Source organism: Apis mellifera, linkage group LG13 (assembly GCF_003254395.2).
Source record: "Apis mellifera strain DH4 linkage group LG13, Amel_HAv3.1, whole genome shotgun sequence".
NCBI lineage: Eukaryota > Metazoa > Arthropoda > Insecta > Hymenoptera > Apidae > Apis > Apis mellifera.
In genome coordinates, this window is record NC_037650.1 from 1,101,789 (window position 1) to 1,168,755 (window position 66,967).

The window sequence follows — 66,967 nt, forward strand, 5'->3', positions numbered from 1 at the left end:
AAAAAATAATAAAAAAATGATAAGTTATTGAAAACATAACCGGACTGATAAATATTAAAAATAATATATTTTTTGTTTTTATATTTATTTTTTATTATGAATAAATAAGACATAATAAGACTATCTCTTTGTCACTTTGTTTTTTTTTTGTTTTTAATGATATATATGTAATACGTATCTTTATTTTAAAAAATATAAATATAAATTATAGGTCTAAAAGAAAATAAATGTAATTATACTTATAATTATTCTGCAATTAAAATATAATTATATTTATATTTATATATTATATTTAATAATATAATTATATTTATTATGTTATTATTTTATTATGTAGTATACTCAAAAATATTCGATATATATTATTTAAATTTTCAATAACTAAAATATGTATTATATTTAAGTTCTAAATATTATTATGAAATACAACTTGATAGTTTGAGAATCATATGAATAAGAAAACGATTCTTTCAATTTTTTTTTTTTTATAATAAATTTAATTTACTTTCGCGATTAGCTTATTATTAGATGATTTATGTAGACATAAAATATATGAAATTGAATAAATAATTCAATGACAAGAGATGTCATAATATTTATATAGATTATATTTATATAGATATTTATATAGATTATTATTAGATTATATATATAGATTATTATATTTATTAATAATCAGTAAGATAATACTAAATTTTCAAATTTACAAGATATTTTTATAAATCTTCACTAGAAGAAATATATCATAGCTAGAAATATTTTAAGACATTTAACGAATCTTAATATTATTTCAAATTATAGATTATGATTATTCTATTTTTAAAATTATTAATCTTATTATGTAAATGGATGGATTTTTTCATTAAATTCTTTTTGTCTGTGTCACCTTAGATTTATTTAATAAAATTTTTAAAGTAATCTAAATTAGTTCAATAATGGAAAATAATAAATGAAAAATAAATTATTTTATTAAAACAAAACTTTATTTTTAACATGTTATTATTTTATTATTAACATGGTTATTATTTAAAAATATATATATATATATATATATATATATGTATAATTTAACATCTTACAATATAAAATTTATTAATAAATTAATACATATCAAGCTTTTTTTATATTATTAATAAGTTAATATATATTTAAGCTTATTTTTATGATTAAAGCAATAAGAAAATAAGATGATAATGATAATAAGAAAAATAGAGAATAAATTAATTATAAATTATAATATAATTATAATATATACATATTATTATATATACATATTATATAAATTATAATTTTAATAATAATTTGAAATTTTTTACTTTTATTTTTTATTGTTTTTTTATGACATAAAAGTTTAAAGATATAAAATTAATTTTTATGTTTAAATCTATCCTATAATATGAATATTTTAAATGAAAATATTCATATAATATTAATATTATCATATTACTTAAAATTATCATAATATTTAAAATTCGAAATATAATAAAAATATTTAATCTCCAAAAAATTGGTCCTTAAATACTTATTTTCTTAGTGCAAAATTAAATAAATGAGATATTAAAAAATTTACAAAAAATAGTAAAATTGTTAAAATTGTTATTTGCTGTAACAATTGCATTTATATAAAATTTTAGTATTTTCTTCTGTAGTATTTTCTTATTATATAATTTCTTTCTTAGTTATTATTTTTGATAATTCTTTAAGTCCATTGTCTGATGACAAACCGAGTAATTCACAACTATATTTCCATAATTGATTTGCTAATTCAGGATCACAAGCTTTCATTGATGGATTTACTACTCTACAATTGCTGTGGAAAAAATAAATTGTAGTATTAAATAACAAATTTTTCATATATATATAATAAACTAAAATAAAGTACATGATAAATAAATAATTTTTATTAATATTATATTAATTTTAATGCATAGATTATAAGTTGTAGAAAAAAAAATCTCAAAAAAAATTGAATAATTTAACTATAATGTTTAACAATTCATTCTGAATAAAAAAGGTGCTATGAATCTTAAATTATTTGTTATTGATTTATTACTATTATTAAGAAAAATATTTTATTTATCCATTCTTCTATCCATTATCTTCTTCCATTTATAGATAATTGGATTAGAGCAACAGTTCTTTATTCGTATATTCTTTTATTTTTTTTATCTCTATATTATAATAGATATATAATAGATATTATAATAGAAACATTTAAAATTTTTTTTTAAACATTATAATATTTTTCTTTGATATTTTAAGGAAATTTGTCATTATATTTGAGAAATTTAATATTTGATATTATGCAATTTGTTAATTCTTTGTCTAGATTATATGTGTCAGATATAAATTTAATTTATAATGTAATGGAGAAAAGATTGTGGCAAATGAAGAAACTTATTCAGAAACTAATTCTCAATTACATTATTCATTGTAGTAGATGCAGTTTTTATTCCCGATTTCATAATTTGTACATACGAATTTTTATATAATTATATAAAATTATATAAAATGTATAAAAAGTAAGCGTAAAAAAATATCATAGTATGATTCTGCACTTCTAAATCTATAAATAAAAATTTATGCAAAAATCATTTTATATAAAACTGACTTTAATCTTGAAATTCAAAATCAAATTTTTTTATATTGCATCAAATTTTATTTTACTTTTTATAGAATTTTTGAGAATTTTCTTGAGAAAAAAGTTTCATTATTTTTCGAATTCATTTTATTTACAATTTCTTCTTCAGCTATTTGTAAAACAAAAAAGATAATTATTGTATATAAAATTTTCAGATCTGTCATTCTATATCTCATATTTTTTTTTTTTCTTTTTTTTTATCTCTTATTTTTTTTTCATTATTTGATATTGAAATTCAATATTGAATTTATATTTTTAAAACTTTTATATATATATATATATATATACTGGAATCTGTTGTCATATATCAATTTAAGTGATGGATTTAAATCAATATCTATATGATATGAAGCTGAAATAACATTTTCTATCATTTTCAGACTTGTGAAAAAGAAGATGAAGTGAAAAAAAGATATGAAATGATAGATTTGGGATATCTACATACTACAAATAATAAATGCTATTTTTCTTATAATTAATCAAAATATGTAAATTATAAATTATAAATAAAATGAATTCGAAAATTAATAAAACTTTAATATTTTTTTTCAAGAATAATTAAATTACAATAATTTCTTTGAAAATTTTTTATTTTTAATGAATAAAATGATGAATGAAATTTTTTATTTTTGCTATGCAATAAAAAAAAATTTGATCTTGGAAATTCATACAAATTTCTATATTTCAACAAATTTTTATATAATATCTCATATATAATATCTCTTATTATTGTCTCTCAAAAAACAATTTTTTTCGAAAATTTTTATCTCTCAAAAAATTCTTCGAATTGAGCCATCATTATATTATCTATATTGTAATAATAAGTTATTGAAATTTATTTAAGAAAAGAAATAAAACCAATAAGTTTAAATAATTTTTACACAAACATTGAGAACAAAGAATTCTTAAAATTTTAACATTCTTTTCATTCTGAGAATAACATATGTAGCAAAAAATATCTTTTCTATTATAATTTTTCGATTATAATATAAATTAATAATAAATATATGTGAAAAATATTAATAATTAATAAAATTTGTTCAGGCCTTTAAATTTTATTAAAAATATCAAAAATATTGAAAATTATAAATAACCTTTTGCTATGCCAAATGCTGTAAAATTTTTTTTTCATAAATCAATAATGAATAAATCCAGATTCAAAATATTAACTCTTTACATAGTGATCATTCAAATTAATTAAATTATTGCGTGTATAAATAAAAAATAAAAATGTTTAATTCATTATCAAATAAATATTATTTAATATACGCATTTAATATATGTATATAATATATGTATATATATATAATATAATATATGTATATCTTATTCATTATCTAAAATTCATATAATTAAGTTTATATAATAAATTTACTCATAATATAGGCCACTTTCTTTTCCTGCATTTTCATCTATAGCACAATATATAGTTGTCTGAGCACCTTGGTCTGGAGTTTTCATTAAAGGATTAATTAGCGATGATATTAATCGTGCACCTCGAAAGTAAGATGCATCCAAATATCGAGCAATTTCCGTTTTTACTATTCCAGGATGTAAAGAATATACATTTATATTTTGAATTCCAGCAGCTGAAAATATATTAAAAAATAAATTATATATTACGAATTTATTATGAGAATCCAAAATATTTTAGATATGTTACAGATATATTATAAAATTCAAATATTAGAAATAATTTAAAATATGATTTTGATGAATTTCAAAATGTATGTATAATTTTATAATATAAAATAATAATCATCTTTTTGTACGTATATAAAGTGAGATATTAATCATAATATTATTAATTGTAATATGATATAATAATATGATATAATAAGAAAAAAATTGATTATAAAATTTTTCTAACCGAGCTGTTTTTCAAAAAATTCAAAATTGATAAAATATAAAGAATTTGCAATTCCGAAATCTTTTCAAACTTTAATAATGTTTCTTCTTGTAATCTAATTAATCTATAATTGGTTAACATAAAAACATAATACATGCATAAAATTCATTTTTTTAATGAATTTTTTTTATTAATCAATTTAATATTAAATATAATTTTTGTCCTTAATAATTTATTTACAAAAATAAATATACAGTAAATTAGATTAAAATATTTCCGTATAGCCCTATACGGAATAGCCCTACTATAATTTGATTTACAATATTTAAAAAAATTGTATTAGAATACTGATCACAATAATTAATAGTCAATATCTTGTTTTTTTTTTACTTTTTTAAGATAGAGCAATATTACATACTTCTTTTGTTTCTATTGATATTATTAATATTTTATATAAATATTATTTATTATATATTATATATTAAATATTTTATATATATTTTTATTTATATAAAAAATAATAAAATATAATATATATATATATTTTAGAAAAAGTAAAGAATATTGATTCAATTTAATAAAAACTTGAAAAATTAATCATAATGTTCTATTATAATAAAATTTACCTTTTTTTTTATTAACAATTTGAAAACAAATTCAAAATATTTGAATAATTAATTATTAATATCAAGATAATTACAAAACTAGAAAATTTATTCATAAACATTCTCTTATTATATTTATTATTCTCTTTATACTTACCACGTAATTTATTATTCAATTCTTTAGTAAATAAAATATTAGCTAATTTACTTTGACAATATCCTTTTATCGGAGTATAGCAATGTTCTAAATTTAAATCTTCGAAATTTATATCACCATCTAAAATAAAATATATATATATAAATTAATAAAAGTAAAAGTTTTATAGATTAATTAAATTCTTTAATAAATATTAGAAAAATATATTTAATAAATAATATAAGTAATTAAATATTTTTAAATAAATATCACAATAATATGTTTCAATATATATTTATAATTGTATCAGAAAAATTCATTAAATAGTCAGTAGGATTTCATGCTCAATTCTAATCTATGTGTGTATTAATTACAAATAATGATAAAAATAAAATTTCAAGAAATTTTTGTATGTTATTTATTTTATACATTTTGTTATAAAAAAAAATGAAGAGTTAAATCTAGTTAATATTTAAACACTTTATTACAAAAAACAATGTCTGATTATTATTCAACTATTTTAATATGGAAAAATAACAATATATTATTATTTTTAAGACTAAAAATTTATATATCTATAAATTCTATAATAATCTTATACGAACGACAGAAATAATAACAAAAAAATATAACGTAGTAGTGACGTATACGATGAAACATATATTCAATGAATCAAATTAGAGATCTTTTTATTATCTGTGATAATCATGATAATCAGGAATAATCATCAAAAAGTTTTATTATCTTGCATTTTCCATAAAATAATAATAGAATCATTTGGCATTTTGAACAATAATTCACACTTAACACATTATTATTAACCTAAAACATTAAAAGAATGCTATAAAAGAACTTTCAAATATTATTATCTAGAATTAAAATAAAATTATCAAGTTCAATCAAAAAAAGTACGATATATCAATTGTTGGGAGATATTGTAAAACAATTTAAAGATATTACAAATATTAGGAGTACCAATATATCATTCGGATACAATTATATTTAATTACATTCAAAATTAATTATATACGTTTTAGAAATGCTTTGACATGACTATGAATATGATGAACATGATCTTGGGAATATGATCTATGAATATGATCTTGGGACTTAAGACATTTTTCAGTTATGCGAATTTCAATGGCAATCAGCATTATTTTACTTAAGAAAAATTATTACAAACTTACGGATCAGTTCTTGAAGAATAGCGGACTTTATAAACAGGACTCCAATTTACTTTTAGAAATTTTTTTCAGATTGAGAAAATTGGATTAGTTATTCAATCAAGAGATTAGTCTACAATATTATTAGTTGTTTGTGTATCTCACCAAAGATCCCGCAATCTAGCGAGATAAGCATAAATTTTAAAAGACATAAGTATTTTAGTAAAATTTAAGAAATCAAAATTTTTTTAATTTTGGAATCTTTCGAACTTCTGAACTTTATATTTTAAAACTTTTCTAACTAGGAAATTTATAAAACCATCGAATTTTTTAACCTTTGAATTATTAAAACAATTCAAAGTAATAAAAATTATTAGAATGCATTTGAATTCTTGAATTGTATAAGCTCAAATTGACAAAATTTTTTAAAACATCATTCAATATTTCATTAGCATATAAACTTTGCTCTTGATCATTTAAATTAAAACTTTGTTAATAGCGAACTTCGTAATAAATCAATTTTATTGAAATCATAATTATATACCATAGCTTCATGATTTACAAAATCCATTCCATCTTGAGTAACATTGAGTAATATTAATATTGTATATAAACTTTTAAAATTCATACTTAAAATTCAACTCAACAATAGCTTTAAAAGATAAAAAATTATGTGCATAAATAAAAAAACAAAAATATATGATAAAAAATATAGGATTCTATTAAAAATTTAAATATGATAATTCAAGATTAATTCTAAGATCAAACATTTATCACAATATATATTAATACAATATAATTTTTGTTTTCTATAATATTTTTAATATTTATAGAAATAATTGTATATATTCATTTAAAATAGATATATAATATAGTATTTTATATATCATTATATATAGTTATAAAATTTTATAATAATGTTTTAATTATGATAGGATAATTGTAATTATGATAGGATTGTTCCTCAGTCGACAAAAATCGTAAAGCTTCGTTTTAATTTCTAATGATACTTTCATACTTATATTTGTTATCAATCAAAAATCAAAATAAAATAATAAGAATAATTAATTGATTGTGTAAATAACAAATGTGAAGTGATGTATAAAAGCAATTTGAAGTCTTTTAATTTATATTTAATTGAAATTATATTAAGAATTCAGTAATATTATATTAGAAACTGATAAGTATTGAAAAATGAATGAATCTTTTCAAAGAATTATGAAAATTTTTCGAAAAATTGGCAGGGATAAGACATGTGGATTGATTGTTTATGATTTTTGAAAATTGCGAGAGTGATGATTAATTTTATGTCATTAAAAACACATCATAACGAGAAAGTATTACTTTTAAATTGATGGTTACTCTCAGATTTAAAGTTATATCCTTGACTCTAGCCAAAGCTTTAAATTCTTGAGTAATACACGCAGGAATTACTTATTTAATAACCATGAGAAACAATGATTTTATGAAGCCCAATTCAGATAATACATGTAAAAAAAGTTAACGCATGAATTCTGGATTCATGATCATTACAATTAATTTTAGTTTTAAAAACAAAGTTTTTCATAACATTATTTTTAGAAGAATCAGAATTTCGTGGTTATTTAAAAACTGGAATTATTAAAGCATAAGAATGCAAAAAATTTAAAAAATTTAAAATATATAAATATAATTTTAAGAAAATAGAAATATGAACATAGATTAGAAATTCTGATTCAATTTTATGAATCGTTTGTATTATGAGTGAAATTAACGAAAAATAAATAATTATAATAACTCACATTTATGTGCAAGTGATGAAACATTAATTATTCTACATCCTGGTCCAGATTCTTCTATTTTCGGTAACAATAGAAGTGTTAATAGAAAGTGTCCCAGATAATTAACTTGAAAATGAGTTTCAAAACCATCTTTTGTTTTTTCAAATGGATGTAAAAATACTCCTGCATTATTAATCAATATATGAATATTCGATTCGGTTGTTAATAAATGTTGCGCACATTTCTTGATATTTGCAAAACTATTGAGATTCAACTGACAAATTTCTAATTCTCCTAATTCTTCTTCAAGATTATTTTCTTGAGTTCTGAAATTTTATGTATTATAAATATGATTATTTATTAAGTGATTATTTATTATTTGTCGATTTGATTATTATTATTATATTTAATGTATTTAGCGAGACTTGAAAGAAAATTTATTAAAAATTTCAAATAAATAATAAAATATAATAATATTTATATTTTTATAATATAATATAATATAATATTTATAATATAATATAATAATATTTATAAATGATAAATCAATAAATTAAAGTGATCAAGAACTAAGAAACTCGAAAACTTTTAAATTAGACAATAAAAAAAATGATATCTCAATAAAATTATATTTTAAATAAGGTTTATCAATAAATAGCAAAAGAAAAATGTTGAACTTCAGATATAATGTTTTATCTGTATTATTTATTATAACATTGTAATGGTAAAAAAGAAAAAAACAGAAAAAAAAATGCATTTTGTCATGAATTTGTAAATAAATAATTATAACGATAACTAAATAATTTTGGAATTATTTTTATAATATAAATATATATATATAATATAATAATTTATATTTAATAATTTTATTAATATAAATTTTAATAGTTTTTAAAAACAAATTTAAAAAATTTTTTTAAATAAACTTTAATAAATTACTATAATAATTTTAATGAAAGAATTTTTCTAATAATTGTTTTTTTTAAATATCTATTTGAAAAAGATAAAACGTCAAGTTAGAAAAATAGCATAAAGTTCCTCAATAAATATTTAAGAATCATGACAAAATATTAATTCTAAAAATATATTGTCTGTAAATTTTTCTCAAATTTTTTTATGAACTTTCTAATAATATTTTCTAAATAATATTTTCAATTTATAGTATATAGTATACTCGTAAAGAATACAGCAGATAAAATGTTACAAATTGTTTTTTTTTTCATAATTTATAAATATTCTTTTATAAAAGAAATTCTTTTATAAATTTCTTTTAAATTAAATGATATATAGGAATTAATCATTAGAATGAATTAGAGTGAAAAAAATTTTTAAGATGAATTTAAAGATGAAGAGTCTTTTTTTTTTTCTTTAATTCCATATTAATTTCTTATTATTTAAATAACTATGAACGAAATAACATTTATTAATATTGTTTGAAATATTTTTTATATATAATCAAAAAAATTATAATAAGAAATACATACATAAAAAGATATAGAGAAAAGAATTTGATATTTGAAATCAATAAAAAATTTAGCGATAATAATATAATATAATATAATATTACTATAGGAGATATTTCTCCTATAGTAATTTTAATCTAATTCAAATAAAAGAAAATAAATAGATTTGTATATCGTTATATCTTAAAAAATCATGTTTGGATAAGAAAATTCCGATAATAATAATTCAAAATATTCTTCTAAATTTATTAATTAATCATTAATTAAAATATAAATAATAATTAATTCATAGAAGAGAATGTAATGTAATCAAATGATTAAATCAATGTTTAGAATAATTTGAATAATGGCATTATATCAAATATCAATTGGAAAGTCATTATTTCACAAATAAAATGAAATTAAAAAATCACAAAAAAAATAATTTAAAGTATCGATAAAATATTGATTTTTTATTAAAATATTGAATTTTTATTAATATGTAATGTGTAATATATAATTAATATGTAATTTATATAGATGCAATATATCAAATTCAACGATTATCCAACATTCTATTAAATTGCTAAATTAAATATATTTATATACTTTTTTTTCAATTCCAATATAAGTAAAATAAATATATTTTAGACAAAAAATAATTTCCAAATAATTACTATATTTCTTAATTTTATCAATATATCATTGAAAATATGCATAAATTTCTTTTTTCATATTCTTTTATTCATAAAATATTTAACTTCTTAACTTTCTAATTCTTTAATTGTAGAAAAGAAGTAGAAAAAATGTTTCAAATAATAAAATAAATATTATTAAATTCGAACTTATTTAATTTTAAAAAAATTATGTTGATATCTACTAGTAATTTCGAAAAGGTAACATGTGTAACATGTTATTTATTTCGATTTTTATTTCTATACAGAATGGAATAAAACTGTTTTTTGTTTGAAGCTATTATAGATATTAATTTGAAAGTTTTAATATTAAATGATGTAAAAGCATTAATATTTTTTAATGTAAAATATTATGAGAATGAGTTTCTTAAAAATGAAAAAGATGTTGATTTAATTTTTTGAAATGCATGTTAATTTTTCGAAACATAATAGTCTGAAAGATATTATCAAATCTATCTTTTAAATAAAACTTTTTTTTTTATTTTGTATAAAACATGAAAGACTCTTTTTATTCTTCTTTGGAAACTCATTTCCAAAATATTTTATATTCTAAAATATTAATTTTTCTAACATCATTTAATATGAAAATTTTAAATTGATATTTATAATTTCTTTGAAAGAAATAATTTTAACTTTTCTATTATGTATAGGCTGTGTATAGACTAAAAGACTAAAGACAGTGTATAGACTAAGATTATTCTTCTTATATAAGATATATCATACTAATTTTAAACAAAAAAATAACAAAAAAAAAATAATAAACATAAGTTGAAAACTTAATCTTTCTAAAATATATATTTTTTATTTTGTGTTAACATTATAGTTCATTGGCTTTTCAATATTTGAAAACATATTCCATATCTTCTTTTCATTTCCCTATGCTTGATATTTTTTTCTTAAAGACTCACAAATTTTCTTGAAAATTTCAGATTTCTGTTGAATTATTTGATAAATGAGTTCAATTTAATTTTGTTAAGTAATTTATTAAAGAATTAACATGTTATGAAGTATACATAAAAATTGAATAAGAATATTTAGAAAGCAAATTATAAACTAAAAAAAATACCGAGGAAATGCATCAAGATACTAAGATATTTAGAAACAATTGAGTTTTCAATAAAACTTTTTTATTTGAACAATAAAATTTAAATTTAAATTTAAAATATATAATCATAAACACGAGAAAAAAAAATGATTTATAAATGTTTTCTATGAAACATGTACACAATTTTTTTTTTTTTAATTTTAAAATTGTTAGTACAATATTAATCATATTCAATAATTAGATTTTTTATAGTTTTTAAAAATATGTTAATATATATTTTATTCAATTTTATGTAATTATTAAATATAATTCTATAAAGATTTTGACATTTAAGTGTATACATGCATTATTCAAATATTAATGATTGTTCTTTTGAAAAATTAAAGACAACTAAGCAATATTTAAAATTCAAGATATTATTAAGATATTTTTCGACAAAGTAAATTAGCTATAGCATTCGAAGACAAATTCTTAAGTATTTATTACTCAAGGAAATTTATAGTTCAAGTTTTTAGTCAGTTGTGTCTGATTTTAATTTGCAATTTTTCTATGTTGTATTTGAAAATTTTCATATATTTCTTTATTTTCTTTTTCTTATTCTAAAAATTTATCTCAGGAGTACTAGAAAGAACAGCTTTAAAAATAATTATAAGAAAAAAATAACAAAACAATTTCTATATAATATCATATATAATGTCAAAAATTTATATTCAAACTGAATCAATATTCAGTAAAATTATTCGAAATTTTTAATGCAATATTAATAAAAATAAGATAATATTTCGCAATAATAATAAATACTTTTTAATATGTTTTTAAAAAAAAATCATTTTTCTTAAAATCAAAAATTTCTTGTTTAAAATAACATATTAGAATTTAGCCAATGCACAGAAATGTACAATTTCAAAAATTTCAAATTGATTTATGTTTCAGTATATAATGAAAATTCACTGAAAATAGTTAGAAAAAAATTCTTAACTATTAAATGTAATTTAGTTAAAATTGTAAAAATTCCATTTGAAAAATGTTTTTAATGACTCGACTCAAATGATTTTTTTCCTATTCGTAAATTTTATTATCAGAAATTTCATATCTCAAGACTAACAAAAATTAAAGTAACATACTGCAAATTCAGAACAATATTTTAATTATAATTTTATGAAATTTATACTTATATTTATATATAGAAGATTAGCAATATTGTTTTCAAAATTTCGGAAATTAATTTGAGAGATATTAATATTGAATTATATTAAAAAATAAAATAATATATTGAAAAATTAGATATTATTATATATAATATTAATATTATAAAAAATAATTTTCAAATACTTTAAAACATTTTCCTTTATATCATTCACTGCTTCTTTTGCTTTATTAATGTCACGACATGCTAAAATTACTCGGCCACCTGAAAAAAAAAAAGATCATATTATTTTCATCAATGTAAGAATAATAATTAAAATAATTATATACAAAAATTTTATTTTCTTATTAAATATTTAAATATTTAATGAATAAAATCATTTTATTTGTTGAATTTTCCCTGTTCTTTATATGTAATGTTTTTCACATATGTATATCTGATTTTTTTCACTTCGAAAATAAAAAACAGTAATAAATGTTTTATATTACGATCATTGACACGATCAATTATGCAAAACAAATAAATAAATAAATAAAAATTTATTTATTTAAGTTAATTTAATAATAATTTAATAAATAATAGATTTATAATTTTTAAACATAAATATTGCATTTACACAAAATTCTATTCTATTTAACAAAATTCTAACTAAGATTGTATATAAGATCAATATTAAGATGTAAATAAGATTGTAATAGTTTACAATAAAATACAATTTTTTTTTTAGTTTTTTTAGTTTTCATTAAAATATAATCACAAAAATATATCATATTATATTTATATTATCTCTATGTATTATAAATATAATTTGATATTTATAACTTTTAAAATTATTTTAAAATAATTTATTCTACTTTTAAAGTTAGTCAAATAATAAAAAAAAAATGTATATGTATAAATATATAATTTATAATTATTTGTAGTTCATCTTTTTTTTTATGCATTAGAATGCAAATTTGATGTAAAATTTAAAATCAAAATATATTAATTTTGTTTCTTTTTTTTTATTAAAATATTTTTAGTAAATATATTTATTTAATTTAATATATTTTGTTCAAAAATAAAATTATGCATATATTATTTTTTTATTTCTCTTTTTTTACAAATTTATAATCTTACAATAAATAATTTTGTTTCAGATAAAATAAATAGATGTATATGTTTAAATACTACAATACAATATTTTGAATATAATATTATACATTATATATTATTGTCAAATATATCTATTAATACAAAATTATATGCATATATATATTATGTATTATAGCGACAATTTTTTATTTTGAAAACTAAGAAAATTTAATATTTTCATGAGAGGAAAAAGTTGTTAAAATGTCGATTTTTACAAAATATTTAAAAATCGAAATCAATAAGGATTCCCTTAAACATTCGCTTAATCTACAAATTCATATTGATATTATAACATCAATAAACTAATAAATAATTTGGTTTTAATATGAAACTTTCAATTATAAATTAAATCTTATATTCAGATATTAAACAAATGATACAGATTCTATGAAGATAATGTTGTTTTTTAAAGAAGAACTCTTATATATTATATATAACTATTATATATAAATATATTTATATATTAAATATATAAATATATTTATTAGAAACACTTCGGTATGATTAAAATGTGAATGTAGTCTTGAGACTTAAGATAACATTTTCCAATCATACCAGTCTCAATGATAATAATATCATCCTTAAGAAGAATTATTGCAATACATTCTTCAATGTCTTAGAAACTTTGTTCCTAAGATAGCCTCTCAGTTTCTTTCTAGGAATTTTTTTTAGATTATAGCTCAATGAAGCTATTAGTTGCTTATGCACTTTACCCGCGACTAGATAATCATGAAAGAGTTTTTAGGGAGTATACGAACATTTTGGAAGAACTTTGAAACCTCAAAACTTTCTCGATATCATAATTTTGTGAACTTCAGAACTGTTTAGATATAAGAAACCAGAACCTTTAAAATCAGAATTTTAGAACTTTGTTGTGAATTTAGTGATAATCTAAACTTTCATTAACATATGAATTTTGATCATCTTATAACAGAATTTGAACAAGAAACTTTATACTTTTATTATTATATACCATAACTCCAGAAATGGGAGTTAATATCTTGTAAAACACAATTTATATTATTTTATTAAAATAGATTAACAGTAATAATATTTTGAATTTCAACTTGATTTAATGCAAAAAACTAATATATAAAAATATATAACATAAAGAATTATTTAAATACTTACTATATCTTTTAAAGTATTTTATTATTCTAAGAAGCTATTTCATAAACCTACAAATTAAAAATATATCAAACTCAAAATATCTTATATTATATTTCCCCTTTATAAATCATGTTAAATTTTTAACATGAATTCATAGATACAGCTCGAAATTTTAAATCTTTTAAAACACATTTGAACTCTTCTCAAATATATACAAATATAATTTTATTTATTTATATAAAATATGATTTAATATTAGTTAATACTTATTAGATTTTTGAAAAACTTATATTATAAATATTTGGATCATGATATTATTATATACTATTATAAATAAATATATAAATATGGAAAAAAATTGAGAAATACTGTTATAAATTACAAGATTGCAAAGATCAATACTATATTTCACAGTTTATTTATATAAATGATATAATTTATTTAAATTGTTCATATATATCTGACTTGATAATTTAAATAATTTAGATTGACTTGATATTTAGATAAAGACACTTATATGTAAAATGTAAAATATGTGTATATATAAGCCATTAATTCATATAATATCTTTAAAGAATCGATTTTACAGATGAAAAGTTAATATACAAAATATCAACTAAGATAAACGATTTAATTTTTATAAAATGAAACAGAAATAAAATAATACATATCATCAAATTACTTTTTTATAAAAAGATAAAATTCAAGAGTAACAAATTAATTATTTACAAAGCCAGTTATTCTTATAAGAAAAGATTCGCAATCTGAAAATTATTACTTTGAGGATATATAATATTATAATACTAATATCTATATAATATAGAGATGTATTGCTTAATTTTTTTATTTTTATTGTTAAAAACTTTAACAAGATAAAATCAACTCTTAAATGTTTGGATATTTTCGATTTTATGTTATAATTGGCAAATTATAGAAATATAAAAAACTATAAGAAATATAAAAAAGTTTTTCAAACAAACGTTATTTCTTTTCAAGGATTATCATTTTGTAAAACATTTGTTAATTATTTATACAATCAAAAAAAAGTTAGAAATTAAAAATTTTTTTTCAAAACTTATTTTTCAATGTAGAATTGTAATCAATAGTTTGAATAACTATGGAACGATAAAAAAAATAAAATATTTTTTTTTTTGTAATAAATAAAGCTTTGTTGTGTTATGGAATTTTCAAAATAAGGAAATTTATATTATATACTTCTGTCTTTTATTTTATTTAACATATAAACATTGGATTTACAAATAGAGAAAAAAAAATAAATTTATACATAAATATTTTATTAAATTTTTTTATTTTTTTATGTAGATAATAAATATAGCTAATAAAGAATGGATAAAACACACAAATACGAATTATGCAACTTGTTGCATCATGTCATAAATAGTATGATCGTATATGGAAAAACGAGATGACTGTACAAAAACTTTTTACGAAAAAATTTTATTATTACTTTCAAAATTACTTGATTTGTCATTAATACATTCTCTTTTACATACTATTTTACTGCGTAAGTAAATATAATATTCCTTCATAAGGAAAATTGGTTATGAATTAGAAATTATAATTTAATGAAATTATTTTGTGCATATAGATTAATATTGTAATCATATAATAACATCAATAGAAAGTTCTTCCTTTATATTATCGGAAATCATATACTATATCAACAGATTATATCATTAAATTTGCAAATATAATAAGAATTTATTTTAAGTCTATAAATATTTAAATCTATAAATAATTATTCAAACTACTAATTAAAAGTGTTGCGTCGTAACAGCATATCAGCATATTCCAGATCATTTGGTCTCAGAATCTTAATGAAACATATGATTGCTGATTTATAATAGAAGCATATGAGGCTATTTTTGTAGAAAGTTTTTAACAATAAATTAGATACTTCAAGATTTCTTTTTTTCTTCACTCAATAACAGATATATTATAAACATATATTTTCTCTAAAAGATAATTCAGAGATAATTTGTGACAATCTCCTTGAAATCCTTGCCTAAAAAACGGCTTCGAGATATCGCGAATTTTATTCTAGACATCATCACTTCCATCAAGAATTCATCAAGAAAGTTCATGCAGAAAGGATAAACACGATCAATTTGTTTCTTGATTTTCCAAAAATTACTAATCAAGGATGCTGCGATAAGATAAATTAACGAAATAAGCAACGAGAGAAGAGAATAAATCAATTATCAGCAGAAAAAGACCAAATTTTCAATATTATTCTCAAACAGATTTATTCATTAGCAATTACTTACTTTTCATTAACCTCATTTTAACAAAATTTAGTATCATTGAAACTGAATCATTAGGAACGTAATAATAATATATATCAAAATTCTTAATAATAATTTTACATTGAAAAACAAGTTTTAAAAAAAAATTATTAATCTTTTTGTTTATTAATTCTTATATTAGTTTTTATATGAACTCTTTTTTAATTAAATAAATAATTAATAAATGTTGAAAAGAATGTATGAAAAAAAACAATTTTTGTTTAAAAACTTTTCTTATATGTTTTTATATTCTCGAATTATAACATAAAATCAAAAAATAATTATATTTTTAAAAATTGATTTCGTATTCTTAAAGTAATTTTAGACAGCAGAAAAAATTACGTAATATATATCTACATATCCAATGTTTTATATTTTTGAATTTTTTGATTGGAAGATCTTTGTCTATTAGTTCCTTCTCTTTTTTTATAGAAGAACTTGTCCCTTTTATATTTATAAGCAATATAATTATTGCTTGGATCCAAAGCAATAGTGACATAATTCATATAAACATTTTTATGCATAAAGTTTGATTCCATTCGATTTCAATGCAATAATAATATATTTACACAAACATTTGAATATTTAATTAGATCTAATCTTTTTTATATATAACACATTAAATATGTTTACAATATTTACAAATTATAATTATAAATATTACAATAAATGTTTAATTAATGTACATTAATTTATAGTATATATTCAGATATAATACATTATTAACATAAATAATTATTTTAATAAAATTTTTCATGATAAATTAAATAAATCAATTTACAATTACTATAATGATAATTCAGATCTATTTTAACTGAATGCTTTTTCGAGTGCGTTGTAATAAGCAAACTTATATATAATATATACAATATAATATATATATATTTATATTATATACATACATTTTATATACAGCGTATTTCAAAAATGTTAGAACATTCTTTATTTTATTTTTACTAATAATAGTTTTTAAAAAAATTTTTTTACATTAGTAAATCTTTTTAATTAACATTTTAATTACTATTAAAGATTATTAAAGATTCAAGTTCAAGTCTATTTAATCTAGTCCAATTTTAAAACAATTACTCTATTTTAAAAGCTGACCAATTTCCAATATGAGCTATAAACTATAATAAAAATGAATGAAATCAAAATATATGACATCAATTTTTTTTTCTTTCAATTCTTTTACACTCGTGAATAAAATAAAAATATACTTTGATTTTCATTTTTCTTTCATAATATTTCTCAATATTAATACAATTAATACAATTATTATTTATTAAAATTTTATCTTTTTTTATCTCTTTATTAATAACATAAATAAAGATCAAATACAATTAACATTTTTTTCTATAAATTCTATGTGAAAAATAGAGGAACATACATCTGAAAAACAGATCATAAAATTTTTTTTGAAGATGAGAAGATTTTTTGACAAATTTTTATATGAATTTGATTATAAAAATTATTTATATTAGATAAATGGATACAAAATATTAATTTTGTTATATTTATAATATTTTTTCAAGTAACGAAAGTAATTTTTTTTAATATTTTTGTCAATTCCATTATACAATATTATTCTTTATCTGCGAAATCAAATTTGATTTATCATAAGATTTTTTTTTCTCAATAATCTTTTGAAATTATTTCATTTTTAATTTACTTTACTTAATAATAAGATAACTTTTTAAATAGCAAGATAAAATATTTTTCAATTATTTTTACTCATTTTTTTTTTTTTTTTTTAGATTTATTGCTTTGAAGTTATTCTATACATGATATATTTATAAAATAAATTCTATAATGATAAATAAATAAATTTTGAATTTTAGAGTAGAAAAATAATATTGTGCAACGGAATACTTCATATAGGTATATATTTAAAATTTTGATAAATTTCATTAATATTCAAAGAAACGTTAAAAATAGAAAATGCTCTTATTTTGTTTAGAAATTTTGTTTATAAAATATTCGGTATAATTTTTAATTACACTGAAACTCTGTTTACTGTAAACTATATTTATATTAATTTTTGTTTCTAGCATAGATTTGTTATATTGTTTATGACAGAGAAAAGCAATAAAATCTGGATGATCTATATCTAAACTTTAATATATTGCATATCTATATATGCTTATCTAGCATAAGCATAGAATTTAAAGTATTCTAACATATTAATATAATATAAAAATGTTTTTATTTTTCTTAATGTGTGTAGATTAATTATTTGTAACAATAATTTAATTTATAAATATAATTTTGTATTCAAGTAGTTAAGATAATAATTATATATATAGGAATAAGCTTTATACGTCTATAACATTAGGTCTACCGGAAAGTTCTTGATTCACATTAGTCTTAAGTGTGAAACGATAGTATACCTATGGCGACTGATAAAGTTCATTTACACCACTGTATTTTATACGAATTTCAACAAGGAAGAAATGCTACAGAAGCATGTAGAAATTTATTGAAAGTGTTTGATGAAGGTACAGTTTTTGATAGGACATGCAGAAGATGGTACGAAAAATTTGAAACAAGTGATTTTGACTTTTCTGATAAGCCACGTTCTGGGCGACCATCTTTGATCGACGACGATGTTGTTAAGGCAATGTTGGAACAAGATCCTTTTCTGACAACATCGAAGATCGCAGAAAGGTTTAATTCAGCTCAACAAACCATTTCTGACCATATTCGGAAGATAGGATTGGTGTGGAAGTATTCAAAATGGGTGCCACATGAATTAAGTCAGAAAAATTTGGATGATCGAGTTGTCATATGCACATCTCTGCTTGCTCGGAACAAAATCGAGCCCTTTTTGAACCGGATGATAACTGAGGATGAAAAGTGGATTACATACAACAACATTATAAGGAAAAGGGCATATTGTGAACCCGGAAAACCTAGCCCTTCCACCTCTAAACCAAATTTGACTCTGAATAAGAGAATGTTGTGTATATGGTGGGACATTCGAGGACCAATACATTATGAGCTTTTAAAATCGAACGAAAAGCTCAATTCGGAAAACTATTATCAGCAACTGGATAATTTAAAAACAGCGGTCCAAAAAAAGAGGCCGACAATGTTCAATAGGAAGGACATCATACTGCACCACAATAACGCCACACGCTGTTTTAGGGACTCGTCAAAAAATTGCAGAAGTAGGCTGGGAAATTCTGTCGCACCCACCATATTCCCCAGACATAGCACCTTCTGATTATCACTTGTTTTTATCCTTACAAAATTTTTTGACGGGCAAAAAATTCAAAAATGAAGAAGATGTCAAACAAGCACTGGTTCAATTTTTCAAAAGATGAAACATTTTTCAAAAATGGGATATACAAATTGCCCTCACGGCAAGAGATCATTAATAATAATGGCAATTATATTATTCAATAAAGTTAATTGGCGGTAAGAAAAAATTTGTATTTTGTTTTATTCCAAAAACGGACAGAACTTTCCGGTAGACCCAATATTATAGACATATTATAGATATATTAATATTATATATATCAAAATAATTAATAGTTTCGAAAATATTTAAGCTTCCAATCTTATAGTTATTTTAACATTTCATGAATGAAAATAATTTTTACGATTTTGAATATTTAAATTATAACTTTTCAAAATACTATATAGTGTGTGACGTCAGGATTGTTAATAAAATGTCTCAAATCAACAAAGCGCAAATAAATTCTTTTTGCTCCTATGTCATCTTATGAGTAAATAATAAATATTTCAGATCTATTATATGTATATTTTATATTGTAATAAATGTACCAGGCAACATCAGAAAAAAAATCAAGATTATATGATCACACTGCAGATAACGATCATGGTTACATTTTTTTTTTCTATGTTCACAAATAATTGTATTCGCGTCCATGATAATGTTGTAATGGAATTACATTTGGAATGGAATTTATTAAGTACATGTATACATGACTGTATGACTCTTTTGACTGAAATATATATTTGTGTGTATAAAAACTGTTACTTGTAATTATTAATGTATTTTTTTTAATGATAAATGAACTGTATTACAAATGCTTGTCTATACTATATAATTTATACTATCTATATAATTGTCTATACGAGAATTGGATCTTTCACAATGTCATATGATTGTATCCGACAATCAGAATATGATACAACAAGATATTACAAGAAAACTATGTATCATATCTGGCGATCGGAATATGATGTGTTCGCAATGAGATATTAATTAGATATGTTACAATGTTACAATAAATAATCATATCCATCAATTAAAATACATTATGTTATTAAAAAATTATTTATTAAATATATTCAACAATTAAAATACAACGTATTCGCAATGAGTGTTAATTAGATTCTCCGCCAAAATGAAACTCAGAAAATCCTTTATTAGTTCAATTGAGAAAATCATAGTTTTCCGATAAAGTATTATTCATAACAATCAGTATTATTCATAATATCATGATCAGTATTTAATTCATAATACTCCCAAGATAAAGGAATTTTTCGAATTGAGTTCAGTATATAAAAATATTAAAATGCTGATAGTATTAAGGATTGATTAAAATATATTTATATATTATAATATATTATAATAGATTTTCTTAAATAAAAATGAATTAATTATTGTTAAGAATATATCATCGTGTCTAGAATATATCATCTTTAAAATCAGATTCCGATCCAACCAGGCTGAAGCATATTAAAAATTTAATTGATGATTATAAGTATCAATTAAACTCTTCTCAAAAACGACAGTTTTCTGAGATAACATTATCTTTTAAATTTAAAAAAATCAATGACTGATAATAAAAAAGATATTCATGCGAGGAATTTTCCCGAAGAAATTATTATAAATTTCGCAATAAGAGCTTGCGAATAAATAGAGAGAACAAAAGAAAAATTAAATTCGAAAAGAAACACTAATCATGAATGAAACATTTCCAATAAATTTGTTTCATAAGTATTTTTGTTACTTTATTTCCGCACCCAATTGAAGTTTACTTGTATTTTCAACAAAACTTATATATTTTCTTTTCTTTTTTTTCTTTCTCACTATTTAAATAAGAAAAAGAAAAAACAATTCATATTTTTAAAAGTTTTATTCACATAAATTAAATGATGAGTTTAAATTAATAAAACATCACTTTATTATTTTTAATTTAATATTAGTTATAAATTTAAACTCATTCAGTTAATACATATATCGCAATATGTTTCGATATTTATAGAAAAATGTGAAATCGAAGTTACTTAAATAATGAGAGAAAAAAAAGAAAATATGTACATATAATAATAAATCTGGATCATTTAAATACATGTTATTTGTCTTGTAATTAAAAGAATGTAAGTAAATTATAAATAAAATAAATTCAAAAACTAATGGAATTTTAAAATTTTTTTTTCTCGAGAAAATAATTGAATTATGAATTGTTATTCCTTTGAAACTTTTTATCATTGCGATAATTAAAATAATATATAATAACGATACAATAAAAAAAAATTAAATTTGAATTCCAAAATCATTTTTACATATACTTTTATTTACAAATTTTCACCGATCCAAAGATATAAAATCATGTTATATTCTTTAAATTTTTTTTTATACATACATTAAAACTTTAGAATAGTTTTTGCTTTTAATCGTTTTAAAATAGAATTTTGTTTGCAAATTTTGTAATAATATATAAAAAATTCTAGAAACATGTTAGAATTAATAATGATAAAATTTTTATTTTATTTGAATCTTATAAATTTTTTTATATTATTTAATAGTTTATGTAATAAAAAATATAATGTAAATTTATAAAAAGTTATTTTCCTTTTTGTTGATACATTACATAGTTTAATTAATTTTTTTTGTTAAATGTATAATAATAATAAAAATAATGAATCATATATATATCTTCTTATTACTACACAATAATATTTATTTCATATTCATTAAAATTTAATAGATTTCTTAAATTAAACTTAATTAAATTTATTTTATTAAATAATATATAATAAATAATATATAGTATACATAAATATATTTATTATTATATATATTATACATTATAATTAATAATATATAATACTAATACATAATAATATATAATAATATATAATAAATTTTGAATTTTAAAGTGTAAATTTAAATTTTTCATGCTTTTCATTTTCAAAATAATTTTTAAAACTTATTACTTTTTTATACAAATAATGCATTATACTATAATTAAAAATGATATTCGAATTGAGATTCTTGATATAATTTATTTAAAATATATAAGTATTTAAATAATTAATAGTTTTTTATATTTATATTTTGAGTAAATATTATTATATTTATTATATTTTATATATATATATATATATATTTAATATAAATAATTATAAATGCAGAAAATGATACATTAAAATTCTTTTGTATATTTTGATATATTTATTATATTAATTATATTGAAGAGAAAGAATAAAAGTGTTCCAATAAATCCAAATTAATTTTTTTCATCTTTTTATGTATACTATAATATATTTTATTGACTATAGAAATTGTGACTATAAAATTGTTAAATTATAAAGAATTATATATCAAGAAATCTGTATATGAAATGATTTTAAAGATTTATGGTATATCTAATAAAGTTAAAAACAAAAATTCATTTAGTAAAAGTAGAAAAGAAATATTTTCATTCTTATTAATTTATAAATATATATTTATAAACTTATATCAATAAAAAAAGATCTAAATTAAATGACAATATTTAAATATTTATAAAATTTTTTAATATTCTTATTTTAATAATTTCTATCATTTATTGTGCCTAGTTTAATTTAAAAAAAAGAAATTATATATGATTTTTATAATTTTAATTTAGCAATTTTTTAATATTATTTTAATTATTTTCTCACTTATTTTTTTTTTTGATATTTAATTAAAATAAATTTCATGTTTAAATAATATATACAAAAATTTTTGTATTTAATTTTTATATTAGATTTTATAAATTAAAATCTAATCTTATAAAATATTACAGTAATTTATTACAATAAATTATATATAATATATAATGAATTTATTTCTTAATATAAGTTTTGAAGTATTTCTTATTCTTTTTGCTTATATTAATCATTTTCAATATAATCAATTTAATTTTTGTATTAGATTTTATAAATTAAAATCTAATCTTATAAAATATTACAGTAATTTATTACAATAAATTATATATAATATATAATGAATTTATTTCTTAATATAAATTTTGAAGTATTTCTTATTCTTTTTGCTTATATTAATCATCTTCAATATAATCAATTTTTAATAAAAGTTTATTGATTCAATAATATATCTTTTATACATTATATAATCAATATTTAAATATTCTTTTATAAATATTTAATTTTTAAATAAATTTTAAAAACACACTAATTTTATAATGATATAAATAAGAAAAAGAAATCAATGGTGTCTCATTTAAGAATTATTTCAAAATTTTTCATGTATATCTTTTAAAGCAAATAAATAAAATAATAAAAATTTATATTTACAATTATTATTACAAATCTAACAATATGTACATTTATATATATCTATAACAAAAATTTCTGTATATTATCAATGATCATTATTAATATAATAATTAATATTTTAAATTTTTAATAAAATTACTCTTTGCATTAAAAATAGGTTAATAAATATAAAAAAATAATAAATATTCTATTTATAAATGTAAAATATATGACATTAATAAAATTTATTTTATATCTTACTTCATTTCTTTTTCAGAATCTTTTTAGATTTTTTTTCATTTAAGAATATTTTAACATATATTTAAATTATATTATTTAAATTTAAATTTGCTAATTATAAAAGTATAAATAACAGGTAAATTGTGTAAAAACTACTGACATAGATAGGATTTGAAATTCTGTTGAAGATAAAATATAATTAAATTGATGCATATAAAATAATATTTTTTTTAAGATAATAATAATATATATATATTTAACTAATAATAATAATAATATATTTAACTAAATTAAATATATTAATTATTATATTAATTATTAATTATATTATATTATAAATTTCTATATAATTCTTCTAGTATTCTTCTTTTCATAATTTTTTTTTTCATAACTGATTATTTTATATTTCTAAAAATTCAATATAAATTTTAACAAATCTTGAAATGCTTTTATAATTTTGCTTTAAAATAATTTATTAAATAAAAAATTAAAAAATTATATCTAATAGAAAATATTTCTAAATATTTTTAAATGTTTTTATTATATTATATTTTAATAAATTATATTTAAATATTATATTTTTAATAATCTTTGTGACATTTTTTTCAAGTTTGATCATGTAACAAATATCATTATCATTATTATTTAATAATTGACAATGTCACAAATATAAATATCTGATTAATATAATTATCTATAACAATTTATAATATATAATATAACAATATATATTATAATAAAATTATAATATTTTTTATTATTTACTATTTTTTATTAACATTTAATATAATTGATATTAAATTTTTTAATGGTTAATATAATAAATGATGATAAGATAGAATTTAACGAATATTATTTATTTATAATATATTTCAATGATATAATTTAAAAAAAAAAAATATTGAAAAAACATATTATATGTAATATAATATAATATAATATTTTTCGCTATTTTTCAATTTTCTATTTCTGTCAATATTTTTCTTCTAATTCTCATTTATAAATTAGTCTTTGAATGATTGCATTAATATATAATATATTATTAATAAAATAGTATAATTACAATAATTAATTAAACAACAATACTAATAAATTCTATATTATTATATTTCTATACTATTATTCTATATTATATCAATAATATAATGTTTAATAATAAAAGAATTTTATAAAAATCAATTTTACAAATAATAAATTATATCATTTATAAATAATAATCATATCATTATTTTATTTCATAAAATATTGTAAAATTATAAATAGTAAGTTTATAATTTATAATTTATAATTTATAAAATTACTATTAATGAATTATTTTATATAAAGATAATGATAATATATTTATTATTATATACAATTAATGATTTTCTTACTATTAGGTTTCTTCTCTTTGTTTTATAGTTATATTTTTGTACATATTTTTTTAATTTAATTCTGCATAATTCTGTTTTTATTATATCTTTTAATATATTCATCTAATTTTTGTTATATATATATTTCTATTTTCAAATAATAAATAAAAAATTTACGACAAATTCTTATCATAAGCTTTAATTCATAAAGCTTTAATTTTTATTTTTTTTAAATTTTTGATAGATTTTTTTTTTTATATTTTCAATAAGAGATTTTATATAATTTATATAAAAGAAATTAATTTATATAATATCGATTTTCATTATGAAATTTATTCAAAAATATGTATATAATAAATATTTATAGTATAATTTACTTACTAAGATTTATTAATAGATTGTTGATTCAGATACAATAACTTTATCCAGCTAAACAGTCTCGTATTTTTAACTGCAATCGTCAACATGTCAACCATGTTGTTTTGAATCGATTGACATAATCGATTGACCTACATTATCTTATCTGTTTAAATATAATCTATGATATTTTAAATAACTATATTTCGACAAGAACATAAAATTATCATATATAAAATGAATCATTTAATTCTAATCATTTAATCTAAAATTTCTTATTTATTAAATTATATAAAAAAATAAAAACATAAGTTATAATATATATAAAAATATTATCGTTTTAAATAAATAAAAATTTTTATTCTAATGATCTAAATATAAAAAATAATTTATCATAAAAATATAATTAAATATAAATATTTTAAAAATATGATTTAAAAAAATATTTAAAAAGATATATATAAAAAGACAAAAAATATCCAAGAGAATTGAATGTGTTATTATTATGTTATAATAAACTAATTTGATAATAAAATTTTTAATGAACTATTTTATATATTATTTTGAATGAGATATATATATTAAATATGTATGATATATCATTAAGTATGTATGTATACAAAAAAAGTTATCTGTATTAAACTAGAAATTTTTGTGGCATTGTTCATATATATTACTTTTACTATTAATCTCTTTATTTTTTTTTTTTTTCATTTTATAGATTTACAATAACGACAAATAAAATAATTATATTTTATTATTGCAAAAATTGATTTAATAATTTCCAAATAATTATATTATGAAGTATTGAAACAAACAATCTTTTCCTAACCTATTTTAACATAATGGTGTAAGTACTGTAAATTAATGTAAGTACATAAATATATTTGATATTATATTTATATATATATAAATAAATTTTTATAAATATCAAAATATATTGAAAAAAGTATATTATAACAATTGATACAACAATATAAAATATATATTGATAATCTCTATTAATATTATGCATATTTCAACAGTATCTATATTATATATTTATATATATATTATATAACAATAATAAATAAATATATAATGTATATAAATATTTTAAATTATAAATTGTTAATAAACAGAATGTATTAACAAATTGAGAAAATGTAGATCATCGTATAATTGATTTATTAATAATGTAGCAATATATAAAAATTATATATATCTTAATGTTTACACAATGATGTGCTTTTAGATTCTCTACTGATTTAATGTTATATAAGTATAAAAAATAAAATATAATGTTTAATGAAATAATTATCATTTTAAATCTATAATATTGAAGATCGTATCTTTTTTCTGTTTATGACTCAACAATAGTATGATAATAGTAATGCAATATAAAATAATCATACATAATGCTATTTATTTCATTTTATAATTTGTGTAATATATATAATATATTATATATAATATACATATAATATACATAATTATACAATATGTTTATATCATAATTTATATAAATAATGTCATTTAATCATATTTGATTTAATATCAGTTAAATAAATCTTTATATTTAAAAAGAAATAATAGTATATGCATGTACGCATAATATAATATAAAAATAATTTAAAATAAGATATAAAAATGATATATAAAATAAAATTGTAAATATATATCATGTGAAATATCTAAAGTGAATTATATAATGATATGTATAAAATATTTTATATATAAAAATATTCTTAATATAAATAATATATTTTTACCTCTTTTGTATAAATCTTTGGCTGTTTCTTTTCCAATTCCACAATTTGCACCTGTTATCACAATAGTTTTACCATTCAAACGATTATTACTTCTGTAATAATTACTAAAAAATCGCATGTTTAGAGCAAGTTTTAGTTTAATTACAAATTATAATAAAATATAAAAGAAATTGTTTTATCGAGAATCTTAATTAGCCTTCTAAAAATAAAATTTTCTACTTTACGACCTTATTTATACTTCTATACTTCACTGAATGGTATAATACGGTATTCATGTTACTTGATATGTAAAAGTAGTGGGGTTTAAAGTAGCAATCATTCAGAATACATATATATATATATATATATATATGTATGCTGTAATTTATTTTTTATGGTGTAATATTTATAAAAATATTGATTTATTCGTTCCGTTATTAATAAATATATATAAAATATTATAAATTATTATCTTTGAAATCAGATGTGCAAAAATCGATTTCTTTTTATTTTCATTAATTAAATAATTTAGAAAAATTTATTATTTGAAGAATAAAATATTTAAAAAAGTAAAAATTTCTGTCAAATTTTTTTAAAAAATTAAAAATGAATGATAGAATGGTATTTATTTTTTATTTTTTTATTTTTTAAATTTTATTAAATTTAATATTTATTTAAAAAAATATAATTTAAAAAAAACGATTTATTTAAAAAAAATAATGAAAATAAATATTCTAGATGAATAGATATTTATTAAATTTTCAAAATTATATTATTACATTGCAATATTAATAAAGAAGAATGTTCTTTATGTTTCTATGATAACCATAAACGAGGAATATCTTATTAAAAAAATTAAAAATAAATGACGAAAATTAAATAGAAGTAGTAAAACTATTTATTCGGATGGTTTTTATTAATAAAATAGATATAAATAAGTTAAAAGAAAATAATATTTTTTAATTATTTTGTTTGATTAAATTAAATTTGCAAATTTGTTATTAGATATTTATATACTATTAAACATAAACAATATCATAATTTAATTTAATGACGATAGTACTATAAGTTAGAAACCCAAATTTAACAATTTCCGAATTTTTTTATGAGATTTTTTTGAATCTAAAAAAATGATAATATTTCAAAAATAATAATTGTGTTAAAAAATTAAAAACAAATATTTTTATTACGGTTTGTTGAAATGGTTTTTAAAAAATAAATATTAGTCTTAATTATGAAACTATTTAAATTAAAAATGAAGAAATTACAAAATGAAAAAAGCAATAATATAAATTGATATGATAGAAATAAAATAACAATAATAAAATAGAAAAAATTGTTATTATTCATGTTTATAATAATACAAATACAAATAGAGACAGAAGAATTTTAAAAATGAATTAATTGACGAGTACTTAATGATTTTTTAAATTCATTTTTTCGAAAATAAAGTTTCATTTTTGCATATAGAATTATCATCCGTTGATTGTATTAATTGTACAAGATATGATAAAAAATTTTTAAGACCAGATTCAAATTCAATATATGAAAATACATAAAAAATTCTGATTCACATTTTGAAACAACAAAATCTATATAATTTGTTTTTTTTATCTGTCTTATTTTTTTAAATTCATTTTTTAAATAAATGACTAAAATTTATAAAAAAAATATTAATTGTGATTTTCTATCATTATTATTAAGGCACATTTTATATAAAATTTGATATATTTTATATATATTTTATACATTAGTTTAAAGAAACATTAAAAATCATGAGATATTATTATTTTGTCCAGCATTATAATTTTGATTTATACATTTATGCATTTGATTATGCATTTATTCAAATATGATATTATACGAAGTATAATTTATGTATAATATAATATTTATATATAAATGAATTCAATATTTTTTTTTATAAAAATTGTTTATTTTTTATAAAAATAATCATTTATATAAATCTGCAATATATTTATAATTTACTAAATAATGAATATTTCTGTATAATTTTTATATTTGTTTTGATCTTTAAAATTAATTTTTCAAAAATCTCTCATGAATATATTTATAATTTGTAAATGTATATAAAGTTAACGATTTAATTTAATTATAATTTATTTGAATTTAAATATTAGTTTGAAAATTACTATCAAAATTTATCAAAAAATTAATACGAACTACCAGGACTTACATTAGCATATTTTATATATACGAAATTCATATTTTTTAATATTTTTTCAATATTTTATTTCTTTAATATTTTATAGACATATATATATATGTCTATACATATTGACATATATATATATGTATACTTATATAAACTTATATATACGTATAAAGTAAAATTGTGTCGATTATTCAAATTAATTGAGAACAAATTTTTTTTTGATAAATAGTTTTTTAAATAATCAATTAAAATTAAATTTGTGAATATAAATTACGAACTGATTAAAAACAAATTAAATAATTTTCATAGATGTATAGACATATACATAAGAAAAAATATAAAAAATAAATTAATCTAATTAATCATTTTTAGATATGCTAGTTCAATAAATCAATAAAATAATGTAATTGATATTCGGATTGATATCTTGCATATGAAATTTATATATGTGATAGTGTTTGTATAATCTCAATTCGTAACAATATAACAAATTTTATATCATATAATATAAATAATATCATATAATATAATATAATATAAATAAAATATTGGATATATCAATAATTAAATTTATTATAATTAAATTTTCTTATATTTAATTTATTTTATTATAATTTAGTTTATTTATTTATTTTAATATAAAAATTATAGATATAAATAAGAGAATATTATTTTTATCAATAATGGAATAACAATATTTTAATAATCATATAAATATAGGATCAAACTATCTCAAGAATGTCTAAATACGAAATATATTAAACAAAGGAAAAATTAAAGAATTCGATAAAAGTTGAAAAGTCCCATAAAACATATTAACATATATACATGTAATAAATAAAGTATTTAAGAAAATATAAATAAATTTATGAATCTTTTTAAATATATTAAAATAACATCATAATCAACTAATGCATAAAAATAATATCATAAATTTTTAAATATTTTGATTTTATATATTTATATAATATTAGATATATTTTGATTTATTTATCAAAGTAAACATATTTTGCAATATTTAGATTTATTGTAATAATGTTTATTTATTCAAATAATTTTTATATTGATATAATTTATTTTATGTTATTTATTATCATAAAATAATTATAATTAATTACAATATTATTAAAAAATTCATAAATTTTATAAAATAATATTTATTTCTTAATGCATATTATAATGCATATTAAAATTAATAAATTTATATATATCAATGTTAAATTAAAATTTTTAAATCTTTAAAACTTTATTTTTAATTCAAATTGAAAAAATATTATTAATTAGTTATTTATTTTTTATTAGTTAATTATTAAAATTAGATTTATTATTTTATTACATCTTATTACAATTTATTATAATTATTTTTATTATAATTAATTTAATATATTAATATACATATTTAAATTATAAAATAAATAGGAAATTTGAATTTATAATAAAAAAGATAAGAATTATATATATATGATTACATATTTATTTTTGTGTATGTAAATTATTCATTCATTGTTAGATGTACATTTTTATTTATGAAACCTTAAAATAATGTTTTCAAAAGATATAATATTTTACATCTTATTTTATTCAGAAATTTTACTAAGCAACAGAATACACAACAAGACGTTTTATCGCCGACACATCGAATTCAAACAAGCACATTGAAATTCTATGTGTAAACTGGACGGGAAACGATCGAGTAGTTAAAAAGAGAAGAGATGAAATAAGAAAGAAGCAACGCATTCTTGAACAAGACGGTTCTAAAAGATCCAGATACATGACATAGTCTCCAAAATCAGTTTGATAGTTACTTTATTCCTGAAACTTCGTTAAATATTTTTCACTAAAAAATTGTATTATTTATTTCAGTTTATTTTTTATATGATTATATAGTTGTAATGTGTACATTGTTGAAAAAGTGTAATCAATCTATAAGAAAAAAACTATTTATTAAATTTTACTCTAACGAGTTTACAAAGAGTAAAATCAAAATAAATCATTCTCAACCAAAAGCTTTCTATGATATTCCTGGACCAAAATCTTTACCAATTATTGGAACGCTTTACAAATATTTACCGTTTATTGGTAAGAAAATCAAATTGAATTTAATCTATGATATATATATATATATATATTAAAACACTACATTATGTGTATTATATACTATATATATTATATTGTCAAATATAAATTTCATAACATATATTGCCAATATATTATGTTTAAATAACTTAATATAATATATATCAACTTAAACAAATAAAAATTAAATAAAAAATTGAATGATTTTTAAAATTATTTTATGAAGCATAATTGTAAGAGATATAACATAATAATATAACATAATATATAAATATCGTTAAAATATAAAAGTTTACAAACATATATATAATAACTATTTCTTATCATTTGAATTTTTCTTAAAAATGAATTTTTATACAAATATATTTATTATATTATTACATATTTTTTTCAGTAATATTAAAACATTAGAATTTGTTTCTTATGATCATTATTTATATTAAAATTATATGTTAATTAATATCTCATAACTATATTTATATTTATATTATTATTTAATATATTTATATTATATTTTATTATTATATTTATATTTATATTTATATTTTATTATATTTATATTATTATTTTACTGAAATAATGATATATTTAATAGGCGAATATAGTTTTACAAATTTATATGAAAGTGGAAAAAAAAAATTAAAATGTTTTGGACCATTAGTACGCGAAGAAATAATACCTAATGTAAATGTCATATGGATTTATAGACCAGAAGATATAGCTGAAATTTTCAAAGCAGAATCTGGTTTACATCCTGAAAGAAGAAGCCATTTAGCTCTTTTAAAATATCGGAAAGATCGTCCTAATATATACAATACTGGAGGTTTATTACCCACGTAATATACATATTTTTATATTTATTAATATATTTTTTGTATAGCATATACTATATTATTAAGTTTAATATAATGCATCATGATGCATACATTATATTTATCATGTACAATAATTCTATGTATGTAAAATGTACACATACATATTTATGATTGTTATATTAATTTATAAATGTCATAATTGATATTAAATAAAATTAAATAATTAAAATAAAAAAAATAAAAACGCTAACTATTTATACCTTAATTTTTAAAGCAAATAATGATTTAATCGAGATTTAATTCTTAAAATTTTTGTTATATATTATTATGCAAATATTTGTATAAATAAAATATAATAAAAAATATTCTATATTAAATAATTGAAACAATAATAATTTTTTATATAAAATTTTATATTATATTATATATATCTTTATTTAATTAAAGAAAATAAAAATGTAAAAATATATTATTATTATATATATATATATATATATATATATATATAGATTATATACGTATAACCTTTTATTATAAAATTTTTATTATTGTTTTTAAAATATTCATACATGAAATATAAAATAATATATAAAAAAATATTTTTAGACTTATATATTTATATTTTATTATTAATATTATATATTATATTGTCTTATAATCATAATTAATTATACATATACATATTAATATAGATTATTTATATTATAATTATTATATATATATTAATTATTATAATAATAAAGTATATATAAATATATATATATATATATAATATTATATTAATATTAGAATTATAATAATTCTATATATATATATATAAATATTATAATAATTTTATATATATATATATATAAATATTATAATAATTTTATATATAATTTAATAATTCTAATAAATAAAATTTTATATATAATTCTATAATTTATTATATCATAATAATTAACATAAATTTATAAATTTCAGAAATGGATCAGAATGGTGGAGATTGCGGAAAGAATTTCAAAAAGTTTCTAGTAAACCTCAAGATGTGATTAATTATTTAAAAGAAACAGATTGTGTTATCCAGGAATTTGTTGAGTTATGTAACAATGAAAAATTTGCAGATTTTTTACCACTTTTATCACGTTTATTTCTTGAATGTAATATAATTTTTACAATAATGATAAAATAATGATATATCTTTTTTTGTAAATTCAGTAAATAACATCATTTTATTAGACAAATAGAAACAAAAATCTATATATTATAAATCTATATCTATATCTATATATTAATATCTATATATTAATATATAGATATATCTATATATTATATTATAATTTAATAATTATTATTTCTATATCCTAATTTAAAAAAATTTTTTATTAACTTTGATTTTAGTGACATGTTTGGTTGTTTTTGATATAAGACTGAATAGTTTTTCAAAAGAAGAAAGATGTGAAAATTCTATAAGTTCAAAGTTAATTAAAGCTGCCTTTGCAACAAATAGTGCAATTTTAAAGTTAGATAATGGATTGCAATTATGGCGTTTATTTGAAACACCATTATATAGAAAATTACGTAAGGCACAAACATATATGGAAACGTAAGCAATAAAATTCTTTATTTTATGCATTAAAATAAAATTAATGTTTATTATTTAAAATCAATTATTAATCCTAAAGTTATTAATATCATAAAAAGGACATTAAAATTAGATATTTCATTAAAACTATCAATATTATTAAAATAAATTATAAAAATTATTATTTAATATTATTAATAGAATAAAAAACTAATAAAATATTTATATTTTTGTTTTGAAACCATTAAAATTATATTTTGAATATTTTTTAAAGTAAAAAAAAAATTTTTATAAAACATATATAATATTCTTCTTTAGAAAGAATTCTTTTTGTAAAACTTTATATATGAATGTTTATGCATGTATATGTTTAATGTATAATTTTTTTTTCATTTTTTTATGTTACATTATATATATATTTTTTTTTATTTTTTGAATTAGGATTGCATTAGAATTGGTATCTCGTAAAAAAAACAATATGAAAATACGATATAATAAATCATTTCTAGATGCTTATTTAGAAAATCCTGTTTTGGACATTAAGGACATTGTGGGCATGGCTTGTGATATGTTACTTGCTGGAATAGATACTGTAAATATCATAATACATATTATTATATAATAATATTAATATTAACATATACATTTTTTATTCAATAAAACAGAAGCACATACATTCGTGACATAATTTCTGTAATAATTTAATATATAATTATAATTAAATTATTAATAATATATTTAAATTATATAATATAATATATATTAAATTATTAATAATATATTAATAATTAAATAAGGAATTTAAAAAAAATTAATTCTATTTATAGAATTATCAGAATATTTAAAATTATTAATATTGAAATATTTAAATAGGTTTATCATATCATTTAATATAATGATAATTAAAATTAAAAATACTTGTTTTTATTTTGAAAAAAAAATAAATTAAATTTAAAAAAAATATTCATATATTTTAAAATTTATAAAATATGATAGATAAATTAAATTAATTAGATAAAATTTAAAATATATATATATATATATATATATAATAGATATTGTATAAATATCTTATATAATAAATTATTAACTTTGTATGAGATTTCATTTAATAATACATTAAAATGTAATATTTTTTTTAATATATTAATATTAATACTAATATATTAGTATTAATATTTAATTAATACTAATATATTATATATAATAATATTAATTATAATAATTAATATTATAAATATCATATTAATAAAAAGTCAGTAATATAAATTGCTTATTACAATAAATCTTAAATAAAATAAATAAATTTTCTATTCTTTTAGACTAGCTACAGTACAGCTTATATTTTGTATCATCTTGCAAAAAATCAAAATATTCAAGAAAAATTGAGGATCGAAGCCACACAATTATTGAAAAATCATAATGAGCCAATATCAATAAATATTTTACGAAATGCTTCATATACCAAAGCTGTTATTAAGGAAAGTTTAAGATTAAATCCTATCTCTATAGGAATAGGTCGTATATTACAAACTGATGTTGTTCTTAGTGGTTATAGAGTACCTAAAGGAGTAAGTTATATATAAATTAATTATATATAATAAATTATATATAAATTAATTAATATAACGAAGATAAATAAATAGAATTCGTTTATTGAACAAGATGATTGTAAGATATTTTATTATATTTTTAATTTAAAAAATTTTTAAGTATAAATATAAGTATTTTAAAATATAAATTTTTTTATATAACTTTATTTAAAATCATTTTTTTATTTATGTATATTTAAAAAAATTTTTTATTGCATATTTCATATTTTTAAAATTTTTTAGTTAATTAATATTTTTTTTGATTTATTTTTCATAGAGTGTTGTTGTAACACAAAATCAAATTATTTGTCGTCTACCTGAATACTTTGAAGAACCGAATTTGTTTATACCAGAAAGATGGTTACGTGAATATTCAGAAAATAACAATAAAATAAATTATAAGAAAACAGTACATCCATATGTGTTATTACCTTTTGGTCATGGACCTAGATCTTGTATTGCTAGACGTTTCGCAGAGCAAAATATGCAAATATTGTTATTGAGAGTAAGTTAATATTTCTTTTGTTAATTCTTATGGTTTTTTGTTAATTTTTATAATTCTATATATAATATTTAGAATTATTGTATATAGAGTTATATAATATTATATAAAATATATAAAATAATATATTGTATAAAATATATTGTATAAAAATTATATTTCATTCTTTAAAATTAATTAAAATTCTTTATTCTTTAAAAAATAAATTAAATTGATTTTAACATTTAAACATTTAAATTTTTTTAAATGTTTTTTCATACAATTAAAAATATGCAAATATTTTATATTACATTAATCATAATCATAATAAATATTTTTTTTGTTTTGTGTAGATATGTCGACGTCTTAAAATTTCTTGGCATGGAGATGATCTTGGAATGATATCTTTACTAATTAACAAACCAAATGCACTATTAAAATTTAATTTTCATGATATCTTAAATAATAATTCCGTTTAAAAAAAAACAAATTATAAGCTAAAATATATTATTTTAAACAAAAAAATATATGGAAATAAAGAAAGTACAATATTAAGTAAAAAACAAATTGCAATTTATTATATATTTTATAATCAAATTATAATGATTAATTTGTATGTTATAATTAGCAATATAATATTGTAACCATATAAATATTTGAGAATAAGAATAAATTGTTTAATTATAAGTCATATATTTAGGAGTTGCAGAAAATTTAGCATAAGATTTAATTACTTTGTTTACAGCTTCTAAAAAGTCTTTTTCCGTAGCTACTTTACGACGTGCACGAATTGCAAACATACCAGCTTCTGTACAAACAGAACGAATTTCAGCTCCAGTACTATTAGGGCACAAACGTGCAAGAAGTTCAAATCTGATGTCTCTTTCTACACTCATTGAACGTGCATGAATTTTAAAAATATGTGTTCGTCCTTCCAAGTCCGGTAATCCGAATTCTACCTTCCTATCTAAACGTCCTGGTCGCATCAATGCTGGATCTAGTGTATCTGGTCTATTTGTTGCCATTAATACCTTAATATTACCTCGTGGATCAAAACTGAAATAAAATCATATAAATATAATAATATTGTTATTTATATTATTAATTATTAATAAATTTAAAATTAATAAAAATTAATTAGAATATAAAATAATAATAAAAAGAAAAAAATATTTTTTACCCATCTAATTGATTAATAAGTTCAAGCATAGTACGTTGTACTTCATTATCACCACCAGCTCCATCATCAAATCGAGCTCCTCCAATAGCATCAATTTCATCAAAAAATATTAAACAAGCTTTTTTACTACGTGCCATTTCGAATAATTCTCTTACCATGCGAGCACCCTATTATATATAATAATAATATTAATAATAATAATAATGACAACAATAACAACATAATAAATAAGATATTATTGTTTTCATCATTTAAAATCTAAAATAAAAGGATTAAAACACACTAGTTTAATTCTAATCAAACATATTATTTTTAAAAATATATCTATAGATAAATTCAATAATGGAGATAATGAAATATTTATATTGATTTTATATATATATTATTACAAATATATTATCATAATTATGATAACTCAACTAAATTATTTGAAAACATAAAATGTTATTCAAATATTATAAGAGAATTTTGCTTCATATTATTTTATTTTCTAAATAAATTATTATTTTTAGAGATATAGAAAAAATATTTAGTTTGATATTTTTGCATTCTTTATAAATAATTTTATTTGAATAATATTTATAAACAAAATGAAACAAATTTCAAAAAAATAATAGAATAAACAATAAATAAATTTTATTGATTATTACATATATAAATTAAATTTTGATATAAAAAAAAATATATAAAAATTTTTTTGAATCATATAAATTATTTAGGACCAATGATTTTTTAAATATATTATATTTATATTTTTTTATTTTTATACTTTTATATTCATATATCATAAAATTATATTGTATTGGTATAAATAGAATAAATAGTGGTATAAATAGAATAAATAGTATTATAAAAATTTTTTATTGCATTAATATTTTTTAAAATAATTAGATTAAAACAATTCATTTAATTAATAATTTAGATAAATAAATAGATAAATAATTTATATATATATATATATATATATATATATATATATATATATATACATTATAATAATAATATTAATAATATTAATATTAATAATTAATAAATTAAGTATTATATATTATTTATTTATATATAATTGAATATATCTATATTTTTTTTTTTCAAAATGAGTATTTTTTTACTTTTTAAAAATATTTAATATGTAAATATATATTTATATATTATATATTATATTTATATATTATAGATATATAAAAATATATATAATTATATATTACATATAAATAATTATTATATTATATAAGTAAAAAAAACTTTAAACTATTAACAAAAATACAAATTTATTAATAGAAACAAACAAAAAATATTTGAAAATAAATAAAAATATTTTAAAAAATGTTTGTGCTATAAATTTATATTATATTTGCTAAAAGATTTTTTCATTTTTTTATATAAATACATATTATTTTATAGAAAAGTTTAATAATAAAGTTACGTTATACTTACCTCACCAACATATTTTTGAACCAATTCTGAACCAATTACACGAATAAAACAAGCATCTGTTCTATTAGCTACAGCTCTAGCACATAAAGTTTTGCCTGTACCTGGTGGTCCAAATAACAATACTCCTTTAGGTGGTTCAATTCCCAAATTAACAAATTTTTCTGGCTATAATAAATAAATTATTATATTTTTTATCATCTGATATTATTAGAAATATCTATTTTTCTACATATAAAAATTGTAATTCAATAATTATAAAATGCTAACATGTAACAAAGGTGTTTCAACAACTTCTCTTAATTTTTCAATTTGTTCTTTGCAACCTCCAACATCACTATATGTGACATCAGGTTTCTCTTCAACTTGCATCATTGTTACAGTTGGATCAATTTTTGGTGGAAGTGGAATATGAATCTGATATTTATTACGATCTACTCCTACTCGCATACCTTCTTCAATATCAGTTGGAGCAACTGAATCTGCTAAATCAACTACAAATTTTGCAAACTGTTTTACATTTATAATATATTTAGGATCATCAGAATTTGCATTAATTATTTTAGTACAACGTGCAACTTGTAATGGTTGCTCATTTTGTAAAGTTTGTTTATCTGCAGCTAAATCCCATAAAGCAGGTGGTGCAAGACCAGTATCAGACTCTTTAATTCCAGTCAATTCATTAACACGTTTAATTATTGTTTGAATATCTTCTTCAACAGCTTTAATACTTTTTGTATATTGTCCTTGACCCTATATAAAAAAATATGTTAATTTAAAAATATGTTATCTTAGAAAATAATTAAAAAAATTTTTATTTTTAAATGTAATATTTTAAAATTTAAATTATTACAAATCTATTATTTTTAAATTTATTATTAAAGAAAATTATTGTTTTCTTTTTCAAAATTATTGCACATAATTTTACTTACATAAGTTTTAAGTAGAGCAATATCTCCTTCATCCAAAGCTAAAATTTAAATAAATTCTATTATATCTCGACAATTAAAGGCAAATAGTAATCAATTAAAACCTACATTTTATTTCTTTTTCTTCTTTTCCCTCTTCACTTTTTACTTTTCGCATATCTTCTCCTAGATGATCAGGCATTTTTATATTAATTAAGTTCTTCTCAGCGTTAAAAACAAGCCTATTTTATTCAATAAATAAAGAAATTGATAAAAATCAGATTTAAGGTTAGGTTTTTACTTGCCATTACTAGCGAAAACACAAAATTTTTGACTGACCTCTATAGTAATAAATGTAAACTATTATTTCTTGTGTTAATCCATTGTTTGTAAATGTAGATAAAAATGTTACATTTATTTGAATTATAATAATTTTTATATAAAATTTTATATTGTTATTAGTTTGTACTAATATTATTATAGTAATATATTATATTGGCATATAATATTTTACATTATAATTTTTAATATTTATAGTATTATTAAATCATATTTTTACTTATAAAAAAAAAAATTATATTTTTTACGACAAAAGAAATTTAAATTAATTTTAAAATATATTTTATTATGATTTGTAATATTATTTATGAATTTAAATTTAATTTAAACATATATTATTATATAATTACATTTAATATTTCATGCAACATTTACAATTTTATTATTATATTAAATAAAGTACAAAGATAAACTATATTAAAATAATATTATTATTGAATAATTTACAAAAAATTCTCATAATATTATACGTGAAGTATAAAATTATAAAATTTTTTTGCATATAATATACAATATACAATTAATTTATTATTTTTATTTATTATAAAATGATATATAGTCATTATTTATAAGAAAAATATAAAATTTTATGTATATTAATATAATTTAATTTGAAAATATTATTAAATTTTATAATAAATAAATGAAAATAAAATAAATACAACTTTCTGAATTTTATAATATAGATTTATTTATTATTTATAATATAGATTATATAATTATTATTGTTATATAGATATTTTCATTATATTTAGTATTTGTTTTAATTTTTAATAATAATTCAGAATATTCATTAATAATATAATTTATTCTTTTAATAAACATTTTTTATTTTCAATTATATTAAACAAAAAACTAAAAACTAAGAAACCTAAAAAATAATTATATTAGTATTAATAATATTTTTAAAATTAAGTTTAAAAATCAAGGTATGTATAAATAAAATTATTATTATCAGATTAATGATAATTTATAATGATAATTTTTACGATGTATCTAAAAATTATTAAAATTAATAAGTCAATTGTTTTCTTTTTTTAATAATTATAAAAATATTTTTTATAAAATAAATTTTCATGTTTAATTAGATTTTAATCCAAATATTTTTAACTAATTGAACAAATATTATTATTGAAATATTGAAATTTTATAAAATATAAGACAAATTACAAATCATTAGTTTTAATAAATTGTATACAAATAATAAATTTGATAATAAAATAAATTCAAATTTATAAATAAATATTATAATTATCATTCAATTATGTTTGATACAGATTTATTAAATTATGAAAACTTTATACTACAAATTTGCCAATTTAATTTAAGTAATTATAAATTAAATTTAATTTTATACAAAAATTTTGAATAATTATTCAGATAATTATTTTTAGCAAAAACCATCGTTGAATTGATATTATTAATTTTCAGAGTTTCATTAATTGAAAAAGTTGCTGTCGACATTAACCTTATATATGTATAAAATTAGAAAAAAATTGCTCAATTAGATTTTATATATTATAATGATTTTATGAAATTATAAAAAAAAAGAAATATGTTCTAAAAATTACATGTTATCAATGAAAAACTGATTATATAGGAAATAATATTTTTCATAAGATTGAATACTTTAGCTAACAAGATCATCAAAATTTACAAATTAGCTATTAATTTTATATTTATATTTTTTTCTATAAAGATACATAAAACAATTTCAATTAAAATTAAATTATATCAACACATAATAAAATCAATAATAATATACAAAAATAATATCTGAAATGTTAAAAAAGATAGAAAAATAATTTCAACATATATTAAAGAAATATTATTCTTAATAATGAAGAATATATTAAATAATAGCTATACTTAGATTACACCATACCACATTAAGCTCATATATATATATATATATACGAAACGGAGTCTTTTAATCACCATGATATAAAATCCGACTGAGTAATCTGCTTGCAATATACATTGGATAACGCTAATGTTGATAGTATATAAACTTTGAAAATTAATAATTCGAAAACAATTTATAAAATATATATATATATATATATATATATATATATATATATATATATATATATATATATATATATATATATGTATACTTAATGTTTTAAATACGTTTTTAAAAAAAGAAAAAAATATTGGATACAAAAATATGTAATAAAAAATATAAGATTTCATCTAAAAATTTGATTGTGACTTTTACGGAATTCTTCATTATCTCAAAGTCAAATAATTATTATAATATATTTCCTTGATGTTAATTTTCATAAACATTTTTTTTATTTATAATATTTATAGAAATAATCATATAGATATTATTAAAAAACGGAATTAAATTTATGGTAATTGTTGGACATACTTACAGTTATAAAAAAAATTAACTATGTAAAAGTATTGTTCATATATTGCAATAGTATGTTAATTCGTGTTTTGATATATAACATCAAATATTTATATATTTATTTAAATATATTTATATATATTATATCTACAATAAATCAATATTTTATGTTATCTAAAGAAATGTCATCTGAAAAAGAAAAGAATAAAATATAGTATTAATTCTTTGTATTCAATGCATTCTATCTTATTTTAAAAGTATAATAATGTATATATTTCATGAAATATTTATATTATAATATTTTATTTTAATTTATCACGTTTTTGTTATTTAACGTAACAGTTTGAATAATATCTTTTTATGCTAAATACAATATATTTATATATAATATAAAAATATAATATAAATATTATAAATTTTAATATTAATTATTTTCTTTAATAACAACAATAACAATAACAATAACAATAACATTAACAACAATAATAATGATAATTATTATTATATATAATATATGTATAAATTTAATAATATGTATAATATATGTATAAATTTTATAATCCATACATTAATTTTGAAATTATGCTCATTTAATCAAACAGTTTTTGTTATTCCAAATTCTTTTGGAGTACTGTTAACTTTTACCAAATTATTTTAATTATTATTTTAATTAATTTAACCATTCAAAGCGATATGAACATTAGATTAAAAAATTAAAATATAAATTAAAATATTTATTATATGTGCTATATTCATGATATATTATTTATTTGAATATATTTATTAGAAAATTTAGAATCTTTAATTATGATGATCCAATTGTATCGTTTGTTTAAAAATAAAGAATATTTTTTATATTTTTAAAGAATTTAATAATAGAATATAAAAGATGAGGATATCTTTTGATAAAAAGATTGTGATTGACTATTTATTTCGAAACCATCAACATTTCAAATATGTGTATATAAGTTTTTGAACCAAAAAAAACTTCTTAAAGAAAATAAATTTTGATTTTTAAAATATCTGTTTCAAACTGTTTTCTTTTTTATTTTAATTACATAAATTAAAATTTAAAAGCTAATAAATAATAATTTTATTATAATATATATATATATTACGATATATATATATATATATGTGTAATTACGATGGATAAATATCATAATCAATGGATAAATATTTGAAAACATTACAGAAAAATACTTTAATTTTATATAGATATTAATAATCTATAGCGAAAAAAGAATATTATATGAATTCATTAAGCAATAATGACAAAATTTTGAAAGTGTTAATAACTATAAATCAATAATTAAATTCGAATTTTGATTGAATTAAAATTCTTTACATATAATTACTAGAAAAATAAAAATATTTAAATATTTTCAAATATGCTCAAATTTATGCAAGATAAATTCGAATCTTTTATAATATATTTTAAAAAACAAAAATAATATTATTAAATATACTAAAACTATGATTAAATAGGTTCGAAATTTCGAAAATAATGATAATGAATAACTCATCGAAAATTTTCTTTTTAATCATTTTTCTTATTATTTTTAAAATTAATTATATTCTGTATATCTTAATTATTTCTTTATTTATTTATAATTTTATAATTTCTATAATAATCATTTCTATATCTAAAAATATTATATATAAAAAAATAAATAGGCTGAAATCAAACATTGTAAATAAAATATTATTAAAATAATCATCAATTTAACGAATAAATTGTAATTATAAATATTAAATTGTTATTTAAAATCTGTTTTATATAATTTTGATTTTTAAAATTCAATTATTATATGTTCGATACTTTTGAACATCAAAATATTTATAAATATCTTTGTGCTGTTTCGATATTATTTTATATGAAATAAATACAATTATTGAAATACAAATAATATTTGATATAATTTGTATCTCAATCAGGAATTGGAAAATTGAATAGAAAAAGATGGTCCTATTGAATTTTCGTTAAATATTAAAAAAAAAAAAAATATTTAAAAAATAAAGTACATGTAGAAAAATGTATAATGTCTAATAATTTAAAACAGAAGATTATTCAGGAATATCAATAATTTCGCAAAGATATATGTTTGATCATTTAGAAATATAATAAATCTTTTTATTTAATTTGAAAATAATTTGAACATTTAAAAACTTTAAGAAGATATATTATATTTTATATGATATTTAAATAAAAATATCTGTTTAATTCATAATTTTAAGTTTTAAAAACCTTAGTAATTTTTTAGAATATATTGCATTCAATAACATAATAAAAAATATGATTCAATTAGAAAAAATTAAAATTAAATTTATTTTTCATATATAAAAAAAAATCAATTATATTAAATTATACGTCCGTTAAAATTATTCAAATTTGAAACATTTTTATATGTAATTCATTATATGTAATTATTTTTATATAATTAATTTGACAGATATTCAAATGATTCAATTTAAATAAAAAAAATATTCTATGTAAAAATTATTTATATAAAATAAATATAAAATAATTATATATAAAAATAATTGTTGCATTAAAAATAAGATATGAATATTTTCATTGTTAATAAAGAAAAAATTTAGTATATTTATAAAAAGTAATATTTTATAAAAATACTTTTTCTATATTTAGTATAAAAAAATAATGATTTATAATAATGAATAAAAGTTACTTTTTATGATAATATTTAAATTTTTAAAATCTAAATGTGATTAAGAATTTTTTAAAGTATCATGAACTTAAAAATTATTATTTTCATCATTTGATTTTATAAATAATAATGTAATTTTTATTTTCAGCAAATCTGATCAATGTATTTTATTGTGATTGTACAAAAATAATTTTAGATAAAATTTTTTAGATATTTAGATAAAATTAATTAACAACAGATTAATTAATTAACAAAAAATTCGGATTATATTTGAAATAAATTAAAAAACAATCATTTCGCAAATTTTCTTAATATATATATTTATTTATATTATGAATATTATTTTATATATTTATTTTAAAATACTAATAAATTTATAACATAGAACTATATAAATATAAATAAAAATAATTGACAAAAATAACATTTTTCATTTAAAAAGTGAAAAAATATGATAAAACCTTTTTAAAACAATAAACAATTGAAATGCTAAAACTTTTGCAGCATTTTAAAAATTAATTTCATAGAAACTATCTTTTTCGTATTAAATCTCAAAGAAACAAATTTTTTTATTATTAGAAAATAATTATATTTTTTATTTCAGATATTTTCAATCTAATAGTAATAATTATAGTTTATCCAAATACATATTATACTTATATTATAAATATGCTTTGTATACAATTTTTAGTGATACAGTTGGATGAACGTCTCAAAGGAAGTACAGGAACCGCCCAAGTTGCATCGTTGTGTTAGTCCTTGACCGGAATGATCTGTAGAAAAATGTAAGATAATGAAAGATCCAATAGAACACTTTCACCTGTACTCATCCCAGCCCTCTTTTACTGCATTTCTTACATATCAGTTAAAGGCATGGTGCAATTGAAGTTCAACTAGCATGCTTTCCCGTAGTATTAAGGAATTCATAAATTATGAATCATCACTATGATCTATTATAAATATATATTTGTATTTATATATTACTTAATATAAGAAAATTTATCTTTAGAAATCAATTTCAATTAATTTTAATTTAATATAAATCATAATATTATCAAATTATAAGATTACATTAATAATTTATCTATGATCTTTTATCATCAATAGTTTCATTCAATTTTATTTATTTTAATAAAATATTTTTGTTAGATCGCATAATTTGTTTTAACTTTATAAAATTAAAAATTTTTGATAATTAAGAATTATTGATTAAAAAGTATATTTCTAACAAAAATAAATTATTTATTTATAAATGCAAATATAAATAAGTTTTCATATTTCTTAAGATTTTATACATATATATGTTCACTGAGTTAATTTTAATAATAATTTACGAATAATCTATATATTTGTTTACATATAATAATTAGTTATTAATTCAACATTCTGATAAAAAATAATTAAAAAGATATTTAAAATAATCGAAAATGAAAACATTATAATATATTATTGTAGTATTATTATAAAAAATTATAATTTAATTAACACTTATATATTTTAAATATATTAATTATTATTTTTAATGGTTATTATTATTATTGTTGTTCAAAGATATTATTAATTAAATTATTATTGTTCAAAGATATTTTAAAACAGGATATAAAAATAAAAATGAATAATTACACATATTTATTTCTATTATGCTTTTTTTAATATATCAAATAGTGAGAAATTTTAAATATTATACTCTTTCTTTTTTCTTTTTTTTTCTCTATAAAATTTCTTATCAAATTTTTTAATAGAAATATAATTGATTTATACAATAAAAATAGAAAAATAATTAATAATATAAAATAAGTAATAATAAAGAAATAATTGTTTATGATAAAAAAATTATATAAAAAAACTTCCAAAAATATATATGTATTTTTTTAAAAAGGAAGAAAAATATATATCTATTATTTATAAATATTAGAATATTTATATGATAATAAAATATAAATTTTTAAAACATAAATTTAAAATCATAATTAATTAGCATAAGTATTTTTATTTTATTAAATATATTTCTTAAATATTTCCATTTCTAATACAACATGCATGTCTATATTTAAAATATGATGAATTATCATGTTAAGATCACTTGTTATAAGTTATGTGACAATTATATGAAGTTATAATATATTCAAATATTCTTATAGGATATATATAAATTATATAAATTTGTATATTGCATAAATAATATTATTTTAAATATATTCAAATAGATTTAAATAGTAAATAAAATTAAAGATAGATATTATTATATCCAAAAATAATTTGTAAAAAATTCTTTTTAAATAAAGGAAAGAATATAGAGGAATTTAAATAAAGTGAGAAAAAATAAAAAATATTTATTCATCTATTATATAATGACTGTTATATTATGTTGAATCTTGATTTCTATTATGTATGATATACATATGTACATATTTGGTCGGATTATACGGCAATATAGATTAAATGCAAGCTTGAAAAATTCTTAAAATCATTTAGTTAGTTAATATTTTATTTAATATCTTCGGTAAAGATTTGGATTATATGGTTGTCTATAGTCTGAATCATCAGGTCCAGGATTAGCTGCAAGTGCTCGTCTAATTGCTTCTGGAATAGGAGGAGGAGTTGGTAAATGTGCACCTTGAGGATGGAAACCATTTTCATCTGCTGTATATTCCAAAGTAATAGGAGTACCATCCGGTGCGGTATATGAATATCTTCCTTGAACAATCTATAAAATAATACATTTGGGACTAAAAATTCTAAATATTCTATATAGTATCTATATTACGAGATATGAATTTTTAAATATTTATTTACAGTTTAATATTAGGATATTAAATAGTACAAATAATTTTATTAAAATTTAAAAATTATTTAATTTATTGTAATAATTTAATAATAATAATTTAGTAACTTAATAATTTTATAATATATAATATATAATTATAATATATAATTTATAAATAAAAACATAAAATTATATAATTAATAGAGTAATTTAATATTTTTGAAAGTTATTTTATGTAATTTATATTAAAATCTTATAACATAATTATAATGGTGATAAGTATAGTTTGAAAGTAAGAATATGTTAATGAAATGATAATTTAATAAATTTCATACTGCAAGCATTATTATTTGTTCCATGCTTTATTTGAATATAACAAATTTTATTTGATAAATAGAAAATATGATTTGTAATATGAAATTATATTGAAGAAATTATATTATAATAATAAAATAAAGAAAAAAATTTAATAAATAAATAATAAAAAAATGTACCTCGGTTTGTGTTGGTGGAGCCCCTTGAGGTCTTCCGCTTTCGGCAACTGAAATTCCGTTTTCGGTATCATAGCTAAATGTATAAGTTCCATCTGGATATGTATCTTTTTGTTGATTACGTATAGCTATAAATCTTCCAGGATTACTAAAAAAAGAATAAATATTTTATTATATAAAATTCAAATATTTTTAAGATTGATTTATGATTTAATAATATATATTTTTATAAGAAATATAAAATACATAAAAAAATTAGAAAGAAAAAATTATCAATATTTCAATAATGCATGTTAATTCTTATTTGTTAATTATATATAATTTATTTTATTATATTATGTTCATAATATTTCATTTCTAACAATTTGAATAATTATGATTATTTATTTAAAAATTTTTGTAAATAGATAACCATACATTATTTATTTCAATTGATTATATATAAAATGGACATATATATTTCTTTATTCCCAACTTTAGAATATATTAATAAAAGAATATTATCCGATAAAATTGAGTTCTAAAGTAAATATTAATATCTCAAATTAGTTAAAAGTTTGAAATGACTGGGATATTCCAAACTTAAAAAATTTTTGAATTTGACCAAAAGTTATTGTAAAACAATTGTTACTTAATCGAATTAGAAGAATAGTATTTAACTATTTTTATTGTATATATTAAAATGTATATAAATACATACTTATACTGGGGTGTATACTGCGGTTGTATTGTTGGTTGTTGATAAGTTGGTCTAGGTGTTGATCGATAAGCATTTTGTATTGGAAAACCACGAAATGCACCATACTGTCCAAGAGCACAGCCAAATAAACTGAACATCAATAACTGAAATTTTAGCGATTTTAATTTTTTTCAAAATATTAAAATTTTATGAATATTATAATTTTTATTATAAATATTGTTTATTAATTACATGTTATATTATTAATAAAAATTTATATAGAATGTTAATATTTGTATAACATTTTCAAAGAATCGATTTTAAGATCTTTAAAAAAAACGAAATAGGAAAATGTTAATTAAGGTTTATTTATTAAGTATTAAACAAATTTGTATTAGTAAAAGCAAAATAAAATAGTAATAAAAATAAAACGAATTTATTTTTATTTGTTTGTTATTTCAATGTTATAAAGTTCAATTGCTTATAAGTAAGTTTTAATATTTTTTATACTAACTTCTATAATTGATTCTAGATATGTTACAAATATATTAACAATTTATGTAATATATAATTTAAAATAACTTTTAGAATAAATATATGATATTTGTAATACATTTATTATTTAATATATTTATATAGTAAAATTTAAAATTATGAAAAATATTTCTTTAAAAAGAAAAGAAAATTTCTATTTCTGAGATGTTAAAATAATATAATATATATATATATATATAGAAAATATTTCTTGAAAATAAAATATATATTAAGAAATGTGCAAAATATTAAGATCAAATAATAATTAACTAAAAGTTAATATAAAAAACAATAGAAAATATAAAATATAATATTTTATTAATTGATTAATTTGCTTATTTAAGTAATTAAATTATCTACGAAATTGTATTTTTGATTTCTTTTAAAATATTAGAATTATTAGAATATTAATGATATTAATAGTATAAAATATAAGAATGAAGTATTAATATATTTAGAATATATCAATTAATGAGAAAAATCGTATTTATTTTAATTTTGAATCACTTATATGTTAATACATTTATAACAATCACTCACTATGCGCTGCATGATGATGGTTGCTAAATCTCGCGCGTAGATTTGAACAAGATCGAATCTGCAGTACCGTGAGTACAAATACTGCCAGCATTTATATGAAGACGCTCAAGAAGAGTCTTCCCTTCCCATTCCCTCTATTCATATATCTAACCGTTCTCCTCATAACTTTTCGCCCTCACAATTCTGCCCCACCTAAGTTCTGTTCTCGAACATCTTACATGCTAGAATTAATGTTTCTTCACGCAAATCTTTCAGAAAGAAGCGTCAGTCGGTAGCTATTTGTTTATTATTTATTGAGTTTATCGAAATACTTATGAATAATTCTGTAATTGAAGGCATGTATATTTTATAGAATTTTAGTAATTATTTATCAATACTTTTAAAATAATTTATTATTTATATAATTTAAACATTTTATTGAAAATTTATAAACAAAATATAAGTTTAGATATATATGTACAATCTTTAAATTAAATATTTCATTACTTTATATTTTATTTGATTTATGTGTGCATACAAAATTAATTCCTTTCTAAATGACATAATTTTGTCAATCATTTTTAATTGTATTAAATAAATAAATAATTTTATATTTCAAAAGAATAATTTATATAATATATTATGTAGAATTAATATTTGTTGAAATATATTTTATAAATTCAAATAATAATAAATACAATATAAATTTTTCGAAATAAGAAACATTTCATCTAAAATGTTATACTTTATATTTTTATTTTACTAATAATTGCTAAAATAAGAAAGATTAAAAAGTTATTTTAGACTGAGATTATAAGATTATGAAAAAGAAAAATTATTAATTTTATTTTTTAATAGATCATTTATAAAATTATTATTATCATAATATTTTTATTATTTATAAAATACTGTAAAATTTATTTTTTCTCTTTTTACATATTTGAAATATAAGATTTTCCGATTAAAAATAAAAGATAATAAAAAGAAATAAGTAATGAATATATATATTGATGAATTGCATTTTACTGCATTCGAAAGTTAATAAGAGAGAATAAAATATACAAAATAAAATATTATTTTTTATATATAAAATTTTGTTACATTAATATGTAACAAAATGTATAAATATAATTGAAATAATTTAATATCATTTTAATTTTTCAATTATTTAATATTATTTTAATTATTATTTCATAATAAATGTTTTTATAAATATAAGCCAGTATATATTTTAATTTTTCCAAAAAACGAATAATTGTAATAATTAAGACTATTATTATATTAAAGCTATTATTATATTATTATATTAATATTATTATATTATTATATACAAGTACACAAATATATAATTTGAGCAATTTTAGTATAAATTGAATAATGCTAATGTTGGTAATACATAAACTTTGAAAATCATTTAAATATTAGTTAATAAAAATATATAATAAAAAGTATAAAATTGTAAAAATTAAAAATAATTGGAATTCTCAACTTTATCTCAAAATTATAATGATTTAGCTTATATTTATTTTTATACTACATTATTACTTTAATTTAAAATTTAGATTTTTTTAAATCTAATATTTAGATTTAGAAATAATCATGTATAGACATGATTATTATATTTAATTCATGTATAGACATTTAAAAAAAACATATTGTATGGAAAATTAAATATATTTTATATATATATAAGTTACACAAATATAAATATGCAATTTTTATATTTAAATATTGTAATAATTTTTATTACAAATATTTAAATTTTATTAATTTTTTGCTATCAATAAAAATTAAGCTTCAAACAAGAAATTATTTTAATAAGAGAAATAGAGAGCATCTAATTAGATATATTAAGGTATCTAATACAATAAAGTACATTAAAGCATTTCAAAAAAAATGAAGGAATGCTATTATGAAATAAATATAATATTAATATTAATATTATATTAATATTAATTTATTTTAATATTAATTTATTTTAATATTAATATAATATTAATATTATATTAATTTTAATATTAATATAATATTAATATTAAAAAATTTTATATAATAATATTAAAAAATATTCCATATATTAATATGGAATTATGGTATGAATTATATAGGTATTTTTGTAATTATTGGACTGTAATTTTTATTTTTTATTAAATTTTTCCATTTAAATCATTATATCATATAATAATTTGGAATTTTAAATTTGAATAAATAATATAGATATTAATATATTGATATAATTATTCAATAATAATTCCTGAATATTCCTTATTTTAATATTTTTTACAATCTTTAAATTTATTATAATATATACAATTGAACTCGATTTATCTTTCATAATATTAATTTTTAATACATCATAGTCTATATTATAATTTATATTTGTATTAAACGTATTAATTTGTATTATATTGTAAAATGTATTATATTGAATTAAACATTTATGATAAATATTTATGTCTAATAAATGACTAATAAATAAAATAATTATGCCAAATCATGTTAATAAATAATAATAAATAAGTAAATAATAAATAAAAGTGTTTAGTATTTTATAAAATAAAAATTATTTCATAAGTTTATTCAAAATTTATATATAATCTTAAAATTTATATTTTTAACATTGAAGTAGTTAATTTAAATTAAAAATTTAATAATATAATTGATAATATAATATAAAATAATATTTTATAAATGTTATTATTCATTAATTTATTATTTTTCAAATTGAATCAAAATTTTTAAAATTTTTTAAATGATTTTTATTTTGAGATAAGTTATTTAATGTAAATTAATTTTTTTTAACGAAATCATACAATTAATATAATCAGCTATTTTTATAAAAAACTATTAAACTATTTATATTGAAACATTATTAATTTAGGATATATTTCAACTTCAATTTTATAAAATTTATTATATAAAAAATAAAAATAAACAAACATAAAAATATGATTTTGTATCATCCTTCCATATGTTTTAATTTATATTTAAATGTTACAATATTTCTTATATTAATAATATATTGATATAAATATTTATAGTTTATATTGACATACAAAATTCTCTCTCTCTCTCTCTCTCTCTATCTATCTATCTATCTATCTATCTATCTATCTATCTATCTATCTTTCTTTTTCTTTTTCTTATATATATTTTTACGCATATATATATATATATATATATATATATATATATATATATATAGAATATTTACAAAACTTCTTTCTCGAAAAAGCGAAAAGAAAAAAAATTGTTTAAAACAATTTTATGTTGGAAATAATTTTGAGAAATTTATAAATTAAAATGAATTATTTTGCATATGAAATATATATAGTAATAGAATAGTAATTATTATATATTTTTAAATATTTTTGTTTTATTTAAATATTAATATTAATATTGAAAAATAACATTATTGAATGTTGAAGCTATATTCTAATTAACATATATATATATATATATTTTAAGATCATTTATTTACATAAATTTAAATAAAACGCAAAATAAGAACTTATAAAATAGAAATTATTTTTTATTTGATTACTTTATAAAAATTTTATTTAACAAAATAAATATTTAACATATTAGTACATACATTTTTATTTTCTTTTAAAATGTATTTAAAAATCTATAATTCATAAATTTAAATCAAAATTTGAAAATAATTAAATTAAAAAAAATTAAAAAAATTATAATAATAATAAATTAAAAAAAATTAAAACGATAACTGATTATTTAATAAATATTAAATTTACTTAAAAAACAATTATTCAAATAACAATGATAAATTATCAAATTATCAAAACAATAATTTCTTCATTTATTATTATCAAATAGATCGAAGAAAATCAGAAAATAAAAAAAAAATTTATATAATATATTATAATATATAAATTTAGAAAAACTGCTAGAAAAAAGTTCAAGTGATTCAATATTGCACATAGTAGATTACTTACATAATTTCTAGACACAACTGATTTGAGAGGATCCCGTAGGCATGCATTTCTATCTATATCTTTATGAGACTTCAAGTTTTGCTTGAAATGATAGAGCATACCTAAACTGACGTGGTTAATAAAACGAGAAAGGTCAGACTAGATTCAAGTAATGTTTAAGATCTGGCTTCTACATAACAGTATAAAGTATCATTTTGATTCTATTTCATAATTGGATAATTTGATTAAATTAAATGTATAAAAATTGTAAAACTATCAATTGAACCAATTATTTAGCAACTTCAATGTTTTATGTGTATGATATATATATATATTTATATCATACATATATATTTAATTTTAATATGAAAATAACAAATAAATTAGAATATATATATATATATATATATATATATGTACATAAATATTTATAAATACATAAATAATATAGAATATAAAAATCTAATATAGTTTAACACAAATAAGAAATATTAAATTAATTAATTATATATTTAATGTAAATTGTACAAAAATTATAAATTATTGATAATTATTTTATAATTAATTTTTAATTAATTTATTGTTATTTTAATTTAAAATTTTATTCATTATTTATTATTTTCAATTAAAATAATAGTTTAATAGTTTAATATAATAGTTTAATATAAAAATTTCTTAATATTAATGTAAAAATTCTATTTCTTTAAATAATTTTCTGTTTAATGTTACAGTATTTGATTAGAATAATATGATTTTATTAAATTATTTGAAATAACAAAAATTATTTACATAATAACTATTTCTTTAAAGTATTTATTATTTTATTAGAAAAATATTTATCTAAATATATATATATATATATATATATATCGTAAATTTTTATTTATAAATATAATATAATAATATAGTTTCTTTCCAGACATATCTGAAAAAATATGATATAAACAAATTTTTCAAACAAAAGTTATTTTATATACAGATTTTATATACATTAATAGTTTTCTATAAATTAATGTGTTAGAGATTATATAAAAATGAATTTTAAATTTTTAAATAAATATATATAATTATAATATAAAATATTATATAATGTATAATATTATATGTAATAATAATAAATATTGTATATACAATATAATATAATTTTTATTGTATCAATTAATACAGCTTGTTATTTCTTATAAGAAATAAATTATTAAATTATTTATATCATATATATCATATATCATATAGTTAAGAGAAATTTTAACGTGAAATTTAAAACTTATATAAATTAATGAAAAACAAGAAACAAGAAATACGCGAAACAATATTTCAAGCTTGTTTCGTCTTTCATATCATACATTTTACAAATTTCAAGTAATTAAATTTAATATTTAAATAAATTAAAATTTCTTTATATTATTTTTTGATATAAATGCCTTAATAGTTTTTTTTTATAAGAAATAGTTAATTTTATTGATCAATAGAATAAAAATTGATAGTTTTATTTTAAAAAATTATAGTTGACCTTTATATAATATATTTAAACATGAATATTCATATATAGAAAAACTTAATATTGTTTAATATATTTTTTTCCTACTAAACAATTTTTGTGTTCAAAAAAATTTTTTTTTATATCATTCGTATTTTTTCAGATATTTGAATGTTTCCAATAAACTAAAATATGTATATAAAAATTAAAAATTGTTTTGGATTGTTTTAGACTTATTTAGTGATGTCTTTATAGCTAATTATTTTTTATTTATATATTTAAAGTATTTTTATATTGCATCACGATTCAAGTCTAGACAATTATCAACGTGAAAAAATATCGAAAATATAAAAATAAATATATCAGTTTTGATACATTAACATCTAGAAATTTTTGATTATATTCACAAGAATTTGCAAATTTTTAAGATTTTTTAAATTTTAATGCTCATTCGATTTATTGCATTAGATCTACATTATATTATGTTCGGAAATATTATTTAAATCTTTTCAATCTTTTTTTAGTTATTAAATTGAACATTCTGTTAGTTATTTAAAATTCTAGAATTCTAGAACAAAAAAATATGCCAAATATATAAAGTAAAATATATAAGAGTATTCCAAAAATGTAAGAACATCTATTAACTAAAAATTCCTGAAATAATTTCAAGCAATATTTTCCTTTTCAAAACTTTTCGTTACAGTTTCCTTAATTATTAATAATAAATAATCCTATTTATTTTAAAATATATATATAATTTTGAAAATAAAATATTTTATTTAATACAGTAAGTTTTTAAAATAATATTTAATTTGAAAAATATTGAAAATATTTAAATTTTATTTTGAATTATTTATTTTAATTTATTTTTTTTATTTTATTATATTATTGCTAAAAATGATTTAAATTTAATAAAATAATTTATTTATGAATATATAAACTATTTCTTATATATATCTTCTACTTCAAACTATATCTTCCTTATATATATTTAATTTCTTTCAATAATCTCTAAATCTTCTATATCTTCTATATCTAATAATACAAATTCTTAAGTTGTAAATCAAAAAATGAATCGCATTATTTTGAAAAACTGCGGTACTTATGAAATGATTATTTTAAGCAAGATTAAAGTATTTTATTTTACTAGATTATTAAAATAAAATATTTTATTTTATGTTTCAGATTATTAAAATGAATTGAAATTAAATATGAAAAGATAAATATATAAAAACAATAATTTGTATTTCATTTGAAAATGAAATATTTTATTAAAAAGTTTTTATATCAAATAAATAACTTCCTATAAAAAATCTATTGCAATTTATTGAATATAAAAATTACAATCTTAAAATTATTATATTACATAATTAGTAAATAATGAAAATATATCTGCATTATTTTCTAGTCATTTTTTATATTTTCTTAAAATCGGAACTTTTGAATCAAATCTTTAAAAAAAATACAATTAGTCAAATAATTTTTGTATAAAAATATTTTTTATCATCATTATTTACAACTTGTTTTCATTTTAATTTCATTCAATAATAGCAAATCCTAAATTTTAGATCAAAAAATTGAATTTGAATTTGAATTTGAATTTGAAATAAATATGGAAAAATCGCATTATTTATAAAATGATTTAAATAAAATTAAAGTATTTTATTTTATTATTAAAATATTTTAAACTGCTAAAATAAAAATATTTTCCCAAATTGAAATTTTATATCCTATTCAAAATACTATTTTATTGAAGTCTTTTAAATTTAAGAAGAATTTTTAAGAAAAATTTAATATTACATTATACATTATACATTATATACATTATACATTATACATTATACATTATACATTAATATTAAATAATATTTAAAATATTTATTTTGCCAAATATTGGCGATTAAATTTGAAATTCTTTATTACATAATTAGAATATTTCAAAAATTTAATAATTTTTTTATATACTTTATTTTTCAATTACTTTATCTTATTATTAATATCAATATCTTATTAATATCAATTTTTCAATATCAATATTTAATATCAATTAATATTAATAATATTTTTCTTTTATGTTTATAATACGCTTTTTTTTAAAGGTCAGATGACAGCTAAATACTATAAAAAATGCACAAATTTTAAAATGAAAATTAATATAAAAAATACATACATCGAATTATTTATAAAAACATATCTCATTGATTTTAAATGAAATATGTTAAGATGAATATTTCGAATAATTTTTCCTTATATAAATATAATCGTCATTCGATCTTAGTTTTCGAAATATTTGCAAAAATATATTCAAAAAATTAAACTAGAGTGATATACTTATTCAATGTTATTTGAATATCGTAATGATAAAAAATATAATAAATCAAATTTGATATCGAATAACATAAATAATTTTTTGATATAAAAGATGGAAATCCAGAAATTATATAAAAGCCAATTTTATTTTTTAATGAAATGTTAAAAATTCTATCGCATATAAAGTAAATTATTTTTCTTTGCAACTAATTTTTAGTAATTTTGAATTATCATAAATTATTATATACATTTTAAAATCTATTAAATGATATATAAAAAAAATAATTCTATATCATTCTATTTAAAAAAATGAAATTAATCTTCAAATAAATGTTATCTATTCATTTGAAAAAATTATTTACATCAAATTGTATATTCAATATCATATAAATTTAATCTGACACATTTTTTTCTATTAATTATAACAGTTGAGATATATTAAATGGCTTTTTTTATTATTTTATTTTTTTTATTATTTATTTTTTTATTATTTTATTATAGATGTAATTTTATATATTAAATTTCTAATTTTATATCTATTTTTATATATATTTATATCCGCATTTTAAATTTACTACTACTCTAATTTAATCCAACTAAACCTTAAATCTTAAATCAAAACTTAATTTAACTTAATAAGAAAATTTTATTTCAATGTTATTATGAAGAAAATTGAATTCTTCGAAATGGAAAATATAACACAATATTTAAACGATTAATATTGATTGAAAGATATATATAATGATCGAAGCTACAATAATAATGATAATGATTAGCTTCATATTTATTTATTAATATTTACTATTTATTACAATCGGATATCGGACAAGAAATGAGGAATGAGAAATTTAATTATGGACAAATTTATGAAAATATAGAGATATAAAGAGATATAAAGATTTATTTTAATATTTTTTTTTAGATTTCGTTTCCATTGTAAAATCAAAAAACAAAATGAAAAAAATGTCTAAAAAGCTATTTTTAAAAGAAAATCGAAGAAATAAATAATGAAACTAAACGAAAAATTAGCAAAATATAAACTATAAAATTTCAATTTTTCTTTTTGTAAAATATTTATCAATAAAGTTTTACTCCGAATATAATATTTATTCAAATAGAATAATTATTATTTTCAATATTTATCATCTTTTTAAAATAGTATATTACTCAATTCGTGAATAAGTCAAGTTATCGGTAAATGAAAAAAATCTTATAGTAATAAGAAGTTAATGATAGATCATAAAGAAAAAAGTAAAAACATAATAAGATGTTTCTTTGCTTATTATTTGCTTCGATACAATGCACTTGTAAACAACAGGTATCAATAATTGCTAATAAAGATTTAATAAGTTGTTTCACAGTTGCACCATCTATTTAAAATTGAAATTATATGATTTATAATTTCGGATAAGATATTAACATAAATGGATTTTATAATTATATCAAAGAATTAATTATGTCAATGTAATTTCTAGTTCTATTCCTATTCTATATTTTTTTCAGTCAACAAATATGATATCATAAAGTATACATTTTTAATTATTGGATAACTTCATGAAAAAGCACAAGGAGAATTTTTGTATAAGGTTTCAAGAATCTTACATTAATAAATCTTTTTCAAAAAAATATTATAATGAGTTTAATCCATATAATGATATTTTCTAATTTCAATGATAACATTATAGTCATGAAACAATATATAATAAAAAAAAAAATTTTTTAAATATTGCAGTTTTTTCAAAAATAAATATCTGAAAGCAACAAATAAAATAAAGGATGTCCTATTTTAATATCTCAAATCAAATATCTCGTAAAGATATTTGGAAAAATATTTACACAAAAGTTACAATATCAAAGAGAATAAATCATGCTATTATTTATTTGATTTTGAAATGTTTTCAATTAGATTTTTAAAATTAAGATTGAATTTTGAATTAAAATTTTTATTTTTTATTATATATTATCACACTTATACATAAACTTATTTTGTTCTAAAAATTGTTCTCAAAGTTCTTATATCAATTTAAAAATTCGACTTTGACATTTACATACCTTAGATATCGTAAAATAAATAACAATATGATTCTCTTTATATATATATAAATAAATACACAAAAATGGAAATATCTGTTGAGATTCTTAAGTTAATTTCAAGCAATATTTTTCTTTCGCAAAACTTTCATTACAGTTTTATTATTGAATTATTAATGAAATTGTTGAGTTATTGATGTTAATTACGAAACGTATAACTCAATCGAACTATAATAGATAAATAGATAAGTAAATAGATAGCATTGATTATATGTTACCGGTTGAGCATGAAGTCCATACATTAAAGAAAATATGTTGAATATAACAAATATTTTTTTTTAAATAAAAAATTATATCGAATTATATCAATATACACATATGTATGTATATATATATATATATATATATATATATATATATATTGAATGAACATTATATTATACTTTATAATTACTTATGATTTATAATTACTTATGATAATAATATGATTTATGATTTTATAATATAAGATTATATATATATTGAAAAAAATAAAACTTTTGTTAAGTAATACGTATAATTACATCAATTAGTTATGAAAAAAAGAGTAGGATAATATAAATTAAAAAAAAGATTTATTGTAATTATACATATAAAATTTTATTATTATAAATAAATGAGTCATAACATGTAATCATGATTTATTTTAAGAAGAATGAGAAAAAGAAATTTCATTATTTATGTGTATTATTTTAGTATAAAAATTATATATAAGACAAAAAGAAATAAATCATTAACAATAAATTGTTCGTATATATTAGCTCCATTTTAAAAATAACTTTCAAATAATAAGTATTTATTATTTATTTTATTATCATTTGTTATAATAATTTTTTTTATATATTTTATACTTTATCGATATAAGAAAATAAATATCATTTAAGATAAACATATATTAATAAATAATAAAGCTAGTAAATATTTTTAATATAAAAAATATAATTTATTTATTAATTGTTTTATTTCTAATTTCAATGAAGTTTTGTGCCTAAATTGAAAAATGTAATAGAATTGAATATACTTTTCATCGTTTTAATGAAGTGGATTTGCTAAAACCTGATCGGCAACATTTTTGCCGAGAGATTCTCAGGAAAGATGAACCGAACTTTAACTTTAACTGATTGGTCATGAATATAATACATGAATCAATAGTGTAACAATAACTATGAAAGTGTTTTAGTTTCTATGAATGCTTTCTGTATACAAATTATGAAATCTAACTGGCATTCAAACGATTCCTTGATCGATGCTCTACCCTTCATTTCTTTTTTGTTATAGATGATGAAAGATGAAAGGAATTCATCCTGTCATATTCACGCCTAGTGAATTATCAACTTGTATCATTTTTAATTATATCACTATAACATTATATATATATATATATATATATATGTGTGTGTGTGTGTGTGTGTAATGCATTCAATTTCTCATAAATTAAAATTTTATTCATATATTATTTATTTATATAATATTTTTCGTTTATTCTTTTTTTATTTTTGTTTATTTTATTTCTTAGCATTACAAACTGATCATAATTACAATTTGTATTAATTTATTATTTTATTAATGTTGATACAATGTGAATTATTGATTATTTTGAGTTTTGATAGAAAAAATTTTTTAAACAAATATTAAATTTTAAAATAAAATAAAATTATATAAAGTATATATGTACATATATATATAATATAATTCATTAGTCGGATGTTATTTTGAAAATAAATAAAAATATCGATTAAGGGTTATTTATCACGTTATAAAAATTTAAGTTTCCATTAAACGCGATACGAATAACAGACTATGATGTAATGAACATTTTATTCATATAAGCTTGCATATAATTTAAGTGAGGTGGAGTCAGAACGATAGAATGACAATATAAAACAATCTTATTTTATTTCCAACTTATCTAACAGAAATCTAAATTGCTTATAAGTTAATAAATAAATATTAATTATACATCAATAATATTTTTATATATCAACTTTTGCATTTGTTTAATGTTTAGAAATAATTTTTCAAAGATATTTCACGAATTTATTAATATATTAACATCTCATATATATATATATATATCTTACATTAATAAATCTTTTTCAAAAAAATATAATATAATATAATATATATTGTAATATAATATAATAATATATAATATAATAATTAAGATGAAAATTAAGATAAAAATATTATTAATATTAAATGTATTTAATTATTAATATATGTATATATATATATATATATATATATACATACATTTATTATAATAATGTAAAAAATTTTGTTTTATAATATAATTATAGTATAATATGTAACAAAAAAAATATTTTTCATTTAAAGAGAAATTGAATTTATAAATTGTACAATATAAATTTTCTTATCAGAATGATATTCTTAATTATTCAAATTATAAAAATTATAATTATTAAAAATTAATTAAAAAATAGATACTATTTTTTCAAAACTTAAAATAGTAAAAAGAAGATATTTAAATTAATAAATATTCATTTAAAAAATTGAAGCTTAATAATTATTAAATAATTATTTTAAAAAAATTAAGAAAACAAAAATATAAGAACACAAAATTAATTTTTCTATATAATATAAACAATAATAATTATAATAATAATATGATACAAATAGATATAATAATTATTATTGAATGTTAGAAATTATTTTTGAAAATATAAGATTGTATTTAAATATCTAATATTATATTTATTTCATATAATTGTTAATGGAATTATAATATGCTTATTTAAAATATGAAACTTATTTAAAATATGAAACATGTTATATTGAATTTAATATTTGTTTATATTAAATATTTTATCAATTTTGATATGTATTGTATAAAAATAATTTGTATAATATAAAAATTATTTAAAAATTATATGAAATTGAAATAATAGATCTTTATACTAAATTAAATATAATAGATTTTTCAATTATTATTAGTTTACTAATTGTTTAATAATTAATATTAATAGTTTTTTTATGATATTAAAATTATAATCAAGGAGATGGATCACATGTAAAAATAAGTTGAAAAGAATTGAATTTAAATATTATATTTTTAAATTAATATTATATTTTAAAAATTAGTATATATTTCTTTAAGAATTAAAACAATTTGCTTAATTAATTAATGAAAACCAAATTTAAAAATATGATTAGCAAGATGATACAAGAAATGCATTGAATCCTTTTACCAACATTTATATGATCGGTCGGTCGGTCGATCGTTGTGCAATGGACAAGAGACCGATGATTTGCTTTCACTGACTCACCTTTAACGTGATATTACGATTATTATTAACATTAATTCAACTGGCATTTTAGTTATTCTTCTTAAAATTTCGCATTTATTAAAAGTATAATTTATCACTAGTTAATGATTTCTTCTAATAAATATTACTATGTAAAATAATAGCAATAGTATTAAAATGTAAACTATACAGACAAATTATATTATATTATTTCTTTCATATTTTATTTTTATTTCAATTCATTTATACAAGTTAAATTATTTGTAACTTTAAAAATAAATTTCAAGAAATATTTTTATTTGTTTTAGTTTTTAAATTTATTCTTTACATTTTTATATATTTATATTATTTATATATTTTATTTGAATATTTTATACATACATAATTCGTTATTATATCTTTTGCATTAAAATTTTAAAATTAAGCAATGGAAGCAATATCTTTAATTTAAAATTATTTTTAATTTTAAATTATATTTTTTTTATATATATTTTTTAAATTTTTATTAAATAAATAAAATTAATATTAATTGAAAAGTTGAGTTAATAAATTCATAATATATTTATCATAATATATATATATCATTTTTGATTTTTTTTCGATTTTAAATAGTTTTATTTAAAAAAGATAAGATTAAAATTTATTATGCATATTGTAATATTGAAAATTTTGAAAAATTGGCAAAATTATCCCATTTTAAATGATGAAATGTAATTTTATATAAGAATTTTTATTTTTTGATTGAAATATACAAAATTAAATTGAAATAATAGTTTGATATTGTATATATTCATATATTCAATTATATTTAAAATAAATTTCGTTAATTATTAAAAATTTTGAATTAATTTATTAAAAATTATTAAAAATTATTAAAAATTATTAAAAGTTATTGATACTTTTTTAACAATCGAATTTTAATAAAAATATTTATATACACAAGAATATTATTATTATTTTGAAAAAAATAAATAATATTTATTTTTTTTTGTAATATGATTTTTTAATAGTCTAAGAGATATTTTTGAAATATTAGCAATATTGTTGATTTTTAAAAATATTTTTATTATAATAAAACTATAATTTAAATATATATTATTTATAATATAATTAATTAATATTAATATTATAAAGATATAAAGATATAATCTAACAAAGAAGTTAATAAAAAAATTAATAAAAAATCTGTTCTTTTATCTTTTATATAATCCCTTTTGATATTAATTAAGATTATATAAATGTTAATATTGTTAATTATTTAATTATTATTCTTAGTTATTATTCATAATTAATATTCATGAACAATTTCACGAATATAATAAATATATGCTAACTAAAATATACTAAGATATTATTAAGTAAAATAATATTATAATTAAATAAAATATACTAAGATATTATTAATTTCTAGAAAATCCATAATTTAAATTTAGATATAATTTATATAATAATGATATAATTCGAGATATAATTATATCGAAAACTGATCATTCAAATTAAAAGTTAAGTTAAATTAAGTTAAGTTAAATTATAAATTATAAATTATAAATCATTTTTACCCTTCTAATTTTTCATTTAATTCTAAATTTAAATTTTAAAATATCATATTAAAAAATTTATTCTTAACAAGAATCATAATTTTTATAATTCTATTTTCTTTTTATATATTAACTATAATTTTATTTTTTGTATATACAGAATATATTGAAATATTCGAAAAACTCAAAAGAAATTAATTTTTTTTGAAAATAAAAAAATTATTTAATAATGATATTTAAATAAAATAATATAAAATAAAATAATATAGTATCTATTTCGATAATTTAAATTTAATTTTAAAATTCAAAAAAAAACAGAAGATTTCATAATATTTTTATTCTTAAAATTTCGTTTATTTTTTTCAAAAAATATAATGAAACTTAAAATAATTTTTTTATAATACTATTAATTCACTTTTTAATTTGGTTCACTAATTATATAATAGAAGCTACATGAACAGTTTATAATTATTTTATTTATAAATATCTATACTATTTTTTTTATAAAAAAAATAAATTCTATCACAATAAAATAAGTGGAAATAAATAATAAAATACTCTTATTGAATTTTTTATTAAAAAATTATGTAAATAACAATTATAAATTATTTAAATAAAAATTAAATAAGTTAAATTAAAAAAGAAATATTTCTATACATACCAATCATTATGTATATATTAGAATATATCTGAAAGTAATTAATTTATTTTTTATTAATATTTCTTATCATATATTTTTTTATATAATAAATGTTTATATTTGAAAATTTGTTCTGTGATGTATTCAAATTTAATTTGGTTCTTCATAATAAATTATTCAAAAAATTGTTTATATTTGAAAACATTTCTTTCTTAATTTTTTTCTTTACTTTAAATAATTGAACTGTTGTAATATGTTATAATAATTGTGTTTTATTGTATTTAATTTTAAATAATTATAATTTCATTTAATTTTTAATGTTATTATTATATTATTTTATTATATTAATATTCATTTAATTAAATTGTATATATTTGTAAAATATAAATACTTTATTGAAAGAAACAAATTTGAATTCAATATTGCCGTAATAAGTAAGATAGAATGAAATTAAGTATACATTAATTCAAATGTATGCATATACTATCAAGATATAATAATTTATGATTTAAAATTACATGTTTATTGTTTTCAATAAAAATGTTTCAAATAAATTAAAATAAATTAAATTATATTAAATAAAATAAATCTATATTTATTTATTTTTCATAATTTCTTTTAATATTTTTCAATAATAATGGGTAAATAATAATGGATAAATAATAATGGGTAAATTATATAATACACAAATAATTATGATATTCATATTAATATATTTATACATACATAATATATATTATAATAAAATATAAGATATAATAAAGTATAAAATAATTCATATTTATGTATTCTTCTTTTTTTTTCGTTTCATTGCACATTAATCCATATATATAAAAAATATTATACAAAAAGTAACTTTCACTATGTGCAAAAAAATAATGTAATGTAAATAAAATTGAAGGATATAAAAAATATATATTTATTAAAATTAGTCTT

General features: G+C 16.4%; 4 protein-coding genes across 6 annotated transcripts; 1 reads left to right on the forward strand and 3 right to left on the reverse strand.

The window, feature by feature from the left end:
• Positions 1–1,590: 1,590 nt before the first annotated feature.
• LOC552758 (retinol dehydrogenase 12) lies at positions 1,591–28,539 on the reverse strand. The gene is made up of 6 exons (XM_625134.6): positions 28,231–28,539; positions 12,669–12,747; positions 8,176–8,480; positions 5,253–5,372; positions 4,017–4,230; positions 1,591–1,810 (listed from the first exon to the last, which is right to left on the reverse strand). The coding sequence occupies exons 1-6, from the start codon at positions 28,346–28,348 to the stop codon at positions 1,660–1,662; spliced, it is 987 nt and encodes a 328-aa protein (XP_625137.3). The 5' UTR covers positions 28,349–28,539; the 3' UTR covers positions 1,591–1,659.
• LOC727118 (cytochrome P450 302a1, mitochondrial) lies at positions 27,115–37,399 on the forward strand. 2 transcript variants are annotated; one of them, XM_026444630.1, is made up of 9 exons: positions 27,115–27,348; positions 31,971–32,464; positions 33,057–33,297; positions 34,240–34,415; positions 34,657–34,861; positions 35,282–35,432; positions 36,163–36,411; positions 36,710–36,937; positions 37,267–37,399. In XM_026444630.1, exons 2-9 carry the CDS (start codon positions 32,278–32,280, stop codon positions 37,390–37,392), a joined length of 1,563 nt encoding a protein of 520 aa, XP_026300415.1. In that variant the 5' UTR covers positions 27,115–27,348; positions 31,971–32,277; the 3' UTR covers positions 37,393–37,399. The 2 variants fall into 2 exon arrangements, with proteins under 2 accessions (XP_026300415.1, XP_026300416.1); XM_026444631.1 differs by having other exon boundaries at positions 27,115–27,327.
• Positions 37,400–37,464: 65 nt separating this feature from the next.
• Positions 37,465–40,772, reverse strand: LOC551343 (26S proteasome regulatory subunit 7). The gene is made up of 6 exons (XM_006571823.3): positions 40,565–40,772; positions 40,460–40,497; positions 39,798–40,280; positions 39,531–39,695; positions 38,094–38,260; positions 37,465–37,969 (listed from the first exon to the last, which is right to left on the reverse strand). The coding sequence occupies exons 1-6, from the start codon at positions 40,635–40,637 to the stop codon at positions 37,591–37,593; spliced, it is 1,305 nt and encodes a 434-aa protein (XP_006571886.1). The 5' UTR covers positions 40,638–40,772; the 3' UTR covers positions 37,465–37,590.
• A 7,373-nt stretch (positions 40,773–48,145) lies between these two features.
• LOC727392 (endocuticle structural glycoprotein SgAbd-2) lies at positions 48,146–50,919 on the reverse strand. Of its 2 annotated transcripts, none has more exons than XM_006571821.3 (4): positions 50,817–50,919; positions 49,764–49,906; positions 49,067–49,208; positions 48,146–48,512 (listed from the first exon to the last, which is right to left on the reverse strand). In XM_006571821.3, the coding sequence occupies exons 1-4, from the start codon at positions 50,826–50,828 to the stop codon at positions 48,297–48,299; spliced, it is 513 nt and encodes a 170-aa protein (XP_006571884.1). In that variant the 5' UTR covers positions 50,829–50,919; the 3' UTR covers positions 48,146–48,296. The 2 variants fall into 2 exon arrangements, with proteins under 2 accessions (XP_006571884.1, XP_001123101.2); XM_001123101.5 differs by having other exon boundaries at positions 48,148–48,512; positions 49,067–49,211; positions 50,817–50,918.
• Between the last annotated feature and the right edge of the window lie 16,048 nt (positions 50,920–66,967).

Bases quoted from the DNA above. Each gene is read 5' to 3' on its own strand.
- LOC552758 (XM_625134.6), bottom strand. From the start codon at position 28,348: ATGCGATTTTTTAGTAATTATTACAGAAGTAATAATCGTTTGAATGGT. The intron at 4,231-5,252 runs GTAAGTATAAAG...ATATATTTTCAG, and splicing joins ATTGAATAATAAATTACGTG to CTGCTGGAATTCAAAATATA. The intron at 1,811-4,016 runs GTAAATTTATTA...TTTTTTCCACAG, and splicing joins GAAAGTGGCCTATATTATGA to CAATTGTAGAGTAGTAAATC.
- LOC727118 (XM_026444630.1), top strand. From the start codon at position 32,278: ATGTGTACATTGTTGAAAAAGTGTAATCAATCTATAAGAAAAAAACTA. The intron at 32,465-33,056 runs GTAAGAAAATCA...TATATTTAATAG, and splicing joins CAAATATTTACCGTTTATTG to GCGAATATAGTTTTACAAAT. The intron at 36,412-36,709 runs GTAAGTTATATA...TATTTTTCATAG, and splicing joins GTTATAGAGTACCTAAAGGA to AGTGTTGTTGTAACACAAAA.
- LOC551343 (XM_006571823.3), bottom strand. From the start codon at position 40,637: ATGCCTGATCATCTAGGAGAAGATATGCGAAAAGTAAAAAGTGAAGAG. The intron at 40,498-40,564 runs GTAGGTTTTAAT...TTTAAATTTTAG, and splicing joins AGAAGAAAAAGAAATAAAAT to CTTTGGATGAAGGAGATATT. The intron at 40,281-40,459 runs GTAAGTAAAATT...TTTTTTATATAG, and splicing joins TTGCTCTACTTAAAACTTAT to GGTCAAGGACAATATACAAA.
- LOC727392 (XM_001123101.5), bottom strand. The intron at 49,212-49,763 runs GTATGTATTTAT...TTCTTTTTTTAG, and splicing joins CAGTATACACCCCAGTATAA to TAATCCTGGAAGATTTATAG. The intron at 48,513-49,066 runs GTACATTTTTTT...ATTATTTTATAG, and splicing joins CTCCACCAACACAAACCGAG to ATTGTTCAAGGAAGATATTC.